Consider the following 72089-nt stretch of genomic DNA (forward strand, 5'->3'; position numbering starts at 1 on the left):
AGTCAAGTACATGCCCGGATTCTATAGTTCTTGCCTGGTGAATCATTACTGCAAATATTTCATTCACATATATCTAATATTTACCTCGGTGACGTGTGAATTGGTAGAGACATGAAGGTTAGAGCGATGCATGACCGGTCTGAGAAAAGCTTTAGCTGTGCTCCATCTCTCGCCGTTCCTGACCGTCTCTTGTCCGTAAAAGAAGCCTGGATAAAAGTTATACTTTAAAAATTAATAAAAATGCTAATTATACCTTAGAGAAGAGAATCGGGAATATTGAAACAATATGGAATTCTAATCATTCCACTAAAAGTACACACTATATTCACTGGAATAGTGTATTATCTTTACAAATTTCCTTTTTAATTTTCGGATACCCGTCTGTGATTTTCCATTGCAGTCTGTCACTGGATATCCCAGCTCTCTCATTGCCTTCTCGTACACAGCAATAAGGGGCGTGGCTGACCCGTCACTGACGGTAAGGTAACCTCCTTTGCCGTGGTATTCTGTTAAAAAATTTGCTTGTTTCAAGTGAAGTTTGTTATATTGGAACGGCTTTAATTTACTTATGATACATGTTACTTATTTAAAAAAAATAATCTTGTCAATGTCAGCCTAGGAAGTGATATAAAAGACAGTCAGTTTATGGGTTGTGAGATTTAGAGTAACACGGTATATTTAAATTAGAACATCCTACCCTATAACCCATCTACATTATGAAATGCGGTATGATCATGGAAGGAATACATAGTTATCCCATGCTCTAAATATTTTAGTAAAGGACAACATACTCTTAGATTCCTTTTTGGTCCCAGGTTTGGGGTATCTCTTAGGAGTTCATAATTTAAAACCTGTTGATACATGTATCACTGTTACAAAATGGGTATTAATCTAAGTGAAAAGATACACATAGGTCATAGGAAGGTCGCAAAATTTCCCAATTTCCAAATTTTCTCATTTTTCATTCAAATTTTCCTCAATTTTAAATCATATTTTGTTTCATAAAACAGAGCACAAACTTGCCTATCTACTAAATTTATATATTTCATGCACCAGTTCCAGATGCATCTTGTGTATAAAAATCTCACTCAGATAGGCAAGCTTGTACTATATGTTCTATGAGATATAAAAGTATCTTAAATTTCACGAAATGTTATCAGAATTGAGAAAGTTCAGTAAAACGTCCTATTTTATCACCCTTTTGTGGCTTCTGTGTACACTTTGAACAAAAACTCGATGTTGGTAACAAAACGAGCATTATTAAGGTATTAATTGCACACGTTCACAAATTTTACTATACTAAACGAGGGCCCAAATGCGGCAGTAACCATGCTTTGTGCTTTAGCGATGATTTAAAAATGCAGTTTTTATAAGGAGAATATAATTTACATACTAGCTAGAACTTTCACGGTACTAGATTAAATAATTATTAAATTTAATATTTGATTTCTACAGTAAACTATTAATATAAATTCGTTACATGTAGTAGTATTCAGACTAGTCTATAGTAAACTATAAAACATAGAACATGTTGATAAATTAATTGACTAAATAGTACATCTTACCAGAATCATTTAGAGAGAGAATTTGATTATCTTCAGATTTTATAAAATAAGGTAGGACGTTTTTATAGTCCCAACCCTTACACCCCTCCCTAGCCCAGCTGTCATAGTCGTGCCGACTTCCCCGGATGTAGTGCATTATGTTCAGGGAACTTGATCCCCCAAGAACTTTTCCTCTAGGCCAAGCACTTCTCTAAAATGAATAGAAATACAACTGCGTATTAAATATCTTTCTTTTTTCGATTTCATTGTATTCCTCACAAATGATAACAATAAAAAGCAGTAGATCGGATATAGCTTTATTAAATGAAATACAAAGATTACTTGGTCCTTCAGTCCTAAGCATGCCTGCTTCTGAGGAACGGTTCTGAAAGCCCAATCTTCTTTTGAATTTTGCAGGGCTAATGCTGCGATAGGAACCTGAATCATCGGGTTATCATCTTCAGATCCCCCAGCTTCTACGATGAGTACCGAGGATTCGGGATCTTCCGAAAGTCTGTTGGCAAGGACGCATCCTGCCGATCCAGCGCCGACTTTAATTTGGACAAAAAAAAAATCTGTAAATATCTTCATGATATATGGAAAGATATTTCTTATTTGGAAATAATTTGAGTTTTCTTTCTTCAATAATAATATAGACAAGAAATTATGATGAAAAATTACTCGATTCAAACGATTCGTATTAGTCTTTTAATGTATCATTTGAAAACTCATACATATATTTAACATATATAGGATTTTTATAACTCTCAGAATTCTTTGATATAATAAAGTTTTCATGCCATGAAAACCATCCGTTTAAATTTCTTTGCTAGAAAATTAATATTTTTGATATTTCAACAATTTAAAATCCGAGTTTCTCAATAGGCATATTTTAAATGCCAATTGTACGCACCACTGCTCTGACGTCATAGGTTTAAATTGAAGGAATAACTACTAGAATTATTCTTACCTATAATGTAGTCGTATGTTTTGTTAAAAGATACCGGAGGAGCTCCATTCTCGTTGTATTTTGAAATAAAAGACACAACCACCGCAATTAAAATGACACCAAAAGCAAAAATCTTCCCCATTCTTTTTCGAGCTGAGGGAAGTATCACAAAAAAATTTAACAATATATGACTAAATCAAAAGTATTCGTGACTTTGAACAGTTCCTCTGTTTATTACTGTAATTCAATTCTATTTGTGTGCTACGGTACCAGACCGGAACAAATATTTGCGTAAATACGTTCGTTGCATATTGTACGGTGCAATATTTTTCGGATATTAGTGACAACTTCCTTCAGTTGTGTAAGTATCCGTTTACAAGTCATTTATAAATCATACAGGAGGATCTATCTGTTTACAGGTATTTCAGCCGAATCATAGGTTTAATAAATATATTTGTAGGAAATTTACGAGAGAAGGTCTTTAAATCAAATTTAATTCTATAAATCGCAATTGATGGCAGGGGTTTTTTTTTTGCCTTCTTTCTTTCTTATTTTCTTTCTTTTTCTTCTTTTTTTTTTTTTTTTGGTTACAAAGAAGTTGAGATTCTTACAATTCAATCTTATGTGTAGCGATCTAGTTAGAGCGAAACTAAGATCTAATTTTAATTGGATTACTTACAATTTTACTTTTAATATGTAGACCTAAATGTCTATATATAGTTCGGGTCTGTAATCTGGAGACAAACGCGTAAATAAAAAAAAAAAAAAAAAAAACAAAAAAAACAAGATGTGTTTGTGAAACACTGATGCCCCCGTACGGCAGCTTATGGTGAAGGTTAAAGTTTCTAAAATGCAAGTCAAAATCCAGGCCAAAAGATAAAAAAATGTTGGTACCCAAAGAAAGGTCATGTCTCAAGGAATATACCTGTGAAATTTGAAAGCCCTAGATGCAACAGTTCAAATGTTATGGCAAAGTTTAAAGTTTTTTAAAAGTAAGTAAAACATCAAGGTCAAGGTCAAAGTTGTTGGTATCCAAAGGAAGGTCTTGTCACAAGAATTACATATGTGAAGTATGAAAGCCCTAGCACAAACCATCCAAAAGTTATGGCCAAGGTTAAAGTTTTTCAAAAATAGGTCAAACTCATTTGTTAAGGTCAAAGGGTCAAAGTGGTTGGTATCCAAAGGAAGGTGATGTCACAAGGATTACATATGTGAAGTATGAAAGCCCTAGCATTAACCATTCAAATGTTATGGCCAAGGTTAAAGTTTTTCAAAAGTTGGTCAAACTCCTATTTCAAGGTCAAAGGGTCAAAGTAGTTGGTATCCAAAGGAAGGTGATGTCACAAGGATTACATATGTGAAGTATGAAAGCCCTAGCATTAACCATTCAAAAGTTATGGCCAAGGTTAAAGTTTTTCAAAAGTAGGTCAAGGTCAAAAGGTCGAAGTTGTTGGTATCCAAAGGAAGGTGATGTCACAAGGATTACATATGTGAAGTATGAAAGCCCTAGCTCCAACCGTTCAAAAGTTATGGCCAAGGTTAAAGTTTTTCAAAAGTAGATCAAACTCCTAGGTCAAGGTCAAAGGGTCAAAGAGGTTGATATCCAGAGAAAGGTCTTGTAACAAGGAATACACATGTGAAGTTTGAAACCCCAAGCACCAACTGTTCAAAAGTTATGGCCAAGGTTAAAGTTTTTCAAAAGTAGGTCAAACTCCTATGTGAAGGTCAAAAGGTCAAAGTTGTTGGTATCCAAAGGAAGGCCTTGTCACAAAGAATACACATGTGAAGTTTGAAACCCCAAGCATCAACTGTTCAGAAGTTATCGCCAAGGTTAAAGTCTCATAAAATTTTGCAAAAGTGGGTCAAACTCCAAGGTCAAGGTCAAAAGGTCAAATATGATGGTACCCAAAGAAAGGTCTTGTCACAAGGAATACACATGTGAAATATGAAAGTCATAGCTCCAACCAATCAAAAGTTATGGGCAAGGTTAAAGTTGACAACAGACAGACAGACAAACAGACAGACAGGACAAAAACAATATACCCCCGGGATCTTTCGATCTAGGGGCATAAAAAAAACAACGGGAAATTCAAAAATTGATTTTTCTGTCAGTCATTCTAAATAATAACCAGTATATGCTTGGTTAAATGCACAGGTATTTTTTTGGTATTATTCAATTTTAGATTTCAGGTAATCTAAGAAATCAAAGTAAACAAATTAGAGTTATTCCTCTTGTCTGATCGTAGCTTACATGTATTTGCACTATTCAGCAATATTGTTTGTTTGTTTAACATCGAAAAAAAAAAATAAATAAATAAATAAAACCCCTCAGGTATTTTTTTATGTTCTGTTAACTTCTTGTCACATTAAATCAACAATAGATAAATAAATAGAAATAAATAAATACATAAATATTTCATATTCTAAAAAATTCCGTGATATTAATATTAAATTAACTTTTAACTTTTAATTATAAAAACTTTCACTTCAATACCATCTTAATTTTGAATAATATTTTGATGTTTGATTTTAAAAGTTTAATATTTTTTATGGCATATACATGTAAGTTGGAAGTTATTTTCTTCTAGCAAAAGTGCATTATTAATCTTATTGATCACATGTTGTTGTTTGTTCGTTTTGTTTTTTAAATTTTCATAGGGTTCCTACATACTTAAAAAAGTTCTTTTGCCGCTTGATATTCTGTTAGTCGACATCGGCGCACCTTTAGATACGAGGGACATTTGAATAGTTCTGAGAACTGTTTGATAAAATATTAACCGTTTAATGAAAATTACTGAATTTGACATCATTAGACAGATCACAAAAATATACATATATTGTGACGTCACTTTGTCATTTTTATTACGTAATAACTCCGAAAATGACGTCAGAATATCGAATGTCTAGCATACTGACCATAAAAATGACATAACAAGAGACACAATTTCATTGAAGTAAAATTTTAATGTCAACTTTTGTTTATTACTCGGAGGTTTTACGGCTGATATTGACACCATTTACAGTATAACATTTACAGTATTACTTTTCCTGAGTCTGTTACTGGCCATCCACTGGTGGTTGGATATTCATGACAGCACTTTGGAATTGACAGGTTCTCTGACCAACTGATACCACCTCTTTAGCTTCAATGGGTGCTTTATACCCAGCGTTATCGTTGCTGGTAGAGAAAGAAGACAAACAGTTATTTTCTTGTTACATCGGACGAAGTATATTTAGAGAAGAAGAAGAAAGCAGGCTCCTAACAACAGTTTCAGAAGTGGGTGGCCAACTTCCCAAAAACATCTGACAAGCACAAAAAATATAAATATATAAATAAATAGATAAGAAGAAAGAAAGAAAGAAAAAGAAAGAAAAAACTTAACTGACCAAAAGTGGGGGGGGGGGGGGCAAAACTATATGACCAAAAAAAAGAAGATAAATTTACTGTCCAAATCCTAGAAATTGCCAGTGCTTGACCTTACAAGATGAAAAAGTGGGGGGGGGGGGGACTAGCATCTAAAGTAAATTTGCTATTTAAAGAAAAGTACTATACGCAGAAAAAAATGGGGTGGAGTGGGGGTTCTACGGGCTTGAAAAGAAGATGAGAAAAGAAGTGTTTGTATTTTAAAAAATCAGGAAATTCGAAAGGGAGACACGACAAATAAAAGAAACACTTAAGAAAAATGTCAGAAAAAATTTTAAGGTAAATTATATATCAAATATAATTTTTAAAATAATTTAATTTTGTGCGTAAATATTTTCATCGATTTATATTTTGTTTTGCCTAATATTGCGATAATGCTTGTCTATTGACTGGAATATTGAGTCTGCAGTTTAGACCAGTTTACTGCAACTGTTTTTTTTTTTTCGTTCGTGTGGATCCATACTGTAATCCACTTAACCCTCTCACTGCCAGAGGGGTCATATATGGGCTCTACCCACTGGCTGCCACAGGGGTCATATATGTCCCATCAAAAGTATTTTATATAAAAAAAAAAGTATTGATCTATTCAGTGTTTAAGTTTATAAATCATGTATTTGTTTAAGCATTCATTTGCTCTAAGTAATAAAATTGTAACGTTACACTGTATCTTGGCAAATATTGAAAGACAACCGTGATACAATGACGACGTCAAACTCACAGTGATGACGTCAAAAACGTCACAATACGTACAGGGCATATTCAAAACACTTTGCAATGATAAGTATACTTGTATTGTCTTAATTTTTATTCATAGAAACATGCATAGAATTTAAGATGTATCTGTTCCTTTCGTGTTATTAAGAGGACGTCCAGTGAAAATGGGGGGGGGGGGGGTCAGATTTTGGAATGAAACACTCTGCCCTTGAAAATTTTGTTAATAAATCATCTCTTCTACCTTAGGAAGAAACTTTTTTTCTGGTAAAGAAAGTAAATAAAAATAAAATTTTAAAATTGTATATCTTGGAAATAAATACTGTAAATCATTTTTTATTCGCGAGAACTTTATTTTCGCGTAATTACGCGAGACATTGTGCTCGCGAAAATTTCATTCTCGCATATAGAAGTATTCCTAAAAATTATATAGAGCAATTACCACAATTCGTAAAAAAAATTGTCTCGCTTATTAGAGAAATATACCGACATCTTAAGAACGAACGTAACCAAAAGAGGGGATCGTTCATTGTATTCACAGTTGCATAATTGAATTCTTCAATGTTATTGAGATTTCAAAAGATAAAATCCCCGCAAGATACCTCAAAACTACTTGTCGTGGTCGCTACTGTGACGCTACAATACATTTCAGTGGAAATTTAAACGAGCAAAGGGGTTCCGAAAAGGGAAATGAAGGGAAAAAGAAAAATATCTTATTGTGAAGCATGATCGAAGATTCTCTCTTACGGAAAAAGGGAGAGGTAAAAAATAAACATAAAACAATGACCTTTCTGTTCATGCTACTGGCTAAACTTTGAACATGTAATTATAAGATTTACAGTAAAGTTGGGTTTTTTTTTTGTCTGACTTTTTAAACTGATAGGGAAGAGTGATGTAACTTCAACCAACTGGGCAATTTCGATCTATCGCGAGTACCAGATAAAGTTGTGTTTAATAACTTTTATTGTGTATATGCGTACATCTATTTTCTGCAGAAAAAAAAATCAGTTTATAGTAAATTGTGCTTTTGACAATAATTTTAGTTCTAGGAGCGTAAGTTGCTCATTGGCATATGAAGATATCTGAGAAGAAGCTCTATCAACCTAAAAATTACGAACGGGCACCCCCCCTGCCCCCCCCCCTCCCCCCGGATTCATGATATGGCTATAATACATGTATATTGAAGCTAAACTAAAACTCATGCACATTTAATTCAAAATATTTATTTTTTACAAATTAAAATGCAATGCAAGTCAGCTGAATAGAAATTGACCTAAGTTACCCCTGTGCACATGAATGCTTCGTCGGTGAGTAAATTTCAGACACGTAGTATCAGCCAAATTTTGTTACATGTAATATGATAATGTATGAAGAAAATGTTGTTCTGAAAAAATGTTGAAACCCTCCTCCCCCCCCCCCCACATAAACATACACATGAAATAGGATTTTAGAGTTTAAACAATTCCTCCCCCGTTTTTTTTCCTTGTCAGATTTTTCTGGTAAGTTGAATTTTTCTTTACTGCCCCCCCCCCCCCCCGTCCTACTTTAAACGAAAATAATGTATGTTTCTGGTTCGACTAAAGAAAAATGACGCAATAAATCTGCAGCATTTACGATTTTTACCAGAAAGAATTTATGACTGTATTAAAAAAATGAAAAAAAGTATCAGTAGAAACTAACATACATGTATCAATAAAAACTGTTCGGTTCATATGCCTGTGTGTGCAGGCACATTTGAAGCAGGCCTTGACAACTCAGTGAATCAGCGTAGTAGTCGTGCACTCGATGTCTTCAAAGTACATGTATTCACATTTTGTAAACTGTCGTACTCGTACCTTTTTGTCAGTATACTTGAATCACTCTTTTCTTGTTTTACAACAGGATAATATGATTTTTTTTTTCCTTACAGATGACGCAAAATATAATTTCGATTATTGTTTTCTTGTGGGTGTGTGTGTGTTTTTTTTTTTTTTTTTTTTTTTTTTTTTTTTTTTTTTGATATTGGAGCTTCGGTCGAAATTACTCTGTGTGCGGTCAAGGCTACCCTTCACGTATACAGTGTATCTTGTAATTTTATATGCTGCATGACCAGACGAATAATGCATGCTTAACAAACAATGACATAATGGAACATAACTTGAGTAAAAAGAGAATTAATTAAAAAAAACCTACCCTAACTAAATGCATAAATTGCAGCTTTTTTATAATCCACATATTATCCATGCAGATATTACTTATACAATAAAAAGCAGCCGCAAGATAAATTGAGTGAAGACCGCCATTTAATACATCATCCAAAAAGATGCTGTCTACCATATGAATGCTCGAGCTCGTTTATTTCTTTGTAGTGATATTTTATATATAATTATATAAAAGTACCTACCCTTCCTACTTTATGAATTAGTTACTTTTTCTTTCACTAGATACAATATGTGGGGGGGGGGGGGGGTTCCCGCCCTATTGCACATGCAAGTATTGCCCCATTTCACTTTTTTAAGGATTGTAGTATATGGAAATTTGTATTTCATGTATTTAGTTAAATGAAATGAAAACGGACATTTTATTCGATGAATTGAGCTAAGACCCCTAGCCTCTCCCTCTCCACCACAAACATCTACTTTCAAAATAATACACTTTCCGAAGTAGTGCCACTGATTTTTAATAGTTGATTTCTGTAACGTTGGAAAACAATGCTTATTTATTGTCAATTGCTCTCTCTCTCTCTCTCTCTCTCTCTCTCTGTCTCTCTCTCACAAACACATAAATGTACACTTTTATACAAGGCACTATATATATGCGCATCACCTATAGTCTGTCCCACCAAGCTATTGTCACCACTTTTTGCAACATATCTCAAAATATATAAATACCTTGGCCTTCAACTTAGGTTCGATAGATAGATCATTTTTTTTCCAATTTCCCTGCATTGATCCGAACCCTCGAGTTCAACCGGTGTATTGACACGGCGGCAAATTCAAAGTCTACGGGGATTTAACATTGCCAAAATGGCCGTCACTTCGGAAGGGGGTCCATCATTATTCGTGAATTTCCGTTCTTTACCGTCATTGACGTAATACACTTTCGGAAATGCTCTGTACTTACGGACGTCCGGAAAAGCATACCGCCCGAGACTTACCAAGCACCTAATACACAATGGCATGTGTACTTTAAAATTAGTGATAAAATACGGAGTTTTCAGCATACATTGCATATCAATTGACAGTTCTCAGAGCTAAACACTGCGACCTATTTGAATTCATATATATTCAAGGATTCGTAAGTTTGAATGATAAAAACATTGGAGGCCAGGAGGCTGCAAAATATCAACCAAGCAAGAGTGCCATGACTGCTTTGCCAAAACATGCAAGCGAATACGTTCTAGAGTGTAAATGTTAACAAAATCTACAATTTTACCTTGCAATGAGTAAATCCCAAACACAATATATATATATAGTTCAATGTAAACACGATTAAACATCTTGTCACTTCTATACATGTCCCGTGAATGCACTTCCTGGATTCGTTTTACTTATAACACTTATCACACATATATCCACCATTGTTAATACTTTTTGAATCTTTGTGCAAAACAAGACTTGTAGTCTGCATCAAACTACGTCACCAGTGGATTTTGACCATGCCCTTCGAAAACTTCCTGTATCGGCATTAGGTAAATTTGGGCCCTGAGATTTTAAACATTTTATATCAAGTCTTTCCATTAATAAATGCCAGAATACCAAATATCAAGGACACAGTCAAACATGTACTCATGGAATACACTTTATATATTTTTTTTATTATGTCTGTAGATTTTGTATGAATATGAACTTTTAAAATATAACCAGGGACCTATATACTAACTATTAAAGTATATAGGTCCCTGATATAACAAACACTTTAAAAAAAATGTATATTTGCAGGAAATATAACTTCTTGTCAAATCCCTCTCATAGTAAAAAAAAAAATTAAAAACTATAGACAAAATTAAATAAGCATAAATAATACAAAGCATTATACAGCTGTTTTATTTGGAAACAAGAATTTAATTGTAGGATACAGAATAGCTAGCTGATGAAGACATCAGACAGACCAGCACAAGCAAAGATGATTAAACCACCCAAAGTACCTGCAGATACATGTACATGTATATGGCCTTTTATACTTTTTTGAAAATTGAAAAAAACTGTGGAATCATTTTATTGGGGGGGGGGGGGGGGGGCATTAATCAGCTGTTAGTGGACAGGCATTTAATTCAACTGGTTTGTGGAGACATAATTCATAAGGTTAAATTTAAAATACATTAAGTTAAAGATTCAATGAATTGACAAGCTGAAAAAATTATTATTTGTGGGAATATAAATTAGTGGATATGTTTGACCCACCTATCCTCCCCCAAGAACAATGATGATTCCACAGTAAATGCTGCCAATTACTTTTTTTTAAATACCAAATAATTGAGTTATGTGTCTGAAACCGACAAAGTAAATACTTGTTGAAGTTATGATAATTTACATCTTCTTCTGTGCAAAGTAAATTCACACTGTAATAATTAAGGATATAACATACAAATTCAGTAGAAGAAATGAAAGTCAACTGCTCTGTGGTGCTGTTGTTTATGGTTTGATTTGAAAGTCCCTTCAGCCTTGGTACAATAGAAAAGTCTTGATTCATATTCGACACAATGAAGCCAAGAATGAAGCTATGAATGAGTTGGAGAGTGGGTATATATCACTATCTTGTTTTTTTTTATTTACACTCTTAACAGTTCTGTTGAAAATGGTTTCTGGCTTATCCAGTGTCCAGATCACTAAGTAGAGTACCAGTTAATATTTGTTTGAGCCATCACTTTTGGTCTGAAATAGATGGTAATACACTTGAATGTTAAATGTTATTAAAATTCTTGAGAATGAAAATTTATGGTTTTAAAAGTAATTGGAGTGAAATTAAGGAATGAATTTCAATTCTACATGTACCAAGATAGTATGAATTATATACATATGGAAAATACAATTTTTATTTTCAGATTCCAGCCTGAAGTATGCAATTTAGACAGAGTAAAGACATTTTAATATTTTATATATACATGTATAACTTACATGTACTAGTCCAGAAGATTCCTGAAACTCTGTGATTCACCCAATTACATGAATGCCTTCGAGTCTGGTCATCATAACAATGTACTCTAATTTTTTTAACCTTCAAAAAAAAAATTATGTAAATAAATAAAGGCATATTAATCAAGTATACTTTACTTCTTTATTACAATGTGTTCATACACTGTATACAATATGCATGATCTCAGTTTTCTGGCCTTTTATTAGCTCACCTGAGCCGAAGGCTCAAGTGAGCTTTTCTGATCACATTTTGTCTGTAGTCCGTCTGTCCGTCTGTCTGTCCGTCTGTCCGTCTGTAAACTTTTCACATTTTCGACTTCTTCTCAAGAACCACTGGGCCAATTTCAACCAAACTTGCCACAAAGTATCCTTGGGTGAAGGGGATTCAAATTTGTTCAAATGAAGGGCCACGCCTTCTTCCAAGGGGAGATAATTATGAATTCGTGAAAAATTAATGGCATCATTAAAAAATATTCTTCTCAAGAATCACTCTGCTTGAAAATATGAAACTTATGTGGAAGCATCCTCAGGTAGTGTAGATTCAAGTTTGTTCAAATCATGACCCCTGGGGGTCGGGTGGGGCCACAATGGGCGATCAAAGTTTTACATAGGAATATATAGGAAAAATCTTTAAAAATCTTCTTTTCAAGAACAACAAAGCCATGATTGGTCATATTTACATGAAAGCATCCTTAGTTAGTGTAGATTAAAGTTTGTTCAAATCATGATCCCCGGGGGTCAGGTGGGGCCACAATGGGCGATCAAAGTTTTACATAGGAACATATAGGAAAAAATCTTTAAAAATCTTCTTCTCAAGAACAGCAAAGCCATGATTGGTCATATTTACATGGTAGTATCCTCAAGTAGTGTAGATTCAAATTTGTTCAAATCATGACCCCCAGGGGTAGGTAGGGTGGGGCCACAATGGGCGATCAAAGTTTTACATAGGAATATATAGGAAAAATCTTTAAAAATCTTCTTCTCAAGAACAGCAAAGTCATGATTGGTCATATTTATATGGTAGCATCCTCAGGTAGTGTATATTCAAATTTGTTCAAATCATAACCCCCGGGGATAGGGTGGGGCCACAATGGGCGATCAAAGTTTTACATAGGACATATATGGGGGGGGGGGGGGGGCTTTTAAAATCTTCTTCTGCTGATCAGTAGTATTATTATGAGTATTACTTATGTGGAACCATCCTCAGCCAGCGTAGATTTGTTCAATTTATGGCCCCAGGGTTAGGGTTTGGCCACAATAATGATTTATAATTAAATGAGTCAAAGTTTTACATCATGAATATTTTTTAACTTTAGGCCACAAAACAGCTTTAAAAATATATAAATATGACATTGATTTATGTTTTCTAAATTAATGTATTTGAAAAAAAAGAACGACAAGTTAATCTGTACTTCACAAATAAACATATTGCAATATGAAGATTATATTTGGATCGGGTTCGATATTTCGAATATCAAAACGAGGTTCTTTGTTCCTTGACGCCATATTGAAGAAAAACAAAGGAGCTATTTGCCATTATTGTCTACTTAGTTAGGTTTAATAGATTTGATTTCCCAAGGTAATGTTATCCAATTATTGATGAAAAATGCACTGTCTGTTAATTCTTGTATTTATTCTTTTACGAGATAATCATGACGAGGAAGTAGATATTACCGAGCTCCGATTTTTTATGGATCCAGCAAGAAACGAAATACTATAATCTGGGACAGAAAGAAAATCTGATGGGATTAAAATATTGCAGTTGATAAAAATATAGATATTTTTCTTTTTATTTCATAAATTTTCCGATGTAGGTTTCAGCCAATCGAAATCCAGACAATAATGTGCTGTCGGAGACTGGGACAGCTACACAGCGTGTAAAACGTGTTTTCAGAAATTAAAAAAGAAGTGTTTACAGAGATTAAAAAAAATATAAAGTAAATAAAGACAGACAAACATGCTAAATATTTTCATATAAGAGAATGTGTTGATTACTGCATTTTCTTCGAAAGCATCTGGAAGAGGTGGTATTGTATTTAATTTGGAGTTAGGCTATACTTTTATTGTATACTATGGGGTAAAAAACATAATAGTTCTCAGTTGTTGTGAATTAAGTTTATTTTTCAAAGTTTATCTGTGGAGATATAGCTAAGTAATTTACAAATTCTGCCCTGGAATGCACTGAATGGCATGGCCTGTCTTAAGTAAAAGTGGAGTCGGGGAGTTTCAGATAGGATGTTCTATTGTTAAAATGATAAATGTCCTACAGATGATAGAATGCGTTCCATGTATTGTCAGTGTAGCAAAAAGAATATGGGAGATAACTCTGAGTGCATTTACTATGAAAAATCCTGAGAGTTCCGAATGTCAACATGGTGTGTAAATTTGAAACAAGTAAAAAAAACGGTGGTGAAAAAGTGTATGGATTAAATTTTTATATGAAAGGTATTTACAGTCTCAAAAAGGTTTGTTATGATTAATTTAACTGTTATTTTCAATGCAACTTCATTAATTTTCTCCAAAATTGTTTCGGAGCGATTCTGCAATTTTCTGCTACATTACAGGTATATGGGAGGCATTCTATCTGTGGTGAGGGCCTGTCCCTAGATACAGTTAGATTATTCTAAGTAAGGGAAATTAAGATTTTTTTCAGATTTGCAATGCAGCAGTCATAACTTTGTGTTGTAGTAGCATATCAGAGAAGGAGAGGTTTAGTTGCTTTTGCAAAACAGTGGTTTCAGAATATGATGTTTGCGAAACTTTCAAAGTAATAAAGAAGATGAGTAAACTTAAAAGTGTTGTGTGATTTGTTTAAAGTTGCATTTTAGATAATGTTTAAATAAAATTACATGCATGTTTAAAGAAAGTTTAAGCTTGCTGAAATGCATCTAGTGTCCTTAACACACAGGCGTTTTACCAGTATGGAGTACTGTGTGCACCAAAAGCACTAGCTCGATGCCCCAAAACTAGTAATAATTTAATGGGGCTAGTAGAATGCAGGTCAGCAATAGCCTAATTGGACTAGTAGAATTTTCAGTTGTATTTATCTATTACCTGCTCAGTATTTTAAATGATTGTCAAAAAAAGATTTCTTTTCTTACGCCATCTTTAAAGTAATGTTTGCCTGCCATCTCCCGACTCAAAATAAAATTATTGGGTCGGTAGGTAGGTGGGAAAATTTTTTTCCCCAGAAAATTTCAACATAATTGTTGACGGAATTAGAGGGAAAAAAAGAAATATCCTGTAAGGAATGTAAAAAAAAAAGTATAGAGTCGGACCGTTTTTAGTCAGGAGAGGGCAACCAAACAATTTTTCAAAGATGGCCTTATTGAAATTTTGACTTATCTTTATCAGGTCTGGACGATTTCCAAATATGGAAGTCAAGAACGATAACTGAAAGTTGCTATAAATATATATCATATACACGTAAATATTTTACTGTCCAATCAGACAAAAGCATTTTTACACACCCAAAACATATTTCAAAGGAACAAAAAGAGAACATATGTTTTTTTTTGTTTTTGTTTTTTTTTTTTGTTTTTTTTTTGTTTTTTTTTTTTTTTTGATCGAAAAGATTTTTTTGACAAAAAATATTTAGAAGTAAGATGAAAAGTTTCGAAGAATAAGGTATTCCCCACATATTTACCGTGAACAAACCTGGCATTTTCATTTTGGAAAAGAAAAAAAATAATGCATGTAACTATGCAATGTTTTACGGAGGATTACCGGTATATCACACTGACAAGTTATTATCAAGTACAATTATAACGTTTAGCAGAACATACTCTTATGTTGAAAAATATAATTTTGCTTAGCTGTCCAATTTTCATCGATAACGCGTAGTTTCCAATGTGTATAGCTTTACTGCACACAAGTATTGATCGTATAGACTATATAGCTACATGTAGTTTTAAAATAATACGGGTTTCATGAGCACCAAATACACTTTAAATGGACAAAAGGAAAGATAAAAAACATGGAGAAAAGGAAATGTTCATGAATGCTTTTTATCACCATATCTTACATGTACCTCGCATATCAGAAACTACATGGACGATTTTGTAATAAACACTCGGGAAGTAATTAAGACTGATACATTCCCATATGAAAACTTTTTCATGTCAGGTCTAAAAACTGAAATCTGCTGTATTTATATAAAATTTCTCAACACAAGTTAAACTTTTAGGATTGCTTCCTCATAGTGAGAGATTTTTAACCCCACTTAGAATTTATATTAAACCTTCAAGTCGTGTTTATTCACGGTAGAATTGTCAAATATACTATATCATTCCTAAATGTGCTTAAAGTTTACAAAAAGTTTGTTCTAAAAAAATCTTTTGAGCAAAAAAAACTTTAAAACCACATGTTTCATTTTCTCATGGGTTTGTCTAAAGGACGTTATCTGATTGGTCAGAAGGATTGACACCTTGTTTACTCACTGTATTTATAGCAATTCACAGTTATTGTTCTTGACTTCCATATTTGGAAATCGTCCAGACCTGTTTATGTCCATGGTTTTAGCTCTTTTGAGCCAAAGGCTCAGAGAGCTAATGCTATGGCCATTTGTGAGGTGTGCGTAAACTTTTTACAATATGGGCAATAGCTCAAGAACCCCCTTGGCCAATTATTGTCAAATTTGTCACAGAGTATCCTTGGCCCAAGGGCTCCCGTTTATACTAAAAATAGGGTTATGACCCTTAAACAAGGGGAGATAATTAGGAAAATAGAAACAAAAGTACTGGTTGCTAAAAAATCTTCATCTCAAGAACCACTGGGCAGATTATCACCAAACTTATACAAAAGGATGAGGATATGTTGTAGATTAAAATTTGCATGAGGATTTACCCTGGGGCAAAGGGTGTGGTCTCAAGGTCACTTCAAAGTTGACCAAAAATTACATTTTATTCAAATGTTGATATTTTGCTCACTACAAGGACTAGGATCATCAAATCTTGTCAGTTGATGCATCTAAGGACTTCATATCATGTTGACTCAAAAGTAGGTCATGGTGACCAACTTTTTAAATTTTGTGGCCATTCTTTTTCAAAATGATTTAGAGGCATATTTTGAACAATTTAAGGCCTATGATCATCAAAGTTTGTCAGATGATGTATCTTGGATCCTCAGAGTAACTAAAAAATAGGTCACCTTGACCTACTTTCTGAATTTTATGGCTAATCTTTTTCAAAACAATTAAGGTCATTAATTAGGATACTGAGAGGTTTAGAATCATGAAATCTTGTAACATGATGCATCTTGGGGCCATAAAACATATTTATTAAATAGTAGGTCACAGTGACCTACTTTTTGAACTTTGCAGGCATTCAATTTCAAAGCGTTTTTGGAGGCATAACTTGGACATTTTAGGGTCTATGATCATAAAACTTTGTAAGTTGATGCATCTTGGGTCCTCAAAAAACGTCAATTGAAAAGTAGGTCACCGTGACCTACTTTTCAATTTATATGACTATAATTAAATATTTCAGATACTAATTGACTTTGTCAGTTGATGCATCTTCGGAGAAGGTCGACTGAAAAGTAAGTCACCCTGACCTACTTTTGAAAATATATGGCTTTGATTAAATATTTTTGGTACTAATTGGCTTACAATCATCAAACTTTGTCAGTTGATGCATCTTGTGTCCTCAGAGTACAATAACTGAAAAGTAGGTCAGTGTGACCTACTTCTGAAAATTTATGGCTTTTTAATTAAATATTTCATGTACTAATTTTCTTAGAATCATCAAACTTAGTCAGTTAATGCATCTTGGGTCCTTGGAGTACGACAACTGAAAAGTAGGTCACCCTGACCTACTTTAAAAAATTTTATGGCTGTATTTAATATTTTTTATGGTACTATTTGGCTTAGAATTATCAAAATATGTCAGTTGATAGATCTTCTGTCCTAGCAGCAGGTCAGCTGAAAAGTAGGTCACCGTGACCTACTTTTCAATTTATATGACTATAATTAAATATTTCAGGAATTGGCTTAGAATCATCAAACTTTATCAGTTCATGAATCTTGGGTCTTTGGAGAAGGTCGACTGAAAAGTAGGTCACCATGACCTACTTTTGAGATTTTATGGCTGTATTTAATATTTTCTTCTGGTACTGTTTGGCTTGGAATCATCAAAATTTGTCAGTTGATATATCTTGGGTCCTTGCAGTAGGTCGACTGAAAAGTAGGTCACCATGACCTACTTTCAATTTATATGACTATAATTAAATATTTCAGGTACTTATTGGCTAGGAATCATCAAACTGTGTCAGTTGATACATTTTGGGTCTTTGGAGTAGGTCAACTGAAAGGTAGGTCACCATGACCTCTTTTGAAAATTTATGGCTTTAATTAAATATATCAGGTATAAATTGGCTTAGAATCATCAAACTTTGTCAGTTGATGCATCTTGGGTCTGCAGAGTTAATCGACTGAAAAGTAGGTCACTGCGACCTACTTCTGAAAATTTATGGCTTTTTTAAAATATATCAGGCACTGATTGGCTTAGAATTATCAAACTTTGTCAGTTGATGCATCTTGGGTCCTCAAAGTATTTGAAGTCCAAAGGTCAAGGTCACAAATTCATACATTCTGTTCGTGAGTAAAAACTTCATTTCCAAGCAATGTTTCTAGAAGCTTTTGAGCTTTTGCAATGAAATTTTATACCGTAACTCCCTATGGCCCTCCCAACCCCTTTAAAGTGTCCCCCTTTTAGATCCTTGCATGGATTTTTTTCCTTAAGTGGGGGACACATTTTCTCTGAATTAGCTTCAACTATATTTGAATTGTGTTTTATATAAAAAAAAATGTTAAAGAGATGGTATCTATCTGAACTTTATTAGAGATTTGATTAAGCATGGAATTAAGGTGGGTGACCCCTATTAAAGGGGCCTGGACATACAGTTGCATTGTGTACAATTTCAAACTTGGTACACTGCTTTCCTCTATGAAGTAGATGACCCCTGTTAATTTGATGGTCAAAAGTTAAATGATATAGGAAGAATGGTCAACTTAGTCTTTGAGAACCATTTGTTTTACAGACTTCAGATTGAGTTCACTGGTAACCCTAAGAAGTAAATTATCTTTAATGATATTGAAGTCTGTTGGAGATCAATCTTAGTATAATGTTTGTCCCTCGCTGGTCGATATTCAAATTTTCTCCATATTGGAAATTTTAAGTTGTTTTGATATATCTACATGGAGGTGGGGTGGAGATCTATGTTTCTCAAGCAATTTTTAGCTCACCTTGACAAAGTCAAAATGAGCTTATGCTATACCCCCGGCGTTGGCGTTGGCGTCACGGTTAAAGTTTTAGGAGCAAGTCCTTCCCAAGTAACTATAAGCCCTACCTGGACCAAACTTGCATGGATGATGCATCAAGGGATGGACACTACCACACTTGCTTCGAATGCTGGATCTGACCTAGATTTTCCAGATGAGTGACCAGGTTAAAGTTTTTGGAACAGGTCCACTCCCAAGTAACTATAAGCCCTACCTGGACCAAACTGTTAAAGTTTTAGGAGCAAGTCTTTCCCAAGTAACTATAAGCCCTACCTGGACCAAACTTCCATGGATGATGCATCAAGGGATGGACACTACCACACTTGCTTCGGATGCTGGATCTGACCTAGATTTTCCAGATGAGTGACCAGGTTAAAGTTTTTGGAGCAGGTCCATTCCCAAGTAACTATAAGCCCTACCTTGACCAAACTTTCATGGATGATGCATCTAAGGATGGACACTACCACACTTGCTTTGGATGCTGATTCTGACCTTTATTTTTTTAGATGAGTGAATTTTAGCCTAGTTTAATCAAATTAGCATGGATGATGTATCTTGGGATGGACACTTTCAGACTTGTTTTGGATTCTGAATCTCACCTACATTTTCCAGACGAGTGACCAGGTTAATGTTTTTGGAGTAGCTATATAATATTATGGCATGTTATGATTAAACTTGCATGGATGGTGCATCTAAGGATGAAAACTTCAAGACTTGCTTTGGATGTTGGAACTGACCAAAATTTTCTTAGATTAGTAAACAGGTTTTTTGAGCAGGTCTATTTCCAAGTAGCTATAAGTCCTTCTGAAATCAAACTTGATCTTGGGATGAACACTAACTAGCAAAAATATGATGTGAGATTTGCATTACTTATAGATAACCTTCGTCGAGGTGAGCTTCATAATCTTTGATTACCTATGTTTTTAAATTGCTTTATCTTTCCAGAAATTTTCCTAGTGGATTTTTTTTTTTTTTGGAATTTTTTTTTAATTGTGAAGCCCCCCCTCTATTTATTTTATTTTTTATAAACAGTGTGGTTTCTTTATCTTAAATAAAGCATTATCAAATAATTAATTGTTGCCATTTAAAAGGAGAAATATAAAAAATAATTTTCTTCTTTAATCTCCAAAATGTTGTTTTGTAGATGCCTCGCAAGAAGTACTGGAGGAAAAGCACTGCCATGAAAGAGTTACAGACTGACAGGACTGAGGAGACTGGCCTCATGAAAAACAGTAAAACAATGTCTGACCTGGACTTGACTGAGGAGACTGGCCTCATGAAAAACAGTAAAACAATGTATGACATTAGAATGACTGAGGAGACTGGCCTCGTGAAAAACAGTAAAACCAATGTAGACCCTGAGGAGCCTGCCCTCAGGTTACAAAAAAACAGGAAAACCAAAGAAAGTTGTGAAACAAATTTGTGCGATGAACTTTGTGAAAAAGATTTGCTCAATGAACTCTGGAAAAAAGATCTGCTCAATGAATCTGCTGAAATGATTTTGCAAAATAGTTTTGTTGAAAAAAGTTTAGCCAAAAAAATTTCTACTACTGAATCTTCACAGTATATGAGTGGCAATGTTGGAGATAAAACCTTACAGAATTATTACAAAGGTAATAAGGTTTGTACCAGAAAAATAGTATTTGGGTCATTCCATCAAGGGGACATTAGATTTTCAACATTCTCAAGAGGTAGTCAATGTACTTGCAATGCTCTTATCATGCTGATTAAATGTTATGAAGGATATTCATTTACTTCAGAATTGATAGACAGAATTTTGATATCAGGAGACCAAATTTATGGAAAGACTGTTAGAAGTTTGCAACAAAGTGGAAAGTTTCACAACAAACTTTTAAACTTTGATGAATTGCCAATGAATATATCACTGGGAGAGAATCATCATGTTATTCAAAAATTTGAAACTATTTGGGGATTGGTTGTCTCTGAGGTACAAAATAGGCAAGTTAAAACATTGCATTTGGCTTTAGAAGAGGCATTTCAAATTTCAAGATATTTATTGATAATGATAGGAGCCATTTGTTCTGCTGTATATAAAGTGTCAAACAGTGAGTATTACTTCTTTGACTCGCATTCACATGATAGTGATGGCATGTCTTCATGTGAAGGTAAATCTATAATAGTGCTCAACAGGAGTATTGATGACCTAGTGTCTTATATGTACAATATGTATAACAGCATGCATATTGATCTTGAAGTGCAGTTTGAAATTTTACCCATCTCAATCACTACGTTATATCATAGCTTTCCAGAAAATGATCCATTGCAGAGAAAGTTTTACAGAATGGATGAAAAGCTAACAGCAGAGATAAATTCAAAATCTAAAATCAAAACCAGGAAAACATATATGAGAGAATACATGAAGAAAAAGAGACAGAATGAAGAATTCAAATATGTTGAAAGAAACAAAGATGCCAAGGCCAAACAAATGAAAAGACAAGTTTGTGAAATAAAAAAAGAAAGAAAATGAAAGGGAAACAATTGCAAGAAAGTTGAAAAGGCGAAATGTAGAAGTGAGAGGAAAAGAAAAAGAACTGGATAAAGCTGCAAGGAAATTGAAAAGACAAGATAATGAAGTTAATGAGAAAGAAAATGAAAGGGAAACAACTGCTAGAAAGTTGAAAAGGCAAAATGTTGAAGTGAGAGGAAAAGAAAAAGAATTAGATAAAGCTGCGAGGAAGTTGAAAAGGCAAAATGTTGAAGTGAGAGGAAAAGAAAAAGAATTTGATAAAGCTGCAAGGAAGTTGAAAAGACAAAAGAATGAAGTTAAAGAGAAAGAAAATGAAAGGGAAACAACTGCAAGAAAGTTGAAAAGGCAAAGTGTTGAAGTGAGAGGAAAAGAAAAAGAATTAGATAAAGCTGCAAGGAAGTTGAAAAGACAGAATAAAGAAGTTAAAGAGAAAGAAAATGAAAGAGAAACAACTGCAAGAAAGTTGAAAAGGCAAAATGTTGAAGTGAGAGGAAAAGAAAAAGAATTCGATAGAGTTGCAAGGAAGTTGAAAAGAAAAAATAATGAAGTAAAAGAAAGAGAAAATGAAAGAGAAACAAGTGCACGAAAAATAAAACGACAAAATGTAGAAGTAAAAGTAAAAGAAAGAATAATGGATAAGTCTGCAAGGAAGTTGAAAAGATTAAATATTGAGGTAAAACAAAAAGAAAATAATATAAATAGAATTTCAAAACGAAAACATAGGGAAAACCCTTTCGTTCTTGAAAAACAACGATTAAAAATACAAGCTAGAAGAAATGACTTTTCTTATAGACAATATGAAAGATTGAATAATAGACAAAGGAAACAAGACAAAAGAATAAATGAAGAAAATTGTAATGAAGAAAATGAAAGAAATAGACAAAGGCAGTTTGGAAACTACTTACAGGATTGCATCCAAAAATTTCATGAAAAGATTAAACATGGTCCAGTTTTTGTATGCTCATGTTGTCATCAAACATGGTTCAAAGAAAGTGTTTTAAAGGTGGAAAACACACATATGGATGACACAACTAAAACTAGATATCTTACTGGTATTATTTCTGTTGGAAATGCAGAATGGATTTGCAATACTTGTTATTCAGCTGTAAGAGAAGGAAAAATCCCCAAATTGTCTGTTTTAAATGGAATGACATGGCCACCTAAGCCAAAAGAATTGGATTTGTTTCCATTGGAAGAAAGATTAATATCACTTAGGATACCCTTCATGCAAATTAGAGAGTTGCCAAGAGGTGGACAATATTCTGTGAAAGGAAATATTGTGAATGTTCCTGTGGATATTCAACCTACTGTAAATAGCTTGCCTAGAAAGATGGATGAAAATATCACAGTTCCTGTGAAGTTAAAGAAAAGGTTGTCTTACCAAAAGTGTGATTATCATGAAAATGTACGACCATCAAAAGTATTGATGGCATTACATTGGCTTTTGAACAACAGTGACTTTTATAAGAATGCCAACATCAATGTTGATGATAGATGGTTTCAAGAAATTACATCTTCAGCAAATGAAATCGTTGAAGAATTCGTGCAAACACAGACGAGAAAAGATCAAAATATTGATAATCTTGATACAGATGATGATGATGATGAATTCTGTGAAGTAGATGGAGTTGATAGGGATGGTAATTGTGATACTCTGTTAGATGATGCTTCTCGAGACATGAATCAGATATACACCTTTGCTCCAGGAGAAGGACAACGTCCGCTTAGTTTATATCAAGATCAGTCTGCAGAATATTTATCGTTTCCAACAATATTTTGTGGAAAGGGAAGATTACAAGATAATGAAAGACAAGTTCGTGTCTCATATGCAGATATAGCTAAATGGGAATTGAGAAGTGTTGATAGACGTGCTGCCCAATCTGTTCCAAATTTGTTTTTCAAGTTGAAAAAAATACAAATGAAGCAAGTTACAGACAAATGCAACCTTGCACTTAGGAAATGCAAAACCAAAGGAAAATCCATGACAGCAAATGAAATGAAAAATCCTGAAAATGTGAGTAATCTTGTTAGACACAATGAAGGTTTCTTTGTCTTCAGACAGTTACGAAATTCACCTGCATATCTTGAAACTAGAAAAAAAGATGTATTTGCTATGATCAGACAATTAGGTTTACCAACATGGTTTATGTCATTATCTGCAGCTGATACAAGATGGAATGATCTCATCAGAGCACTTGGAGTGTTAAATGATGGAAAGGAATACAGTGATGAACAAATTGACAGTATGTCATGGTTTGAAAAATCACAATTGGTACAAAAGGATCCTATTACATGCACTAGGTACTTTGATCACAGGTTCCGCATGTTTATGAATTCAGTGTTGAGAAGTGACCACCATCCAGTTGGCATTGTAAAAGACTTCTTTTATAGAATTGAATTTCAGCAGAGAGGGTCACCACATGTTCATATGATCGTTTGGATAGAAAATGCTCCAAAATATCATGAAAATAATGAAAATGAGATACTAAATTTTGTGGATAATTACCTTAAATGTGAAAAGAATGAAGAGGAGGATTTGACAGGCTTACAAGTACACAAACATTCACAAACATGTAAAAAGAGAAGTAAAGCTGTATGCAGATTTGGCTTTCCCCTTCCTCCTCTTAAAGAGACTTTGATTTTGGAGCCACTAGAGTCTGATGTTGACAAATTTAAGAAAATGTATGATGATATTCAAAAACAGCTAAATGATATGAAAAATGGATGTGATTTGTCCTATGAGGAGCTCCTGAACACAGTATTAAAAATATCCGAGGAAGATTACATGAAATGTATAAGAAGTTCACTGAGAGGTCCAAAGGTTTTTCTAAAGAGAAAGCCATGTGATATGAGGGTAAACTCATACAACAGTGTTGTTCTTGATGCTTGGAAAGCTAACATTGATATTCAGTATATTTTGGACCCATATGCATGTGCAATGTATATTGTTTCTTATATAAGTAAATCTCAAAGGGGGATGAGTGATTTACTTAACAGAGCTGCAAAGGAAGCTAGAGAAGGAAATCTTGACATTAAAAGACAGGTACGCCATATTGGAAACCATTTTCTCAACAGTGTAGAAGTTGGAGCACAGGAAGCAGCATATTTAGTATTACAAATGCCAATGACCAAGGCATCAAGAGATGTTGTTTTTATCAACACAAGTCCATCAGATAATCGAGTAATTCTCATCAAAACAGATGCTGAATTGGAAAAGTTAACTCCAAATTCTACAGATGTTGAATGTAGCAATGTAATTAAGCGATATGCAAAACGCCCAAAACAGCTTGAAAACTGGTGTTTAGCTGATTATGTCTCACAACTAGATGTTGTATTCCCTAAAGATAATGAAAAAGAGTTCACTGCAAATGAAGTGAATGATGATGATGATGATCAGGACAAAATGTCAGATGATGAAGATAATTCAAGTCTTGATTTTAGTGAAAGTGATACACTTGTTACTCTGAGAAATGGCATAAAGATCAGACGACGAAAAGTACCTAGGGTAATTAGATATGTGCGGTTTAATATCAAAACTGATCCAGAAAATTACTATAGGGAAAAACTAATGTTGTTTTTGCCTTGGAGAGATGAATCTGTTGATCTAATATCAGGAACTGACACATTTGAGAAGTCATTTCATCTGAAGAAGTCTTTTCTTACACATAAGGTCAAGGAATATGAATTTAATGCTGAACAGCTTGATGCAGCTTTGCAAATGGCAACTGATGATTTTTCAGAAGCTTTTGATGAATTGGCACCAAATGCTCAACAGAAAGAAGCAGAAGATGAAAGCGAGGGAATTATTGAATCTGAAAACTTTGTTCAGTTTAATCCTGAAAGACCTATTGAACAGAGACAGTATGATATAGGATCAGATATTGGCATTCCATCTACAAGACAAATAACTGAAGAAAGTTCTGTTAGATTACCAGACAGTGAATACTTGAAACTGCTAGGAAGTCTAAATGTAAAGCAGCGAGAATTTTTCAATCATGTCTTGCAATGGGTCAAAACAAAGTCGGAACCTATTTATTCATTTTTATCTGGGGGTGCTGGTGTTGGCAAATCTGTTTTGATTAGAGCACTTTATCAAACTCTGCACAGATATCTATGTTCTATAGAAGGTGAAAATCCAGATGATATAAGAATACTTCTTTGTGCTTATACTGGCAAGGCAGCATATAACATTGGAGGGGCAACTATAGCATCTGCTTTCCATCAAAAAATTAATCAAAGTCAACAAAGCTTGAACTGTGATGAATTGAATACTTTTCGTACAAAGTACCAAAACCTAAAATTGATCATAATTGATGAGATATCCATGGTTGGCAATAGGTCATTAGCACTCATTGATAGTCGTCTACAACTTCTTACAGGCATCAAAAAACCATTTGGTGGCATTAGCATCATAGCTGTTGGTGATTTCTTTCAACTTAAACCTGTGATGGACCGTTGGATCTTTCAGGATTTGAATCATGATGCTCAAGCTCTTGCAAACAACCTTTGGAAGGAACATTTTTGTATTTTTGAGTTGGATGAAATAATGCGCCAGAAAGATGATCTTGCATTTGCTCAACTTCTCAATCGTCTTCGCTACAATGCAATGACAGCGGAAGATATGAATGTAATACACAGATGCATGATAACGGAAACAAGTGACAATTATCCACACCATGCTCCTCATCTCTTTACACAGAATTCTAAAGTAGATGCATACAACAATCAGTTGATTGAAAAACTTGAAGGAGAAAAGGTGACAGTGAATTCAGTGGATACTGTCCTTAAGGATTATTCAAAGGAACTTAAGGAAAAGCTCCTCAGGTCACTATTGAAAGCAGATGATGTCAGCAAAACTGCCAATTTGATGCAAAATTTGATCCTTGCTGTTGGGATGATATATGATATCTCAGTCAATGTTGATGTATCTGATGGTTTAACAAATGGGTCATCATGTAAGATAGAATTAATTGAAAGGAGAATGGAAAGCATATCGAGACCAAGCATCGTTTGGGTAAATTTTTTTGACTCTGCTATTGGGAAAACAACTCGCAAGAAATACAAACATTTGTTTCATGATGGAATTACTGTGGACTGGACGCCAATTTTTGAAGTTCAGCGTTCTTTTGTATTGAATTACAATACTTTTCAGAGAATTCAATTTCCATTACGACCAGCTGCAGGGAAAACAGTTCATAAAGCCCAAGGCTGTACTGTTGATGAAATTGTTATTGATTTGTCTCAAACTAAAGTGAGGAAAACTCCCCATATTCACTATGTAGCACTAAGCCGGGTACGTTCAGTAGATCATCTTCATATCCTAAACTTCAATGAGCAGGCATTGGCTATGGATGAACAAGTGGTAGAGGAAATGGAAAGAATGAAAAGAGATGTACCACTACAACTTTGTTATGTTCCAGTATACCATGTTGATTTACACTCTTTCAAAATTGCTTTCAACAATTGTAGATCACTTCATAAACACTTCCCACAAATTCAAAATGAACCAAATATTGTTGCATCAGATGTAGTTGGATTCTCAGAAACAAGATTAACTAGTGCAGATATGGCAGAAAATTATCAACTACAGGGATACACTGCAGTATTTAACCATGAGGTCACAGATTGTCTGGATAGACGTCCACATCATGGGACAGCAGTATATGTGAAAAAAGATTACAAAACAACCTGCATCTCAAAGCTGAACAGTGGTTCTATGGAGTTCATCATGGTAAATGTACAATTAAACCAAAGCAGAGATATCCAATTTGTAGTTATTTACAAATATCCATCCTGCTCTTTTGGGGATTTTAAACGTCATGTGGAAATGCATATAAAGCCCTTGATTGATGACCAGAGAGACTTGGTATTCTTAGGAGATTTTAATTTTGATTTGTGTGCTGGGCATACAGACTTTCTAACATTTATGGAAAAAGGCTTTAACTGTAAACAAATTGTACGCAAGACTACTCATGACTCTGGTTCTAAACTTGACTTGATTTTTACAAACAAATCCCCATGTGGAACAGATGTGATTGAAGCATACTGGTCAGATCATAAAATGGTGTACTGTGCATTTGATAAGACTGAGCATTAAATAAAATGGGGCACCAAAGTAAAACATTTCAGAGGGAGATGCATAAGAATGCCCCCTCCCTCATCCCTTTGTCCCAGTCTTTTATTATACCTCTCAAAGTTTGAGGGGTATACTGGAATAAACATGTCCATCTGTCTGTGGCTTCTTCAATATTTGAAGTTTTTTTAATAAAGTTTTTTTTATGATAATGTCATGACAATCAAGAAAGGTAATTTAGACAAGATCAAGGTCACAGAGATCAAATGTGTACTGTAATTCTCACAGGTCATACTTTGGCAAAGGTTGTTCATGAAGAAGAGTAAATTCAGTCATCATATCTCATGCCATGATTGTTTGTATAAGGTCATTTGGTAATATGATGGTAGAGATTATTATGATTATTATGACCATCTAATTACAGTCATCACAACAAGATTCAGGCCATGGAAATGTGCAGTATAATTTTAGCAGAATTGCAGAGAAGTATATGTCTTTCCAAGTTGTCATGTTGGGGTATTAGTCCTATTCAGGCAGATTTAGTCGGAAGACATTGACCTGATAAAATATAAATTATTTTTTTATTATAATAACCTTTGAAAATATGAATTATGTACTTTATCATTGTTTTTAATGTAATAAACTTTTTTGAGATGAAGACATTTTAATTTTAAATCTGACTGTGTTTTGCATATTTAATTCTTATTGTATTGAATGTATATATGTTTACTTACTTAGGATTTTTTTTTTTAAATAAATAATTTATTTTTTTTGCTAGTACAAGTTGCACTGAATTTTTAATGCATATTTAAATCAAAATGATAAGGTCATATTGATTTCATACAATAATTATATTTACACCATATTACCAGTAGGTGTACTCTTGAAGTTTCAGCTTATTTATCAAGATTTGTGAAATTCTGAACTACTCTTTTCATTTACCATAATATATATTTTATATAATAAGGTATACTTTTCAATCTATTGTTTGTAAATTTGTTGACATTTTTTTTACTTCCATTATTGTTACATGTAATCCTGTTTATTCATTTTGTAGTTAATTTTATAGGATATATCTTTTCTTATTATGAATACATGTATTACCGTTTAGAGGGATAGTGTCTTACAAACAGTTTTGATGTTTCAGAAGTCATGCTCTATCTGCCCCTTTGTGACATTTGGATTATATTTTATACTGAAAACTAAATTTTTGTTGGAAGCTTCTCATTGTGATACCTTGTGATCTTTCTACAATACAAGGATATTCTTTCATAGACTACTGTAACAGTGATTGTGACTCTTAAAACCATGCCATAGCTGTGATTCGGACTCTTTTAAGCTCCTAGATGTGATTTTCAAAATCCCAGCAGTAATTGCCAGATATAATATATCACTGAAATGAATATGTGGCACCTTATAGAATATGGAAACCACCAAGTTGAATCTCTTCATTGACAGACTTGAAACTTTTGCTCAAATATTTTGAACATTTACTTCCATGGATATGTGCCAGTCAATTTTCTAATGTAACTTGCTAAAACTGAAAAAAGTATGATAAAACTGGTCATTCAAAATAGTAATTATACTTTATTTTCATCTTATTTGTATTGTAAACTTCTTTTTAAAACATGTTTCTTGAAAATAGCCTGTGTAAATAAGATATAATGCTTACAGTTAAATAATTACATTACACGGTAGATGCTTGATTGTGAAACCTGAGATCTGTTGATTTGAATGAATTCAACTACCATGGATCATGTAGATTTTTGTGATTATCAAGTGATTAATGATGTCTTCCATTAGGTCAACTTTATTATGTACAAAATGTATATTTTACAGGTAAGTATGGAAAGAGGGGGTCAATGGCCAGCCCATAAAGGGAGGTAAACCTACCTCTTTCAAAAAAATATTGGAAGAAATACTCTTAAATATAACTACATTTAGAATTTTAAAAAATTGTAGAAAAAAAGTTCCCATGATTTCTCAATATGATTCTTTGAGTCTGATCTTCTGGTATGGCAGTAATATAACCAAAATCATTGTTGTCATAATATTGAACAATTCAAAGGCAATTAAGATATGTATTTGGTAAAACCTTTAAAACTTTTTTTTCTCATTCACTTAAACATAATCTTTTCCTTTTTCGTTTTTCGTTGGGAAAGGTTATCAATATTGAGTGATTATATTTTTTTTAATAACCTTGAACACTATAAGACACACATGTATATTATGACTGGATTTTCATGTGAGCAGTACTTAACTTTTTCCACGCTCTTAATTTACTTTTCATTTATTATTTATTGTCATTTGCAATCTTTAACTTCAGATATAATTATACTGATTACTAAATACATGTTTTTGACTTATTACTTCACATGTAAATACATGAAAGTAGTTTAACAACAAATGAGTACTTAATATATTTCAATTTATATATATACTAGTCTCAAATGTGTCAACAAAATTTCATTTGTCCCAGCTTGTCTAACATTTTCTCTCAGTTTTTTTTTCTTTAAAATGTGACAAAGTGTTACCTGCAGATTGTTTCTTAAGAATTACATAAATTTCTTGTAAATGAATAAAGTATATTAACACAATCATAAACATGTGTTTTTCTTATTGACTGAAGGCAGCTAAATAACTGTTTGTACTTGTTAATAAAAAATACATAAATCTTCAAGAGTTGACAGGTCATTGAAAAAATCATTGTATGTTCATGTACCAAGCCTGCATACCTCTATATAAAGTTAATATTTGGTCAGTGAAATTCAAATTCAAGCATCCCCATATTGTGTGGATTTTATTCACTTATTACATAACACATGTGACATATGTGAAGCATGAAAGCCCTATAGTACCAACTGTTCAAAAGTTATGGCCAAAGTTAAAGGTTTTCAAAAATAGGTCAAACTCCTAGGACAAGGACAAAGGGTCAAAGTGGTTCATATCCAAAGGAAGGTCTTCTCACAAGGAATAGACCTATCAAATATTAAAGCCCTAGCACCAACCGTTCAAAAGTTATGACCAAGGTTACAGTTTTTCAAAAGTAGGTCAAACTCCAAGATCAAGGTCAAAAGGTCAAAGTTGTTGGTATCCAACATACGTCTTGTCACAAGGAATACACATGTGAAGTTTGAAACCCTAAGCACCAGTGTTCAAAAGTTATGGCCAAGGTTAAAGTCTCATTAAATTTTGCAAAACTGGGTAAACTCTAAGGTCAAATATGATGGTACTCAAAGAAATGTCTTGTCAGAAGGAATACACGTGAAACATGAAAGTCATAGCTCAAGCCAATCAAAAGTTATGGACAAGGTTCAAGATTTTGCAAACAGACAGAGGGATAGGGCAAAAACTATATACCCCCGAATCTTTGATACGGGGGCATAGAAATAACTCTCAAAGGAGGGGGTACTTGGTTATCTGTACTTATTTGTTTTTCTTACTCACATGCATAACACAAGCTTTTGGAGCATAAAAAAAACTAGAAACATTAATATTTTTACTTTGATTCGTCACCATTTTTTTTTTTCCTGTCTGATACTTGACTAGAGTTAGGCCATTCCAAGTTTTTTCTATGTTTAGCGTCCGCGTGCACTTTGGTTTTTGATACCCATATCAGAAAAAACAAACAAAATCAGGAGTCCTAAAATTGATTATTCTGGTCGAAATCTGAGAATTCTCTCAATTTCTCTAAATATTTGTCTACAATATGTTATATTAGGTATATTTTAAGAATTTAATGCTTTGATTTTGCTAAAGAATAGATCTTCCTACAAGAAAAATAGATAAATGAAATCAAATCCCTTGAATGACGTCATCTTTATGACTATGAAATATGTGTTTTATTTTTTTTTTTGCAAATAGGTAGGTAGGTTTTTGAATGATGGGTGGACGCTAAACAGAGGAAAAACTTGGAATGGCATTATGAACAGAAAAAACTTCAGTAGCTGCTTTACTTGCAGAAAATGGATCGGATTTTCATCAAATTCCTTTAATGCAATAATAAATAAATATTATAGAATTCCCTAACGTTATATGAGACAAAATGGCACTTGGTTGTGAAAAAACTTGATATTTTACTTAAATTGCATGCATTCTTCGTTACTTTTTATATGTAATAACAAGGAGTACAATATGTCACATGACTGACCGAGAAAAAACGCCAGGTTATTAAACTGGGTGAAATAAATCTCTCTCTCTTTCTGTCTCTCTCTCTCTCTCTCCATGTTTAAATATAGAATTCAAAATCATTCTTATTATTATCAAAGAAAAATCAAGGTCATGGCTGCAGGAACGGGGGGGGGGATTTTTGGTAGTTGATAGTTCCCCCAACTGAAAATATATGGGCTGTGCCCCCAAACTGAAATTGCTTCCTACAGCCCTGAAGATGGCTCTGTCGGAAATATTTCAAAATCCCTTTTCGTATTCTGAAGAGAAAAAAAATAAATAAATGGGGTTCTTTTAATTAATTTTGACAAAAATAATGTGGCGCTCTGCTAAATAAGTCGGGACGAATTCTTCACGACAAATTTATATAAAATTTTGTCATTGGGCACTTTGAAGTTTGTACATTTGGGCGCGTTCGTTGAAAATAGGGCTCTTTGACCGGGGCAGGTTCGTTGAGGGGCGATTTGGCTGGCTCTCCCACCAAATGACGTTTGTCTCCTTCCGCCACCACAAACAGAAGAAATAAATCCTAGGAAAATTAAAGAAAAATTCTAATTCAGGAATCTTTTTGTACTGAATTTTAAAAATATCCCATTTACCCTTTGAGTTGACTTTTTCCTTGTTCGATTACATACAGAATATTGGGGTTTTTTTTCTTCATACCTGTGGCTTATATTCTTCCGACATTTTTTCCCTCGCTAACGTCCCTAACCATCATGGCAAAACGACAAGCTGATCATGCTGAGGATTCAATTCAAGGCTACATCCATGAAGTCTCGCCAATTAAAATTAGTAGGGCCAACAATCCTTATTTCACAGGAAAAATTCAAGTTAATACAAACACATTCCAGAAAATCGTTTGTTTCGACCAAAGTAAGCATGCTGAATTGAAGAGCGCGAGTGCGGCCAGAACTCCTATAAAACTCTGCGATATAAGAAATGTGCCCAGCAGGGAGGACAGCAGTAAAATCGACATACTGGTCAACTCAAAGACAACAATAAACGCTGTCAGAACATTGGATTTTCGCTGCCACAACGATTCCAATTCTGAATGTTCCACTAAAACCATTGAAGAAATAGAATTAACTCCCGAGAAAAACCAAGTAAGTAAAGCATTTTTTAATGTGTGGAGGAAACTGCATTAAACTGATCATGGATAAATCATAATTCTTTAATGTTTTGTTTTCCGATATTTCGGTACTTTCTATTTTGCAGCGATCCATTTCTGTTTTTGTCCGGGTAAAAAATTCAAGTTGTTTAGTCCGTGCTTTGATCTAGTCTGCATCATCCAGACGTTTTCTTTTCTGTTGATCCTGGTAAGGTAAACACAAATGTGTGGATGATGCAGATTTCCTTACAGTGTCTAAAAGTTGTGGAAGAAACTGTCAAACTAAAATTTTTTCACTCATTTAAGCAGACTTTTGGCTTCCTGAAGTCCATATTTCGTCAGTCCCTAGACCTGCAACCAAGTTCAGATATTTTTGCCAATTCACAGAATCGTCACTGATTCCCATCGAAGTAACTACAAGCCCTATCCGATCAAAATTGCATGAATGTTCATTGTTGCAACTTGGGATTTACACTACTAGATTATTTAATAGTTTTAATGTGGAACTTTGCCTTAAGTACTTAAAACAACATTCGTTGAGATGAACTCTGTAATCTCTGATTTCTTATGGGTTTTTTTTTATTATTGTTCAATTTGTTACACCCTGGCATAACAGAATTGCCTCTTCGCAATGCAAGGGGTCCTGAGTCAACATGTTGCCATTGGACCCCTGGCATATTTCAGTAGATATTTTAGGGCTTGCTTCTCTCATTGAGAAGCACAAATCAGATTAAAGCTTTCATAAACAGATAATGTAAACAAACAGGACTCGGTTGACACCTCAAATGCATAGTTTCAAAAAGTTTATCATAGAATGACATAATGTGATTGATTGAGAGGTAAGAAAAACAATCAAGATTTGTAATTTTTCTGAAAGACGTAGCTTCAGTCAGCCCACAAATATTGAATGAAATATGCCGGGGATCCAACAGCAATGTGTTGATTCGGAACCCCTGGCATTGAGAAGATGACAGAATCGAAAAATAATTGGGACTGAGTTCTAGAGTTCTTTAAAAAAGAAAAAAAAGAAGAAGACTTGTGTAACGACACTTGCAATACATTTTGAAGATATTTAAAAAAAAACCTCTAACCTTTAAACCCTTTTCACTCATACACGCACTAATTCAAACAAAAAAATAAATTTAATTAATAAAATTATCAATAACTACTTAGCTACATGACAGTTTTGTTTAAAGTGTTCAATCCAATAAGTACATGTGTTAATTAGGTCTACTAATTTGATTATCAACTGAAAAAAGTTGTCACTTGATATGTAAACCAGTCTCAAGCCATCTCTATTCAATATCTTGACAGACATCCATCAATTGTACTAAGATCCACCCATTATTTTCATCTTTATTCATCAACAACAAATGGTCACAAACCAGGGTAATTTTCGCTCCTATAGAATTTAAAAAAAAAAAATAATGCAATAATCCTCAAAATTATAATATGTAACAACTATTAAAATTATTCAAAAGGTGTCATTTTTATACACTTATTGTGTGAAAACTATAAAAATTGTTTTAAAAAAAAAAGTAATTCATTGTAGAGAAAAGGGCCATAGATAACTTTTGGCACATCATCCTTTGACTTACGGATATGTCATATAAATACGCAGGTCATATTCAAATTTTATCATGGTTCGTTTATTTTGTCAGAGTTATGCCTCTTGAACTTGGAGAAAAAAAAAAGATTTTTTTTTAAATCTCTGCTTACATAAAACTTTTGCAGAAATATATGTACAATGTTCAAATTGCGTAGGCAGGTATTTTATCAGAAAATACAGGTCAAGTTTGAATTTGGTCCTTGTCCAATGATTTTGAACAGTTGCCAACCTCAAACTTGGAGAAGATTTAACAATTCGCAATTTCTAATCATTATCTCGCCTATAAATGTGCAATTTACAATTTGAAATAGTGCTGCCTCTGGGGAGTCATTCTTAATTTCTTAGCGATACGACACACAGTTTTACAATTTGAAATAGTGCTGCCTCTGGGGAGTCATTCATAATTTCTTAGCAATACGACACACAGTTTTACCTAAAATGTTGCAAACCAAAAGATTAAGTTGACTCCACAGCAACAGGTGTGGAAATAAGAGGCCAGCTCGTTAACAAACAAGATCTCATTGTTGGAGATGCAACAGGAACAATTAAAGTTACCCTATGGGATAATCTAGTAAACAAATTGAATAAAGATACCACATATCACTTTCAAAATTTGTCCACCAGAATCTTTAATGATTCCAAATTCCTAACAGCTACCAAAACATCACAAATGGTGGAAACAACCGCAATGGAATCTGTTGCTACCTTGCCTCCTATTGAAACATTATCTAAACTTAGTGGAAGAATAACGCAAGTAGCGATTACAAGAAACATTGCCTGTGGCAGCTGCAAAAAAAAGAATAAATATAAATTTATCGGATTCAGTTGTAAGATGTCCTTCTTGCAGCATGAAACAAAAGGTTACAGATACCATTTCTACACTTTTATGCAACCTTAATATTGACAACATCAAGCTCACAGTATTCAATCCTCAGATTGTCAACTTCCTCATCGTCAATAACCAAGAAGACTTGAAAGACGACCCGGATCGTATTGAAGATTTCCTACTAAACCAAGAAAAGATCTCTGTGGAATTCGGAAAGAATAATGTCATCGAAAACATACAAATCGAACATTAGGACTTGGTCATAGTCTGTATTTCTTAAGAAACTTATTGGATAATGGATGCCTGTTCTTCTGCCCACCATGGCAATCATTTATCACATGCTAAATTTGTACATTTGTTTATTACAGAAATTTTGGGAAAAACATTTGAATTATTTTTTTATTTTGCAATTGTGAATGGGATATAAACATTATTATTTCATGTTCTGCACACAGCAAAAAAAATTTCATTTTTTTTTATTCTGCACACAGCAGACAAAGATAGGATATGAAGCATTTTTATTCTGCATACAGCAGATGAATACGGGATCTGAAACATTTTTAATTTCTTTATTCTGCAAAAAGCAGATGATTTTGGAATATAAACATTTTAAGGTATTTCCATCCTCCTGTAATATGATATGTATTTGCAAAAAACTGTTATTAATCTGAATTCATAACCAATAGAAAAATATCTCTTGTAACAGTGTTTTTCAATAGATGTATGGCAAAAAATTGTCAAGTGAAATAATTGGAAAAATGTATGTTTTCCTTATTTAATCTATAATTCAAGTTTAAAAAAATTTCTTAAGGGCAGTAACTCTTCTCATATCTTCATTCAGACATTTTCTTTATTGTACTGTAAAATGATTTCCATGATGTGCACAATTCACACATATTTATAAACTAGCAATTACTTTTGAAATTTCAGCATCAGAATAATGTATTTGAACAAAATCTGCTCCCATTAGTTAATTTAAACAAATTCATTGAAAATAAATAGTTTATCTACTTTGAATCATTAAAATGGTGAGGATGGAAATACCTTAATTTCATTATTCTGCCAACAGCAGATTTTCTATGTTCCTTCCACTGCAGATGCTAGTCAATATTAAACAAAAATGTGTAAATCATTTTACTATTGTTGTTTTCTTCTTTAAGCACCTTAATATACCTCATTTTATATGTGTGAGGTTACTCAGATAAGGCCACTCCAAGTTCTCCCTATGTTTAGCATCAATGGATGCATTAGTTATCAGGTTATAAATTTAAAAACAAACACAAGTAATAATAATGAGAAAATGCAAACATTTGCAACTTGATTTACTCGAGAGATCAGTGTACCAAAAATATTTAATTTTAATAAACTTGTAGTTTACATTTGTTGCAATGCAAGGAAAATTTCAGATAACAATGAGAAATTCACAATTATTTTACCCCCACTCCAAAGGAGAGGCATATACTATTTTACCCTTGTGTGTCTGTCCATAACAAATTTTTGTCAAAGTTTTCTTAGCAACTACTCATCACAGATGCTTTAAATTTTAGTACACTCTTTGTCTAGTCATGCCATAAGGTGGAATTCATTATTAGCTCACCTGAGCAGAAGGCTCAAGTAAGCTTTTTAGCTCACCTGAGCTGAAAGCTCAAGTGAGCTTTTCTGATCACATTTTGTCCGGCGTCCGTCTGTCCGTCTGTCTGTCCGTCTGTCCGTCCGTCTGTCCGTCTGTCTGTCTGTAAACTTTTCACATTTTCAACTTCTTCTCAAGAACCACTGGGCCAAATTCAACCAAACTTACCACAAAGCATCCTTGGGTAAAGGGGATTCAAGTTTGTTCAAATGAAGGGCCACGCCCTCTTTCAAGGGGAGATAATTAGGAATTAGTGAAAAAATAATGGCATCATTTAAAAATCTTCTTCTCAAGAACCACTGGACCAGGAAAGATGAAACTTATGTGGAAACATCCTCAGGTAGTGTAGATTCAAGTTTGTTCAAATCATGACCCCCAGGGGTAGGGTGGGGCCACAATGGGGGATCCAAGTTTTACATAGAAATATATAGGAAAATATCTTTAAAAATCTTCTTCTTAAGAACAGTAAAGCCAAGATTGGTCATATTTATATGGAAGCATCCTCAGGTAGTGAAGATTCAAGTTTGTTCAAATCATGACCCCCGGGGGTAGGGTGGGGCCACAATGGGGGATCCAAGTTTTACATAGAAATATATAGGAAAATATCTTTAAAAATCTTCTTCTTAAGAACAGCAAAGCCATGATTGGTCATATTTATATGGAAGCATTCTCAGGTAGTGTAGATTCAAATTTGTTCAAATCATGTCCCCCGAGGATAGGGTGGGGCCACAATGGGGGATCCAAGTTTTACATAGAAATATGTAGGAAAATATCTTTAAAAATCTTCTTCTTAAGAACAGCAAAGGCATGATTGGTCATATTTATATGGAAGCATCCTCAGGTAGTGTAGATTCAAGTCTGTTCAAATCATGACCCCCGGGGGTAGGGTGGGGCCACAATGGGGGATCCAAGTTTTACATAGAAATATATAGGAAAATATCTCTAAAATTTTCTTCTTAAAAGCAGTAAAGCCATGATTGGTCATATTTATATGGAAGCATCCTCAGGTAGTGAAGATTCAAATTTGCTCAAATCATAACCCCCGGGGGTAGGGTGGGGCCACAATTGGGGATCAAAGTTTTACATAGAAATATATAGGAAAATATCTCTAAAATCTTCTTCTTAAAAGCAGTAAAGCCATGATTGGTCATATTTATATGGAAGCATCCTCAGGTAGTGAAGATTCAAATTTGTTCAAATAATAACCCCCGGGGGTAGGGTGGGGCCACAATTGGGGATCAAAGTTTTACATAGAAATATATAGGAAAATATCGTTAAAAATCTTCTTCTTAAGAACAGTAAAGCCATGATTGGTCATATTTATATGGAAGCATCCTCAGATAGTGAAGATTCAAGTTTGTTCAAATCATTACCCTGGGGATAGGTTGGGGCCACAATGGGTGATCAAAGTTTACAGAGGAATATATAGGAAAAAGTCTTTTTCTCAAGAACAGAAAAGCCGTGATTAGTCAAATTAATATGGAGGCATCTTTGGGTAGTGTAGAATGAAATTTGTTCAAATGAGGGCCCCCGGGGGTAGGGTGGGGCCACAATGGGGGATCAAATTTTTACAAATGAATATATGGGGAAAAAATCTGCTGCTCAAGAACAACAAAGCCATATGTTATATTGATATGAAAGCATCATCAGGTAGTTTAAAATTCAACACCCCCCTCCCTGTAAACTTTTCAATACTGTACTGATTTTTGCTTTTTTTCCTAGCCAATGTGCTCAGGTGAGCGATGTGGCCCATGGGCCTCTTGTTTAGTACATGTATGCTAGAATACTGTACATAACTTTAATTTTACAAATGAATGTTTTGCTAAATTTTTCTTTTGGACATAAAGAATGGAGGCGTACAAGACGAGGACAATCCCCCACTCTGAGAAAAGACATTTCTTAATTCTTAGGTTCATGATGTTACATGTATATTTCACAAAAATTGTATTGTCAATATCATCTTTTACACATTTGCTTCTTTTATTTAATTGAATAACTTATTGATATGTATTTTTTATTTTCAATTATGAAGGTATGTGGAAAGAAAAAAAAGAGCCAAAGGCTCAAGTGAGCTTTTCTGATCAAAGGGTGTCTGGCGTCTGCCATCTGTAAACTTTTTCGACTTCTTCTCAAGAACCGCTGGGCCAATTTAAAACAAACTTGCAAATGTGACAAAGCATCCTTGGGTGAAGGGGATTTTATTATAAGTTTGTTTACAGGAGTGCCATGCCTTCTTTCAAGGAGAGATAATTATAAGTGTTCATATGAAAATTTAGTGGCATCTTTAAAAATCTTCTTCTCAAGAACCACTAGCTGGGCAAGAAAAGATGAAAGTTATGTAAAAGCTTCATTACAAATTACATTACATACATGTACATTCAAGTTTATTCATATCATAACCCCCCGGGGGGGGGGGAGTGTTAGGGGGGCCACAAGAGGGGGGCAAAGTTTTATGTAGGAATATATGGGAACTGTCTTTAAAAATCTTCTTCTCAAGAACAGCTTTGCCACTACTAGTATTAGTCATATTAATTCAGAAGCAACCTTAGGTAATGTAGAATCAAGTTATCCTCAGGTAGTGTAGATTCAAGTTTGTTCAAATTATGGGGGTGGAGACACAACAGAGGGTCAAAGTTTCGCATAAGAATATATAGGAATCATCTTGAAAAAAATCTTTTCAAGAACAGCAAAGCCATGATTAATCATTTTATTATAGAAGCATCCTCAGGTAGTGTAGATTCAAATTTGTTCAATTTTAGGATGGGTAGGGTGGGGACACAATGAGCGACGAGCGTTTTACATAGGAATACATTGGGGGGGGATCTTTAAAATTCTTCTGTTAAAGAACAGCAAAGCCATGATTAGTAATATTGATATGGAAGCATCCTGAGGTGGTAAAAATTTAAGTTTGCCATTGACATTACTAACAACTTTTTTAAATGTAACTCTTCCTTGAACTTTGAAAATTGTAATATATCTCACAGCAGGGGATTGTCCTGTATGCTCTCTTTCTTTACTGTTTGAACAAAATGGGTTAACTATGGGGTAGATGTAAGTCAATGAATTTCAGATTATGAACTTTAAAGAAATATCACCCCCCTCCAAGAAAAAAAAAATAATAATAAAGATTTTTTTTTACAATACTGGTGAAAGAAAAAAGAAATATCAAGGGTTGTATATCAGGGAAACTTACAGCATCACCATATTATGAATTCCAACTTAACAAAAAAATTTTAGTGAAAAAGGGGGGGGGGTGCGGAACAACCCAAAAAAAATCACACTGTCTTTCACATGGAGGGATGAAATGTAACTGCAATGTTAGTACTGGAAGTGTGAATATTTCAAAATGGGAGTATTTGGGGCATGCCCCCTCCCCTGGAAATTTTAGGATTAATGTAATATTTTGCATTCTGAGAGCTAATCTAAGTACATTTATTTTATAATAAAATGCAGTATGCTTACTTTATCCTCAACTTAATGTATATTTAATCAGGAAATTTTCTGTAACTAAAAGGGGAAATTTGACATTTTATTCAGAAGGTGAAAGGATAATAAATTCTGTGGACCAGCTGTTGCGTTTTAGATATGTTCCCTGTGACTGAAAGAGAAAGTAGACCTATCTTATAAAATATTAAAAATCTTAAGCTTCTTACAAAAAAGTCATCACCATTATAGATCTACTGAAAGTTTTTGTTTTTAAAACTCTTTCGCTATATTATTTATGATTTGAAATTGGTTCATAATAATACACTTATCCGTTTCCCCCACTACTGTGCAGATATGCATTGGGCATTTTCGACGAATAATGCTTGATTTTGACAAATCATTAGCACTTGAAAACACTTCTTTTGTGGGTGTACTTTCAGAAGTAAAAGGAAAAAAAAAACCAAAATACCAACTTACGTTTTTATCGAAGGAAGCTGTAAATTACACATCATGTCAACATCCCGTTTCTAGAGCAGTGCGTTATCCACAACTTGTACTGCATTGAATTCGGATTATTTTCTCTCAGTTTATGAGAAAACTCGTCAAAATATATTTGAATGCAAAACATTACTTATATTTTTTACCAAAACACACTGAATTGCTTTCGTTGAATTTTTAGGATTTTTTTGCAATTTTAATTTGGAAAGAACTACTACTCCCTCAATAAACTGGTTTCCTGCCCCGTGATCTTGACGCTAATGGACGAGTTTACCATGTTAAATCCCCGTAGACTTTGAATTTGCCGCCGTGTCAATACACCGGTTGAACTCGAGGGTTCGGATAAATGCAGGGAAATTGGAAAAAAAATGATCTATCTATCGAACCTAAGTTGAAGGCCAAGGTATTTATATATTTTGAGATATGTTGCAAAAAGTGGTGACAATAGCTTGGTGGGACAGACTATAGTAACTTGTTGTCTTTGCACGGATTTATACAGGGTATGAGGTTAGATTTTTTCATGCTATAAAACGTGACTTTTCCCCCATATGAACACATCGCACACTAGTATATACGTATAATCACTGACGCATGACAAACGTGTTTCCTAATCCGTCTTACATATTATGGAGTATTTTCTTCTATTTGTCCGCTTTTAATTACATTGTAAGTGATTACAGAAAATAAGCCAGGAGAAATTATCATTTACAGAGCAGTTAAAACACTATCCGTTCTATTATACACATATACTTAATTGTTCCGATTTTTAACTATATATATAGGTGCAATAACTGGTTCCGAGAAAACTACCGAGATACGGGAAGTTAGGGCGAGTTACGTTCGTTCGTAAGATGTCGGTATTTCTCTATTAAGGGTGGATTATTTCGCGGAAACAATGTGTCGTTAAAATTTAGTGATCTACAGTACTCTGTCCTGCGAGGTGCGAGGGTATTAAAATATAAAATCTAAATCGAGAAAATCACCCCCTCCACCTAACTTTCCTCTCAGAATTTTAATTTTCAAAGGTCAGTTTGTAATAAATATCCGTTTTGTGAATTACTGAAATTTTGATTTCAAAAGTCTAGGATTGCTAAACGATCTTGGGGCCAGAGTATGTACAGAAAAATTAGATTATGAATTTTTAGCTGATCAGAAATAATTCAGATGTTTATGGCTATTTAGTAAACTTTACTCTAAAAACCTGATTTCGGGAATCAAAAGAAGAAAAAAATGGAATGGGAATTTCAGAAAATCAAACAGGAGTACATGTACTACATGTACAAGTGAGTTATGGGACGTTTAGACGCCATTTTTTTTTAAAGAAGAAAAATAGTTTAATTTATGTTTTGAAATAGTGCATCTTCAATAAATCATTGTTTCTTCGATTAATATATATTATATATCTAAAGATCTACAGATAGAATACTCGCTTGATTTGTTATACATTTGTAAATTCGGTGACTGCGGGATGTCACACGAAGAAAAAAACTTTTCCTCCCGCACCAACTATTGTTACATATTGAAAGATCCGTTCCTGAGAGACACTAACTTATTTTCTGAATTCCGATATGTTTCTGAGCAAATAAAATCGTTTGCACTTTGTGCATATATTTCTCTGACAATTTCTTTATATAGTAGTAACGAGACAGAATACTTGAAATACATTTTTAGCGGGATTAATATTTCCTGGTTTTTATAAATTACAGTGGCATAGCTTCTATGTATGCTTGCATGCCTTTGCATCCACATTATTATTATTTTTTAAAAAAAGAAAAATACAAAATTCTTTGAAAAGAGAACGTATTTTAATAAATTGGTATCAGTGTTAAAAGGTAAATTCTTTTTGCATTATCCAAACACTGCATACCCCTTAGCTTGATTCAGAAAAAGCATCCATATTATTTTTGCCTATAGCCACGCCACTGAAATAAACATCTATAACATTATTCCTGTTCTCATCCTTAAGCTGTTGTTTTGAAAATTTTCATTATTTGCCACCGACCTTGATATCAACATATCCATCAATGGTGGAGGACAAATTGCTAATAACGCACATGGATGCATATTACTGCTGTGTCATGTTGTAAATTTTGAATTTACCAGGTTGCAGTAAATACAAAATTTGTAAATTTTGTATTTACTGCCACCCGGTAAATTCAAAATTTACAACATGGCAGCTGGATGCTTGTTCAATATGAAGACATTTTTGAGGCGAAATCATCGCCTTTTTTAATATATTCGATCAGTGCATATTATCTATTCAAGATATATTACTAAAGTCAGGTACTCTTCACACAATTGCTCCGAAGGAAATAGTTCCATTCATGATCAGTAGATACAACATTACAACAAATGTTAAGAATAATGATGTATATTTAATACGTTAAAGAAAACAAAATTAACGTAAAAAGATTTTAAGAAAATCACTTTTCCCCAGAAAAGGAAATAAAAAGTTTTCATATTCCTACGATCGCTGCCTCCTCAGTCTTTTTGACGAAAATATATAGGTCATCCTTCGATTGATAGTGATAAATCTTTTCACCAATTATATAACTGTCATGATTATTGTTCGTTAATTGCCGTATATTTTCTTTTGAGTGATAATATTAATCATAAACTGTGTGTGTGTGTGTGTTTTTCTCTCTTTTTTAATATATTCGATCAGTGCATATTATCTATTCAAGATATATTACTAAAGTCAGGTACTCTTCACACAATTGCTCCGAAGAAAATAGTTCCATTCATGATCAGTAGATAAAACATTACAACAAATATTAAGAATAATCATGTATATTTAATACGTTAAAGAAAACAAAATTATCGTTAAAAGATTTTAAGAAAATCACTTTTTCCCCAGAAAAGCAAATAAAAAGTTTTCATATTCCTACGCTCGCTGCCTCCTCAGTCTTTTTCACGAAAATATATAGGTCACACTTCGATTGATAATGATAAATCTTTTCACCAGTTATATTACTGTCATGATTATTGTTCGTTAATTGCCGTATATTTTCTTTTGAGTTAGAATGTTAATCATTAACTGTGTGTGTGTTTTTTCTCTCTTTTTTTAAATAACGGAATGGTTATTATGGCTAAACACAACGTGATTTTCCGAGCTCGGAAAGATCTTCGCACGTGTGTAGACCTAGGCTATTTGGTCTTGCAAGAACAGGTGTGCGCACCGTTCCCTAGTGACGCTTAGATCAGTAGACTGGGTATCAGTACTTGCTACGGACATAAAGAAGTTTAGAACTTAATACACCAGTTTCATAACAAGTGCAGGTTTTTTACTCAAGTCAAGGTGAAGCCCTAGACTGGGCAAGAGGGGCTGAGTTACGGTCATCGATCTAACACGAAAATGTACTATTTTTGTAAATAAAAAACATTTCTAGAAACAAAAATGAAGTTTATCTTCAAAACGTCTGTATAATCAAAATCAGTATATGGTGGAGGAATATTCAGTGATGCTCCATAGCCGCAACCGATCTCGCGCTTTCCTTTGCGTTTAACAACGGCCGTCAATGCATCACTGGACGAGTTCATTGATTACTCTAAAAGGTGACAGGTTGGACCATCTTTAACATCTGCCTATACTTTGAGTGATAGTACTTTTTAATAATAGCACAAAATTAAAGAATAAATTAAAATCTATCCTTGATAGATCTAAAGTTTTGCTATTTGTGAAAATGGGCTATCTTTGATAATCCCTAACGGCTTGGACTTGTTTTGAATTTTTTTTACAGAAGATTCTATCATTGGAAAGTTAGATGGTACACATGTAGCACAGGCCCATAGTACGCGGGATTTTTTGGGAGTCCCCCCCCCCTTTCACTTTGAAAACGTTGCTATAGGCCTGTAACATGCTATTTGGATTAAATATTCCTGAAAATGAGTGAGGCGTTAAATACATTTTTAAAATTATACGATTAATTATATTTAGTTTATGTTCAATGTGAAATTAAAACTATTTTTATGCATGTGCAACTTTGTGATAAAGTCACTACATGCATGTAACGTTATATATGTACATGCAGTTTGTTTCCTACTATATGCATATTTTATTCAACAAAAGATGTTGAAACTTAGTAGCCTAAATATTATGTCATTTTAGAATATTTATGTATATGGCACTTTTATAGTTGACTTTCTACAGCTTGAGTATCTCTGACGTTTTGTCAGTAAATACTTGTTTTTTTATTAGAAATCATCTGAACACAATGAAAATTCGAATAAATTAAAAGTCGAATATCTTGGATATGGGGTAACCCATATCTATTCTTGTTTAAATAACGGAATGGTTATTATGTGGTTAAACACCTGCAATCGTAACTTCTCGGCAAAGCAACGTGATTTGCCGTGATTTGCCGAGCTCGTCTGAAAGGATCTTCGCACGTGTGTAAACCTAGTCTATTTGGTCTTGCAAGCACAGGTATGTGCACCGTTCGTTAGTGACGCTTAGATCATGTAGACTGGGTATCAGTATTTGCTACGGACATGAAGAAGAACTATACACCAGTTTCATAACAATTGCAGGTTTTTTACTCAAGCCCTAGACTGGGCTAGAGGGGCTGAGTTACCTAAAACGATGCTAGGTCATTGATCTACTCAGTTTAAAAACACGAAAATATACTATTTTTGTAAATAAAAACATTTCTAGAAACAAAAATGAAGTTTATCTTCAAAATGTCTCTATATTCAAAATCTATATAAAGTGTTAAATGTCGGATTTTATTCTATGACGAAGGAGTGATGCTCCACAGCCGCAACCGATCTCGCGCTTTCCTTTGCGTTTAACAACGGCCGTCAATGCATCTCTAGACAAGTTCATTGATTACTCTTGTTGACCCATCTTTTACATCTGCCTATACTTTGAGTGATAGTACTTTAATAGCACAAAATTAAAAAATAAATTAAAATCTATTCTTGATAGATCTATAGTTTTGCTATTTAAAAAATTGGGCTATCTTTGATCTTTGCTTGGACTTGTTTCGAATTTTTACAGAAGATTCTATCATTGGAAAGTTAGATGGTACACATGTAGCACAGGCCCATAGTACGCGGGATTTTTTCGGAGCCCCCCCCCCTTCACTTTGAAAACGTTGCTACAGTCCTGTAACATGCTATTTGGATTAAATATTCCTGAAAATGAGTGAGCTGTTAAATACATCTTCAAAATTATACGGTTAATTATATTTAGTCTATGTTCTATGTGAAATTAAAACTATTTCTATAGGCATCTGCAACGTTGTGATAATAAAAGTCACTAATCGCAAGTAACGTTATATACATGTATGTACATGCAGTTTCCTTAGTACATGCATATTTTATTCAACAAAAGATGTTGAAACTTAGTAGCCTAAATATTATGTCATTTTAGGTTATTTATGGCCATTGTTTAGTTGACTTTCTACAGCTTGAGTATCTCTGACGTTTTATCAGTAAATAGTTTTTTTTTTTAAATTAGAAATCATCTGAGCACAATGAAAATTCCAGGCGCGTAGCCAGAATTGAAGTGAAGTGTACGCAGAGAATAGCAAGTGGGGGGGGGGGGGGGGCTGGGTCAAAGTCGCCAGAAGCTCCTGAGTTTTTCCAAATATTTCATTCATTTTCTTGCAAAAAAAAAATCATGCCATTTCGCTTTTGTATAGAAAGAAAAAGACATAGTATTATTGTTTTTAACGCAATGTTAATTGTTCCATGGAAGGTAGTTATTGTATGAGTAACTGAGGCTAAACATTTTACCGATATATTGGTATCATATACTCTCTTTCAACGTCCAACAGTAAATATATCATAATAAATGTTGATTATTAACATAAATTAAATATTTGAATCTTTTTTATCATAAACTAGTACTAGTTAATCATAGAATTCAACGATGTTTTTGAAATCAAATTTCTCAAAGATCTTTAAATAAAATCATTAATGTATACACAATTACAGATTTATGAATGATTTATTTGGATTTGGCAATGATTACTTAATGAAAGATTTCAAATTTAATTATACAGACATCATAATATATTTGAATAGAAACAGTATAACAAAAAATAATCTGAAACACATATTTGTTGGAGATGGTACTGAGATTTCTTCCTCCGAATAATTTTCTCTCTCCCTTAGACTTATTTTTTTCTTTTGGAAAATGATGTGTACGCAGTTGCGTATTTGCGTATAGGCAGCTACGCGCCTGAATTCGAATAAATTAAATGTCGAATATCTTGGATATGGGGTAACCCATATCTATTCTTGTTACACTTGATAGTTAAATTATTACAGTACGTGTATTGATATGAATAAATTTAATAGCTACCCAAGTAATACTTGTATAACCTCGGTTGAATTAGTTAACATTTTTAAACGACTTTCATCGATTGGATATGATCTGCTACAGTTTCTGAATTCTGTCAGAAACAGGCCGTTTATCCGTAAAAAAAATTCTTGAGGAGATTGGTGATTTTCACGTTTGTTAAATGCAAAATCGTGCGAGAGTTGAACATATTCTGCACCAAATGTAGGAAAGCCGATTGTTTCAATGTCAATGCTAAATTTACCGTCAAAGAAGTGGGTGGGTGGGTGGGGATGGGGGGGGGGGGTGGGGGCTTGGGATTTGAAATGATTTCTCCTTTTCTCGATCTTCTGCTTTGACTATTACTAGTATATTTGTTCTGCACAACAAACGTATATAAGAATACTTATACAACTGGTCTGTTTAACCAAATAACTAACGACTATCAGAAAAATGTATTTTATGATTACATGTAACTTAATTACTTTTCTTCTTTACATTAACTTTTTGAAAATAAGATTTATTTTTACAACAATTTTGAAATATCGAAATTTTTATGCAAGCAATACTATTTAACAATATAACTGTAATTAAAGAAATGTTGTATTCTGCAATTACACGTAAGCTGTGTGTTTCTTTTATATTCCATATGTTTCAGATAGTTCATACGTCATTCTTTAGATTTGCCTAAAGATTTCGATTAACCCTGCTTACAATCAGCTAAAAATTTTGAACAGATTAATGAATCAAATTTGTAAAATTAGGCCCATCAGATTTTCATATCATGGCATTAGACGGGACATGTATGAATTTTAAATTCTTAAAATGGGACATATATGAATTTTAAATTCTTAAAATTACTGGTTGGGTTTCATGACTTATATGTTGTCGAGTTTTTCAGTCCAATATCCATAGTAAGGAATTTCATTTGGGGGTGGTGGAGAGGGAAGGGGGGGGGCTATCAAACAGACATTCTTTGACAAGCTAAAAAAAAGTTTGCAGGCGCTATTTATGTTAATATTGATATGGGGGGGGGGGGGGGGCTAAAGTAACTATGTTTATATATTGTACTAGCTATGTTTCCAACATGCAGTCTACTATATATCGGTAAAGTTAGGGGTGCGTTACGGCCCCCAATCCCCCCCCCCCCCGGTTTCTATGGCCATGACGTAGACCAACTTCACATGCAAACCTTTACATCAAACAATTTTCTCAATGACTGAATGTTCCAAAAACAATTTATGTTTCATATGATTATATTTATTAATTTCACCAACCCCACCCCTCCAAATATTTGTAACACATGTGCGCATCGTTTGCTTAGCCCCTCTCCCCCTTCCCCCGCGATATTCGGCTAGATCTACTTCTGTAAGAAACATCTTATTTGAGATTATATGTCAAATTTATGAAAATTTCTCTTTTTTTCTGCACTTGAATTTCTCAGATAAAATATGCTTTGTTTGAATTCGTTTCTCGGCAAAAATGAGATTATACATTATACATCAGAGCAAGATTGACGTTACATTGTGTTTATGATTAAATATCAGAATAAAGCCTCGCTATATCATCACTTGTATATTACTGTTAAACACATGTTACTTATATAAATGTATGTATGAATTGTCTGGAATTATATAGTTTGTATTTAAAGATATTGACGAAAAATGAATGTTGTGCTCGGGGTGTATGCAACCTGTTGGACCCGGAGTGTACACCCCTCTTTTTCTTAATATCCTGGCGCGAAATATCATTAAAAATTTAATATATATACAAATGATTGTTGTAATACTTCTATTAAGGTATGTCACTCGTCAGCTTTTAAGAAAGATTCGGTCATACTCATAACCTCTTACTTCAAGACTATTCATTACAATTCAAATTTTATAATGTATTTGAATTTAACAATGCAAATTATACAATATTCAATTTAAAAACTGCTCACAAAGTCAAAGAAATATTATGGGGGACTATTTCTTGTGGTGGAAAGATATTTAGAAGAAAATTCTTCAAATCTACACATTTGTTACATTTAATATCTTGGAACTTTATACCCATTATACCATTATACCCACCTATTTTTAATCAGAGAATATTTTCCGTTATTATGTGCTAGGAATATTCAATATACTTTTCAATGTATATTTTTTAAACAATTTTACACATTCACTCAACAGACTTGGCCAAGAAATGGAAATATATTAAAGAAGTCTATATAAAATTTACACTAATTTTTGTCTGAAAATCGCATATTTTGACCAATATATCAAAATTTACATCACTGACCCCAACTTTTTCTTTCATTATTTTAAACTACACGGTACTTTCAACGAATCAGCACTAAATTCATTAAAAGTTTGATACAAGATAATATTTTATTGCCTATTTAGATTTTTAATACCCCAAATATGATATTTTTTAGTGTAAAAAGATCAAACAATAATTTATGCGTATTAATTTGTATGATTTATTCAATGATACGTATTATTCAGACTATTTTTACGTAAAATAAGATTATATTTATTGCCATCATTGCATCTGATAAACATATGATAAAGATTAAAGGGATTAACATGAGAGTTACAATTTAAATGCAAAAGGGTCAAATTAATCGTACCATTTCTCAGTAAGATTCATACTGACTCCCAATTTTCTCTCTGGTTTTGAATCATGCTATAGGAGTACTTATCTAGAATATACTTCTCAAAAAATCCTTGATATAACTAATTTCACGAGTTTTATACTTACATTATGATTTGTAATATAACTCAACGCAGCGTACATCTTTTTGCAGGACGAATTTGAAACATGTTTGTCCCATTATAAATCATTCTATTTTGCTTTGCAGATGGATGTAGAGGATGACAACACAGTGAAAGTTTATAATGACTTATATCAAATGTAAAAGATATAAAAGGACCTTAATTAACTCAAAATTAACAGTCAATATTCAAAAACATACTCAAATACAAAACAAACAAGCTTATAAAATTTCAACAGACCCAATATGATGACCAATAAATCACCCCCTTTTATTTCAATTAAAAGGCAACTCATCCAGATGTTTTCCTAATGAATGGTTAATATGCAACGTTTTATCAATTAAAATATATGTCTTTCATAATTTCTGCAAAAAAAAAAAAAAAAAATAAATAAATAAATAAATAAATAAAATAAATAAATAAATAAATAAATAAATAAAAAAAAACAATTGTTTATATTTCTAAATGACTCTGAATAAAAAGCTTTTTTTGGTCATTTTGTAATTTCATAAAAATCGCACAATTTAAATAGACCCTACTTCCGTTAACGGGATGAGTTACTTAATAATTTATTCACTTTTAGTTAAAACATGATATTTCAAATTATTATTAAAATACCATAGCATAATAAAACTGTGAGTTGTAGATTATTCGTGTTCAAAGCTGTATGAATTTAATGTATTATGATTAATTTAATAAATTAGACATGCGAAGATCATTTAAAAAAAAAGACTCAGAAATCTTTTGATAAGTAAGGTTAAAAAGTATAAATAATAATATTTAAAAAAAAAAGAGGGAACAACTTGTTTGAATCTCCGAAGCACCAAGTCTATTTTTTTTGGGGGGGGGGGGGGGTTAGGTCATATTGCTTTCCTTCGTATTCTTTATAAACTGTGTGTTGTGTCCCAAGGAGCCCATATTTTGGCAATAAATCATTTGTATGGTAGCATTGTATTGGACATTGGACTGTTTGCAAAAGTCCACCTTTTCTAAGGGGGGGGGGGGGAGATAGTCTAAGGTTATTTGTTTTGTCACAGTGTACTTAACTATATAGATTAATAACTCTGAGAAAACCAGGAGGGGCGAAACTTTACAATTGTATCCAAAAACAGCGAGAGTAGTGAGTCTTCTCTAAAACTACATTGTAATCACCCTCACAGCCGCAGAAAATCATTGTCCTTTAAAAAATGTTGGTTATCTTTACCCTTATTCAATTCTTGAAAATAAAATATTTTTTCATTATAAAAAAAAACATACAGTATTTGTAGTATGTTTACTAGATTTAAACAAGCTGAACTGAAGAAGGTCCAAAGTGTCCTCAATTCGGTGGAGGGGGGGGGGGATTCCATTATTACGTAGATTTAAACCAGTGCACCATCTAGCTTCAATTCAAATAACGTTAGTTCTTTGCAAACAATTTAGCGCCGATTCTGTTAATGACTGGCGGTGATCATTCCTTTTGCAATTTTTATTTGAGTCTTTTGTTACATTAGAAGTTTAAAATTTATCAATTAGATAAGTTTAAATTGATAAATTTTAAACTTTTAATGTAACATTTTGATTTTTTAAGCTTGTTTATTTTGTACGTCAGTATGTTTTCGGAAATTAATTCTTGGTTCGGTATTAGGGTATTTCTTTTTAACACTTTGAGTCGCTTATACACGTGTATGTATATAGTATTTTCAATGAAATTTTGCACTATCATTTATAAGAAAAAGAGGGGGTTTACATCCCGGGTCTACCAGGTTACATACACCCCAAGCACAACAATCATTTTTCGTCAATATCTTTAAATACGAACTTTTTCTATTTCCAGACTATTTATAATAATAATTATATAGAATTAATATGTATAACATGTGTTTAACAGTAATATAAAAGTGATGATATAGCGAAGCTTTGTTCTGATATTTAATCATAAACACAATGTAACGTCAATCTTGCTCTGATCTTCGGAATTGTGTTGAGGTGTTTGATGAAACAAGAAAGTGTAAAATGGATTCATAGGTATCCATATACTCACGAAATAATACTTTCTTCCGTAAGCATATGCTTTCCGGTAAAATATATCCGTAAATTGAGAAACAGGACAAAAAACGTACATTAACCAAATTTATATTCCTTCGAAAGCATACCGGTACACCCCGTGCACACCCGCATCTTGGGATATACACGGTGTGTTTTTATATAATCAATATACTGAAAGTACTGAAAAGCTTTAAGCATGATTTCATCTATAATTCTAAGATTTATCAAAAAAAAAAACAAAAAAAAAAAAAAAAAAAACAACAACAACAAAAAAAAAAAAAAAAAAAAAAAAACAAACAAACAAACAAACAAACAAAACAAATGAAAAAAGAAACCCTTGAATGAAATGATATTAAAGTACGTATAGCTGTTGTTCAATGTGATCAGAGAAGAAGCAGACATTCCGAACTTTGGAAAATTTTACTAAATGACAAAAGCAGTAACATCCCATTGGTACACCAACACATCATTTTTCATCAATTGATGTCACATGCTTAAAAATATCAAAGCGTGATTTCTTGAGTTTGAAAGACAGAAAGCGCAATTTTTAAAATTCATTTTCGGTGGCGACCGGAAGTGCTCAGGACAAAAAAAAAGTAAATTGAAAAAGATTTATCTGTCATGCTCCATGGTTTCTGAAATCAGTTGATTGTTAGGTTGCTAGCACACAATTAAAAAAAGGAAGAACTTCAATAATTTAAAATTTTTAGATTTATGAATTTGGAGCAGCTGCAGATCTTTAGCTCGCTGGTCTGAAAAAATTGGGGTAGACGAAGAGATTTTTTCAGTATATTTTTGGAGAGCTTCAGTTCTGCAGCTTTAATTTGAAGAAAAAGGTAAATTAGTCAGATCAAACAACTGAACTATAGATTTAAACTTTACACAGGGCTCACGGCGGGCAACCGAGGATTCTTACTTTTCATGGGCACCTAATCCCACCTCTGAAATTTTCAGGGGTCCGTGTTTTTTGCCATCTTAACATATTTGTATTGTTTATATTGTTGATAATATTTTGAGATCGATCACTGTTCGTTATTTTAACCTTTTACATCTAAATGTTGAAATTCATTATAGGGATTCTGTATGTTTGAGGTACTGATTACTTCCTTTTAATATTATGTGCTATTACGGTACTACTATCACTGGAAGACGGACAAGTAAACCAGATAATCAGGAAATGTACATTATTGACCATGCACACAATCGAAATGTTCAAATGAGTAAGTCGTATATCTGACAATCATTTAGAATAATACAAGGGTCTATATATATATATATAGAGAGAGAGAGAGAGAGAGATATTAGGGATGTCAAATCGGTCAATTTTTGATAATCGGTTACTCGGACGTTTTTCCGATCGAGTACCCGGGTACACGGTACATGTAAAAATATAAATACAAGTGTGTTAATTTTTTTGAGCCATGTTAAGCTCTGTTAAACCCCATAGCTGTTTTTATCACGTATATAAATGTATACATATAAACATCGAGTCCAATGGGATTGATTTTTTGGTACTAAATTATTTATCAATCAAACACAAAAGACACAATTAATACATCAAAAATTACAAATGGTTTACAGTTCTTGTTTAGGAGCAAAAGAAGAACAATCTTTTACGCAGGATTATGATGATTAGACTAGCCAAAGGGAAGGAACGGACGTTGTTGGGATCGCTAGTCTAAGTTGGTTGTTTCCCCCGTATAAACTTACTACACAAACTGTCTTTCAACATTTTTTGAATTTTTAATTATTTCTAAACATTTCTTCGCTTTTGAAGTGAGTAGTGGCATTTCTTTGCATGTCCGATTTCGCTGCCAAATACATGTATTAACTAAATAATTTAAAAATGATTTGAAGATAATATACCATACTTAATCGATTCTCACTGAGAGCAATCCAAAAATTAAAGACCACAATAGAGGATAACGATGCCGATTAAAGTTTTTATGTGTTGTCTAATTTATTTTTGTTCAAATTATTGTTTTCAGTTTCCGATAAAATATTTTTTTTTTGAAAAATAAAAGTATGTGATCGTTTATGATTGTTTGTAATAAAAAGGAATGCAGAACGTATCCCGGTGAGTTTGACTTTTATAATCTTTTAAGTAGAGAAGAAATAACTTTTCCTTATGAAAGTAGATCAATTGTTTCTATTAAAACAGTTGTTCAATTTACAGAAACTTAAAATGTATTTAATGCTTTTAATAAAAAAAAACTTTTTTTCATATATTACTTCACTTAATAAAAGGTGTGTCTAAATACTTTGGGGGTAAACTCATAAGAGCAAATCAAACTCGAGAGTTTCGACGATGTTTTGTAGTCGGTAATAACTATCAACCCCTTTAATTTAAAAATTAAACGATACTTACCAAGTAGAAGTTTGATTGTAATTCTCCGAAGTATACGTCAGTATTAGAGATCAGGTGAGATTGCAAAGCAATTCCCAGAATTCAATCTTTCAAGGTGTTGTGGCCACAAAACAAAACTCTCAATACTGGGTGGGTGCGGTGTGGCACCTGATCTCTATCCCATTTAAAGTTTTAAAAAAATGGATTTGGAGAGGTATCTATCTTTTGTCTGTTTTTTTTTTTTTTTTACCTATCTCAGAGGAAAACTTGCATTTTCGACTGTTTTTACTAAATACCGTATCTAAAATATTTGTTTTTAAATAGTGTATGTATTTTTCTAGCAAATTTAAGTCTTTTTGTTTGATAAACCCACTATATTTTAGGAATAGGGCCTAGCTAGGCCCTTGGAATTGGGAATTTAATGACATTTTATCACTGATACTGTATCTGAAGTATTAGTTTTTAAATAGTGTATGTATTTTTCTAGCAAATTTAAGTCTTTCTGTTTGATAAATCCAGGGATTTTCACTTTATTTTGGAATGGGGCCTAGCTAGGCCCTTGGAATTGGGAATTAAATGACATTTTATCACTGATTGGGAGGTTTTTGCAATTGAGAATGGGGCTTAAATTCCGCCCTACACAGGACAGTGGAAAATCCCTGAAAACTGAGTAAAACTTTTGTTTAGGGATGGGAAAATATACTGCCTAAGTAACATAATTTATTGTATCCTTCCCGTTACACTGAATTAAATATGTATCAGTATATTTATTAAATCATATTAAACTGATATTAAAAAGGTGAAAAATGATTTATAAAAAGAAACTGTTTTTTCTTCAAAGATTATTTAAACGATATATATGTGCTATAAAGAAAAAAAATCTATTACACTGTACTTGACTTGAATACTGAAATCACTTCTTTATGTACACATTGTATTGTTTACATGTGGAGCCGCTCCATGATTTCATAAGTACTGAAATTGATCTTTCTTATAAATCGAGTTTCTGGAAATTTTCCCTGAAACATGGCACACCATCAGATGAAATTTTCTGGCAAGAGGGTGCACTTGTGCAGGATTGCTTTTTTTAGCTGCAGCATTGTTTTGAATGGCTTCAGAACAAGTGGTGGATTCACACACATTCTCAAGATGATACCAATACCAATTCTGTGTGTCCCATAGAGGTGTAACTAGCAGGCCTTCGGCTTTGTCCATCAGGATTTTTTGGCATACTCGGTCGATAATGCTAAATTGAGGAAAAACATACAAAGACAAATTAGTCCAAGGAATTGTAAAGGCATCAACAAACGATGCACCAGGTTCATTTCGCCAACTTACAAAATATTCTAACTGTTTGTTAAGTCGAGATGCAAATAAATCAATATGTGGTTTGAAATATACATTAGTTACAGTCTTAAAAAGTTTCTCGTTTAACATCCACTCTGTTTCATCTCGAATCATTCTACTCTCCCTATCTGCCACTACATTTCCAACACTTGGTAAATAAACAGCTGTTAGCCACATATTATATCTTAGCACAAAAGTCCATATTTCTCGAGCTTTATCGTTACATGCAGTTAATTTTGTACCACCCATATTGTTAATATATGCCGCTGTGGTGGAATTATCACAATAAATCTTTACATGTTTATTACACAAATCAGCATGAAAACTTTGTAGGCCTAACAAAACTGCATGTAATTCCAAATAGTTAATGTTAGGCAAGTACTTTTTTTATTTCATGGACCAATGTCCTCCTGTAGAAATACCGTTGTATTCTGCCCCTAACCTATTCCTGATGCATCAGTAGTAAGCGTTGCATTAATATTTGTTTGTTGAATGGGTGCTTTGACGCCACTATTTATTTGATTTGATCACCATTTTAAATCTTGAAGTGCCTCTGCTGATAATGTCATATCTAAGGCTACAGCTTTTTCTCTTTCAAGTATTTTAGTGTGTAATAATCCTAGAGGAATTGCTACTGAAGAAGAAATAAGGACTCCCACTAGTTCTGCAACTTGTCTGATTGAATGTGATTTGTTTGAGCAAAAAGTTCCATAAGATTATTAAACTTCTCTATCTTCTCTGGAGTGAGGCTGATTGTTATTGATTTAGAATTCAGAACAAATCATAAAAACACAGTTTCATGTGTAGGTACAATCACTGATTTTTCCCTATTGATCTCAAACCCCAATTGTTCAAATAGTTCTATTGTATCTTGTATATTTTTTAAACACTGTTCATATGTTTCTCCTTGTAAATAGGAATCATCAATGTATGCAATAGACACGTGTCCTTTAGATCTAAGTGAAGCATATACAGGCTTCAGGAGCTTAGTAAAAAGCCTGGGTGCACTTGAAAGCCCATTTGGTAAACAAGTGTACTGATAAAGGGTTCCTTTCCAGATAAATCTTAAATATTTTCGGTCAGAAAAAGCTACATTCACAGTATAATATGCATCACTTAAGTCCACAGAACCCATATAACATCCGGGTTGAATCAATCTTAAAGCTGTACATAATCTTTCCATTTTAAAATGAACATACTCAATGTTTCATTTAGTTGTTTTAAATTCAAAATAACTCGATAGTTACCATCCTTTTTTGGACGTAAAAACACAGTCGAGATATATTCACCAGCAGAGTGTGAAGCTTTCTCCACAACCCCTTTATCAATTACCTTTGATAACTCTTTGTCTAGAGCAACTGCCTCAGCAGCATTAAGTTTAGTTTCTCTCACTGAATATTAAACAGGTAATGATGTAAACTCTAATGAATATCCTTTTACAGCATTAAGAATGTATCTATCTTGAGTGATAGATTCCCACACAGATAGAAAATGGCTTATCCGCCCGGCATGTTGAATGTCACCTACCTTCTCTACTTCTGGTGGGATACAGATTTCTTTGTGTAGTTCTTCTTCGTCTCGTGATTGTAGTTCCGGTTGTAATGTCCCAGCTGGTAGTGCCGGGGTCCTCTCCCTAAAAAATTAGCTTTGCCCCGTTCCCTGAACTTTAGCCGAGGATTGAACTTCCATTTAGTTTTGGGATTTTTGTCTTCATAAGCTACCTTGTTCATGTTGTTAGCCATTTTGTTGTGTTCAGTAATGTTTTTTGTCAACCACATCATCACCCAACAAGTATGCAGTGATTTCAGTCTGGCTTGTGCACAGTTTCTTATATTCTTGTTTCATGTTATTTTTGATACATGCTTTTCTGTGCAAAGAAAGTTCAGTGTTAGCTGAGGCCAACATGGCCACGCCATCGAGTAGATCTTTGGCCGCTTTGTTTTTGTCAAAATCATTGTTAGGTTTAAGCAAACTATCCACCACTTATATCACCGGACCACGTCCTTTCAATAGGATTTTCTGAATTTTATGTACCTTAACGTCCGTCGATCTTGTAGTTTCGTTCATGCAGTAATTCCAAACGAAATCATTCACTCGAGGAAATTCCAACTTACAGTTCTCTGGCCGTAAATGCTTATCAAATAAGTAATTTTTCTTCGAATCCTCGAGTCTGTTGACTAACAACTTATTTATTAAGCCTGCCAATTATTTGTCACAACATCTGATGTTTTCTCCTCGACAAGGTAGTTTGAAACTGCGAAAAGATCTTCTTCATGTTTTTCCGAGCCGCCATTTTTGTTTACTTCGACGTCATGTCCGCGCAAGTCTGAAGGCCCCGCCTCCTTTTGACTGACAGCGGGTAATTTTCCATGCGCGGTCGACTCCGATTCGCAGCTTATCTCGGCCTTTTTTGCCACGTTTTCTGGTACGTTGTCGGACTTTCTTTTACTTTGTATTACAACCGATTCCGAATTGCTTTCTTCTGCCGATTCCGCTTCCACATAAATCATGTTATTTAATGCGTCCAAAGATTTTTTCATAGCCATCATCGCCGAATTTTGATCAACCATGAATTTTTTGAACATGGCTTCCATAACAAATTCAGTGTTGTGAACAGCTTGTTCCAAACTCTGATTGGCTTGTGTAGTTACGCAATCAATTGCTTTCTCACTTGAATTCAAAGAACCATCGTCTACCCACTTATGGGCATCTGACGACGAATGTTCAATAAGTGCATCTCGCTTACGAGATTTCATTGCACTTTTATGTACATCTTGATCATGATGCTTGTCTGACTGTTCTGAAGATATCACTTGTGCAATAAAATCCCCCAAAATGTCGTCGGAGCCTGAGGGACGCTCCTCGTGCATTGTGTAACATCGTCAATTATGTTACGGTACAGTTAAAATATCCTTTCAAATTTACCGCGAATGTTCCGCAGTAATTCACTGTCCAACAGAAATCGCTAAATGTACTATTAAGGTTACAAAACAAGGTTTAAATCCACATAAAATATAGAGCGTAAAATTCCGCGACCGATCGAATCTGAGTAAAACTTCGCATTGAATTCTGGGAATTGCTTTGCAATCTCACGTGATCTCGATACTGACGTATGCTGAGGGAGAATCAGCAATGAACTCGTCCATCCAGTGCCCATCGTGGCATAATTAGGTCAAATAATTATGACGGTCTACAAATTGCTCATGAGGGGTGCTATATAATTTATACAAAATCGCCCAACTCCCAAAAATAAACATTTACTATAAATAACGATTGCAGGATTTACCGACGCGATTATACTCTGCAGGTAAACCCTAAAATACATGCCGAGCGATTTTCCCGTGTATTAGCCTGTCAGATAGAGGTAGCAATCTGTAATCCTCAGCTGAAACCGCTTCGCTCTATGTGTGCGAGGTACGAGCCACCCGAGGAGCTCCGACTGTACAGGTAGCGAAGGTAAACAGATAAAGGTAGCGCTTTGACGAAGCTTCTGGAGTCGACAAAAATTGCGTAAGACCTTTGGTTACGTGGATTAAATTTACGCTAACCGCTTCAAAATGACTACGAATTCGATACTGAGGTCATGTGATGTCATTGTCTGGTCCAAGTAACTTTTCATACACCCTCTCCTCACTCCGATGGATAAATGTTAAATGTATGGTTTTCATGATCATATTTACTTATATAAAGAGTCCTTGCCGCGTTTGCTCGAATAGTTACTTATCTCCGAATATATTGTTGTCTACACAAAAGGTTATATAGTCTGAAAAAAACTTTTTTTTAAATTTAAGAGCCCATTATACACTGCACACTAAAGAGTTCTGAACTTGTTGTACTTTTATGTAAGTAAAATAATCTGCCCTTTCATCTAGAATAAAATAAATTGAAATGTACTGTCTATTACTTAATTTGTAACCAATTCAGGCATTCATAATATTTAAATAGGCCGAGATGAATAGATTGAATACTTCATTTGCAGGTATTTTGCCCGCTTAAGTAAAACAACGGTGATTTCTGTTCTTCAGTACTTCAAAGTCTGAGAATATTTTTCCAGGGGGTAAATGCAAGGTACCCTATGTTGAAAATGTAATAGATAAGATCAATATTTACACCTTTACCCATTTTAATTTTCTCAATGTCCAAAAAATCTCTTCCTGTAGTGTATAGAGGGTACTTAACTTAAAAGAAAATAAAAATATCTTATATAATTGTTGAAAGGTGACTAATAACTAAATGTTATAAATTTTAAATTTCGACGAATGAAAATACTTTACTTTGAAAAATTATTTGTTAATTGTCCGACTGCGACGTTATAATATACATGTAAAATAATTAGAATTAATTAAAGATATTTTTTTCCAAATTACCAAATAAGAAATATAATTTATATGGAATGAGCAGAAAAGGGGTATTATATTTTAGTAATAACATGAAATAACATATATCATGCATACATGTAAGTTGGGTCTTCTGCTATCGAATGTGAACATTTCCAAAAATTATAAATGATTTTCAATAAATGAATTTGCATGTGCATTATGTTTTCATAAAATTTGGCTATTTCTGTAACATCATAAAGAACGAAAACCTGTATATATTACAGAACATTGATTATTTTGTATTTGTTAATTAATTTGTTCATATTTGACAGAATAGATTTTTTAATGTCCTTTATCAAAGATAAAAAAAAACATTTGTTACATTGGGTGCAATATTTGTTTTTTAGAATTTATAGAAGGAAAATGACATAAACTTGTAAGTTTTATTTTTCAATTTACTAGTAATTATAGGTACGGCTACTCATACATTTATTATTCCAATATACATTGCAAAATAGCTATAAAGAGTAATCAACAAAGAAAGATAAACCCTTAAAAGCTCCAGCATATCTAATTATAGTTTAAAATATAAGTTAATGAGAATACCAAGCGAGCACTACTGGCAAACTGACATCCGCAGCTGTGACGGAGAGGATTTGCTTTCGCGTTGTAATTTCAAATCTTAAAAATATTCACAGAAGGACCAAAGACACGGGTGAAAATTACTATTTCCTTTCTACATGCTTCAGGAAAATCAAATTAACTAAAACGGAAGGGGAGGTTCGGGAGGATGAAAGACTAAATGTATTCGTATTGGTTGCTGAAATATTCTCCAGGAAGGCAGTGAAGACATATCTTCGATTAAAACCCTTGGACGTAAACAAGAACTGATTAAACCTGAAGTAATATAAGTTAAGATTTTATGTATTTTTCAGATATCATTTTGCAAGTATAACGCGTGTTAAACCCCATGAATATTTTAAATAAATGTATTCAAGGCAGCACATCTCAAGAATTTGATGATTGGTCTCATATAATTCAAACACCACCAACATGAGTTCACTGTAAGTAAACAGAGAATATAAAGAGGTTAGGGTACCTATCAATCAGATTTTTGTAATGTTAGACAAACAATGATAAGAATTTAAAAAAATCAACTGAGAAAATTCGAACGGGAATAATTTACTGTACAATCTTTAACCGTTTATTTAAATTTCAACAACGCTTTTTCAATTTCATTATATTGCATTCTTGAATTTTTATAATTGTTATATATTTTGATAAAGAAAATAGAAAGAAAATGGTCATTCTTGTAGTCTTGTAGTAACAAATTATTGTAATTTTTTTTTTCAAGAAAAAAATGTCAGGGGCACTAGCTTGAAAATTAGGTAACTGAAAGTGTAAAATGACTTGTATTTTAACTTCAAATAGAAATATTTAATATCCATTGATATTAAGATTGGTTTATTTAAAAAAATGTATTTCATCATCTTGACTAAAACACTTCCCACTTGTACAAAAATTGCTGAATATTTAGCTTTAACCAAAATAAAATCTATAATCACTTTAGTTTACCAAAATAAGCTATAGTTTGCTTTATTACATACTTTTCATACTTTGATACTTATTTTGATAGGAAATTTGAACTTCTATGATAATTTTAAAATTTTTATAATTGAACTTTGCTTTACTGTGAAACTTTTCTTTACAACTTTACAACATTTTTGAAGTTCAGAGCATTACTATATATCTACAATTCCAAAATAATGGTACTTTTTTTTTTAATAAAATTATAATTGAATATACAAACTACCTTTCTTCAAAAAATCAAAAATCATATTTGAGAATGAGATTAACGAAATACAACGGCTGGAATTTCATTGTAAAAATACCTCAATTTACTACAGAAAAAATTCATATTTTGATTTACTTTTACATGTATAATTTGTTTTTTTAAAACTCTGTTTCTATAGAGTTAACAATAGCAAAAATTAATTAACTAATAGAATTTATTGATATGAATCCTTATCATTCTAAGCATGTCATTTAGATCAATTTATTGTCATCTTAAAATGTACTCTATGATGTTAATGAATATAAGATAACTGGATATTTCAACTTTCAATCAGATTTATTTCCGTGCGTGATATGCAAACCATATATGTATGCATCTTTTGACATTTCTACGTTGATGACGGAACTCCCCATTAAACACCCACACTTTAATTATCGATCTTAACATAATACAATAATACTCATATTTATTGTCTTTATACATGAAATAATATCATTTATTGGATTTGTTTATTTCTTTTTCTATCTATATATGAAAAATATATGTGCGGGTAACTATAAAATTTCCTTCAGATAGCATAAAAGATTGAACAAACAATAATAAGAAAAAATGTAGACGTACTTAAATCTATCTAAATAACAGCACATTCCATTCTTTGAAATTTGAAGTTTTTTTCCACTATGACAGTTTGATTATTAATTTTCATAATTCAGACTATTTATCCCATACCCCACAGATTCTCTTAATTAAGCAGATTTGTACATGGTGTATTTCTCATTATAGATTGTATGAAATCTTAAAAAATAGGGAAAAACTTCGAAATCTAAAATATGTTTTCAGCGACACAACAATATAGCAATTTCTAACTGAAAATTCATCTGCAAAAATTTCTCAAGACAAAAAAAAAATGTATCCATGCATTTGAAAAGTATCATTTGGATTTAAATCAATATTGGCAATTTCAATTCACATGATTCAGTGAGTGCCAGTTAAAGAGAAAATAAAACCATTTCTATGTCCTTAATTCTAGCCCATCTGTGATGAATTTTTCTTTTCTCTTCCTTGATTACATTATTTTTCAAAAATCTCATTAAAATCCCTTTAAACCTTTTATCAAAGTGGTTTCTATGAAAACAAACAGTTGACTTAAGTTATTGCAGAACTGACCTTATGTTTGTATATCAGATAATGGCAGATGATTTTACATGCTTTTATTCTTTATCTGAAGAAATTCTCTTATCTTCTTTTGTTATCTTGCACAGTCTTTTAAATCAAGCAAGTCTTTATTGCTAAAATCAGTTTGTTTTCATATTTTTAATGTTATCTTTTAAATGAAATTTATGGAGATAACGAACAGTATTTAAGCTGAAAAGTCCATTAAACAATACAAATTTTGGAGCAGAGCAAACAGGGACCTCTAAAACATCAGAGGTGGGATCAGGTGCCTTGGAGGAGTGAGAATCCTCTGCCGACCGGTCGCACCCACCGTGTGCTTCTTGTCATAATCGGGAAATAACGGAAAAACCCGTCGATAATTCAGTGTGTAAATAATGGCCTGACAATAAGTATGGAAAACGTCAATCAGCATTTAACTTAATGATAAATTGTATTTGCTGACAAGGTCATTGTATCGACCATAGAACGTACGAAATGGCGACTTTAATTGAGACTGATGATATTCTTGTTTCATCAACTTGATTGTCAATAACTTACCTCGTTTTAGGAATTGTTCATACGCAGAGCATGCTTTTGCATATCGAATCAACTGAGAGATATAAACCCCAGATGCAGGTGATGAAGGCATATTGCTGCATAAGTAAGGGAAGTTGACGATTGAAAAGTTAAAGTCATCACGTATATCATAAAGTTTGGTTGTTAGATTACCATAAACGTCTTTTTCTAGTGAAATATCCAAATATGAAAGAGATTTGTCAGACTCTGTGGTATCTTTTATTTCAAACTTACCGAGATATATCGTATCGACATAAGAATGCAAATAATTGTAAATTGACAATACGTCGTCGATATACATGTATATAAATGTCGAGTTGAGGCCACAGCAAGTGTTTTCTTCTTTTCACGTACAAGACTTCGAACAAATTCTGCTTCGTATGAATACAAAAATACAAATGTAGGTCTGCTAATAACGGGGCGCAACTGCTACAAATTGGAATTCCAATAGATTGTTGGAAGACCTGGTCTCCAAAAACCACATAGATATTGTCAATCAGAAACTCAAACATCTTTTTAATATAACTTCAGAGTACGTGTGTGTATAATAAGAATGTTTTATAACAAAATAATTTTGCAAATGACCAATGAAAAGGTAAGTAAATTTACGAGTTCCATTTGTTTTAAAAAAGCAGCTGTCAATGATATCAAAAAACCTGGACTTCAACTTATCGTGGGGAATGGTTGTATGTAAAGTTGAAAAGTCGAAAGTTCTTATGATGTTGATTTTGGTCAGATTTTGTGAATTCAAATTTTCGAAAAGTTCCTTGGAATTTTTAAGTATTTATATCTGATTTACACCACTTCTCGAATATATTGTTGCACAGTACTCCTGAAGTTTCTCCTTCACTACTGTTAATATTTTAGTGAGGAGTAAAGATTGATTGATTGATTGTATGTTGTTTTACGTCCCATTCGAGAATTTTTCACTCATATAGAGACGTCACCAAATGCCGGTGAAGGGCTTCAAATTTTTACCTTTACTCGGCACTCGGGGCCATTGAGCAGTGAGGGATCTTTATCGTGCCAACGCCTACCGTGGCGCGGGGCTCGGTTTTTAAGATCTCATCCGAAGGACCCGCAACTTTCACTTCAAAGTGCCGAGCGCATGGCGAAGGAACAGTGGCTATACCCATTTTTATCGACTTAGGTCAGTCGCGGCTGAGATTCGAACTCACGACCTCCCGATCACGAAGCGAGCGCTCTACCGACTGAGCTACCGTGAACGGTAAGAGGAGTAAAGAAGAGGCTTGATATAACATTACTTTAATCCGCTATGTATCTTTGCTATGAAGCCTTGAAATATGAAATATGAAGCCTTTGTCACAAGAATCGTCGCTTTAAATGACGTAAAACAGCTTCCAGCATTTTTTTTTTTTTTTTGGCTTGGATTCCAGATATTGCTAAAAGCCTATGATATTAATGACTACATGCAACTGTTGCCTAAATCTAAAGTCTTAATTAGTTCTTATAGGGGCTTGAAAAGTCATTGAAATCGTTGAAACCAGGTCATGTATCTCAAACCATACTTTCCATCCTCGTTATTGGATATACATTTTTGGTATAGCTAATTGTTTTAAGAGATTAGCCAATTTTTGAAAAAATAGAAAATAAGAGTATGCACTTTTATGCGTGGCTATGAAAATGTTTCCATAGCCCAAAAATAGTTTACAGTAACTCACGATTAGTTACTTTAGTTTATTCTATAATTATTGTGATACTATGATTTACTATGATACTTTGTAAACTTTGCTATGGAACTTAAATTCACCAAGCAAAAAAAAATACTTTAGACCTTTTTGTAGATCAGACGTATTATAGCTGAGTAATATATATGTCTAAAATTTCACAGCAATCATGTTAATTTGGAAATAGCGGTTGAATATAAATATAAGTAGTCTTTTTTTAATATGATCACAAAATTCAATTTCTTTGAGAAGTGAGATTAATGAAATATAACAACTGGAATTTTATAATTAAAATGCTTTCATCTAATGCAGTAAAGATGTAAAAACTTGGATACTTTAATTACTTCACTACACAATTTGATATGTTGGCTCATTATTTATTTTGTGAGGTTATTCGTGCCCCTCTAAGCAATAAATTAGATTGAATATATTATTAGCTTTAAATGTGTTAGAATGTTAGTAAACAGAAGATTTCAAATTTCGAACGGATCCATTTTTTTGCATGTTATACAAACAGTATACAGATTGTTACGTCATTATTTTCACACTGATTTGTCTACAGATATTTTCCATTTCATCCGATTATGACAAGGAGCACACCAGGTTAATAGGTTGCTCACTCCTCCATGGCACCTGATCCAAACTTTGTTTTCAGAGGCCTGTTTTGGTTCTGTTCATAATCTGTATTGCTTACCGGTAACTGGACTTTTGAGTAATTGTTATCACATTAACATTTCAAAGATGACTTTTGGAATGCAGGTCTACCTGAATGAGTTACTGACTGGCTTTGCATTTTGTTCCACTTTGTTGATTTTTTTTTTGAAATATTTTTTTTAGTTTCTAAGGGGAACAAGATTTCACTTGCATGTGGAGGACTGGTATTACTGATGCAATGCTCTCAGAATGGTAGTTTCTTTTTTGTTTCAAAGTTGTAGATCTTGAGTGTACTATTTTTTCTTATTCTTTTTTGGTTGTTTTATTTTGTTTTTTTACGCAGGTGTGTTAAGGAAACACTCACATATTCTGACTTGACTAAAACATATGACGTCATAGTAGGTGAGATGACGTCAATTTTAGAACACAAGTTTTCTTAATATTGGAATTGAGAGATGTAATTTAACTCCTGAAAATGAATAGAAACATGCAAATATGAACAAACCTAAAATGTGTTTGTTTTGGTATGCTGTATCTGTCACTTGGATTAATAACTTCGACTGATGACGTCACAATTGTTCAACAAATTAGCCCCTTCACGATAACTGTGGTACTACGCTTTCGCAGAGCAAATTAATAATGTTTGGCGAAGTTTTTGTTGACAGATAATTAAATGACGTATATTAAATTATATCTTCTATTGAAGACAGCTATTTATGTATCCCGGTCGGCCCTTCCTCTGTCATTTGTGATAAAACAATGCAAAAGAACAACTAAACTGGATACCTCAAAACATAATATTTGTACAGATCGAAAGATTGCGTTCTATAATACTTGGAAAGTGCTGCTAGAATCGTGAGGTAGACATGGTTTGAAGAAATATCTTGGGGTATATGTATAAAATGCAAAACATCGCGTAAGATTTCGTGCGAATGTGTGGAATAATTATTTTCCCGACTGGATAGTTGGATTCTTGCAGCATTTTTTAGGCATAAAAGATGTTTTTCAGCTATTCAATTTTCTCAAAGAATTTATAAAACCCCGGGGTAGTGTTGTTCTGTACGTTTTTTTTAAATCAAGGAATATTTTTCTGTTTATTGCAGTCGCTTGATGACGTCGTGGTGTTGCACTTCTTGGAACCTCAGGCACTCTGTTGTCTTTATGCATAGTAAATAAAAGCTTACGTATTATCGACGGCTTTGATAATTTGTCAGGCTTAAATTTTTTTTTTAAAAGTCTAAATTTCCCAAGAAATGATTTGAATGCTTCTTTAACATACCCGCGTAGAAAAATGCAAAGTTTGTTTTAAATCTCATACAATAAAAAATATACATGTATATTTGATCATGCATGATCTTTAGCGCGTTTTTCTCCGTAAGATTTGCTATTTCATTTTCTACGTAGACCCATAAAAATAATAAAGAAAACAAATTTACTGTGTCTAGACATTAAAGTGACAGTACGGCGCATCTCATCTAAAAACTGACTTGATAAAATTTTCCGGTAAGATTTTGATTTTTTTTTTACTACTTATAAATGTATAAACTTTCAGAAAATTAAAACTTTACAAATTAGATAATTTAGATTATTTCATTAAAATTAATAGTTATTTATGGGACGTAAATATATACATCGCAACGTGTTCGGGGTTCCACATTCCATGCTATGCAAGCATGCGTAGTTTTCATAAACAAAACAGCATGGTTAGAGAGGGAATCCCGGTAGGCCTGCTACATTGACAAAGTCGACCAAAGATAAAAAGAAACTGAAAATAGGACTTAAAAAAAGCAACTTTTCTGACTAAAATTTAGTTTGGGGATTAATATAATCGCTGGATAAGGAAGAAACGGGAACTCGGCGACACTCACGCAGGGCTCTCGAAGGTTCTATTCGAAAGGTTTGTTGATACTTGTTATCATTTATCATTTTTCCGTTGCTTTCAAAGAAAAAAAGTAGTGTAAACTCAACATAAAAATACACCTTTGACTTATACATGTAAACATTGTTGCCATTTGAAATGCTAATTTTTTTTTAACTGTGCAGAAAAATATTTTGTTTGACGTTTGCCGCGATAACGTATGATTAGTTGGTTTTTCCTTTCTCGGACCCCAATACACAAAACGTCAACATTTGTACTTTTAGTTCTGTTAAATTCGCCTGAATGCAGACTAAAATCTTTACGATTATTATTTTAGTTATTTTTCTCATAAAGTTATGATAATTTGTATTTGAAAATTGCTTTCACCTAATATTCATTATAATTGTAAACTCTACAGTGTAGGCACGTGCCGTTTTAGAATTCAGTGGTACAAATAAACAGATCTAAAATTGCTCCAGTTCGTACGGCCCTTGATTTTCCGACAGATTCTAATTACGTTAATTTTGTTTGAGTAGAGAATATTTCTTTTTCTCAAACTGCTTACTTCAACTTTATACCTTATTTCTTAATGACATATTTGGTAAATTTGAATGAAAAAGCACACATTTTGCAGCCGTACTGTCGCTTTAAAGTTCAAGCACACCTCCTCTGTTAAATCTATTTGTACTTTTAGCCTAAATCCCTTTCATATATTAAATCTGAGAGACAGAGAGAAAGAGTATAATATAAGGATGGAATGAAGATTGTCCTTACATAAATTTGGGTTAATTTTCGGGTATATATGCCTGGATCAATTTGAATTTCTAAAAATTCAATATTTGTACCAGAACTATTATAAAAAGGTTTAAGAATGCAAACACAAGTTGTGCAGTGGTGTATTTACATAAAACACAAATAATCATGCATTCATGAAATTGTATCATGAAAAAAGTTAGCTACATGTATAGATTAGCCTGTATACATTATCATTAGCAAGGAAAAATACATATACATTCCCCACACTCATTTGTTTTAAAATCACTTATCTATACCTATCTAATTACTAATAATAATATTTTAGTTGTATGTTTTGGTTGGCACGATTCAAAGACTAATAAGAAAAGTAACGCAACTGAAATTTCAAGTACGTTGATATGATAATTAGTTTCCAGGATCACCTGCCGAAAGGAGCATATGCATTTGTCCGAGTAATGGTTTGATGTTCGTCAAAGCTGACTTTTTGTTCCATTCTCTCACCAAAATTATCGTAGCCTTAATCCTACCCATTTTGATATTTGTAAAAGGATAATCTGTTTTCATGAACTTTTATTGATTAACGAATACGTGCATATTTTTCACTGCGACTTTCAGCCAGGAAGTGAAGAAAACGTTTCAATGCACATAAAGTGAAATAAAGATAAATTCCGTGACTTTAGGAGTAGACACAAGTCATCTCAAGCAGAGAAAGGGAAGCAATGACTTATCAAACATTTATAGAATTATAAAAATGATTTTAAAAACGAGTCAAAGAATTATATCCCCCTCTCTCTGGCACATACGACCGAAATACAAGGTCTTTTCCTGCCTTTGTCTCTGGCTGTTGCACTTGATGATGCCCAGTCTAACGTCTACGTGAATAAAATTTGAGGATGCAAAGTTTGCTTACCTGAGGTCGATGATTCCTTACACGGAAGCCAATCCTGTCGACAAATGCTCACACCTTCATGGCACCTGATCTCACCTCTGATGTTTTAGAGGTCCGTGTTTGCTCTGCTCCAACATTTGTATTGTTGAATGGACCTATGAGCTTGAATACTCTTCGTTATCTCCATATATTTCATCTGGAGAATTCACATAATCATTTTTCATTTTTTCCCTAACCGTCCAATCACATCTATGAATGATATTTTCGAAGAAATTGAGTAGTTTTGATTTGTACTTAAATGCTTAATAAGCATGTTATCAAAAACAATTGAAAAAAAATTTTAAAGTTAATTTTGGACATTTAATTAATATTGAATTTATACTATGGTGCTTTTGTCTGCTTTCATTGAACTTTACCTAAAGTTCAAATCAAAATGAAATGATTACATATATATATATATATATATATATATATATATATATATATATATATATATATATATATATATATATATATATATATATATAGATAAGATATATATATATATATATATATATATATATATATATATATATATATATATATATATATATATATATATATATAAAATGAACAAATAGATTTATCAACTACATGTATATGGTTCTTGATAATAAACAATAGGTAGAAACATAGAATTTCGTAAATCCCTATAGCAAAAGACTGTTCTATTGATAAAAAAAATGTTTCTATTGTAAATCTTGTTAATAAGTTAATCTTTGAGGATACATGTATGCTATTTCTTGGTTCTTGGTTCTTCTTCAATCTGGAAAGAAATTAGTATATTCCTTTCTTTTGTCATCTTCATGCTTTTAGAACCCCAAAAAGCTTTCATTATTATTTTCAAAACTGAGCAAAACAATGTTACATTTCTTTTTTAATTCTTACTTGACGTCAAATATGAGATAATTGTATGCCAGTCTGACATATTCAGATTGATCATTTATGATCTTTCCTTTTTCATCTTTATTAGATATACAAAATACAATATGGCAATTAACAGTTTCCAACTTGAAAACATGCCTTCACTATCAATTGTAGGGAAAAAAAATATACTAATATTTTCATACAATATACTAGTAACTGAGTGTGATTAAAAATTGTTTTCACAACTTAAAATTCATATGTGAAAGTTTTTTATATTGCGCACACAACTAAAAGGAACTATTCTCCATTCTCACTTTTGGTATTGAATATATTTTCTCCAGGTTGTTACATAATTTTCCTTCATAAATAATCCTATAATATTATCATTTTCTTACTTAATGTATGTAGATTCATTGTGAATGGAATGAAACTTCGTCGTTTTTAGATTTTTTTTTTTTTTGGGGGGGGGGGGGAGGAGGAGGGGGGTTGTGATTGTTTTGTCCTCTTTCCAATGTAATTGAATACTGTAAACCAACTATTATTCGCGTCATCTTTTATTCACGGTTCGTTAGTTTGAAACTAATCCACGACGATTAATTTTCGCAACTGAAGAAACATTCTCTACAAAAACAAAGCAAAATGAATGGTTCGCGGCGATTAATATTCGCAATTTAAAGAAGGTCGCGAAACTCGCGGATATTTTTCGTACGAGAAGAAAAGTTGGTTTACAGGACTTTTTCAGCAGTAAATTTTTTTCTATCTCCATACTATTTTCATACATCAAGTACACATGCTTCTTGAGGATGAAATATCTTTTCTACATTGTAAATTACATTAAAGTTAAATTTTCTTTATGTGCGTCACCTTCAAAATATGATTATGATCCTTTTTGTTTGTTATAGTTTCAGAGCGATATCTCAACATGATATTATGTAATAAGGGTTCTAGTTGTCATGATGCACAGGAAAAATGTAATAGTCAAACGAAAAACTGATTACATTAAAATAAACAATAAGAGGTTGATACAAACATTTCCTTTAAATGAATTTCCATAAAAATCTGGGCCATTTTTTTTCATCTCATAAGAGAAAGAAGCACCTGGTTTAGATTCAGAAAAGAAACCAATTCTTCAACTTCCTGCTCTTTATATGGAAGACTTGTAACAACGAGTAATAATTTTTTGGGAAATCTTAGTTTCTGGAAAGAGCACAGGATGAAAAGCCAGGTTTCCCAAATTTGGAAACCCGATGGAAACATATGGGAATCGTGACATCAGTAGTTTCCATATAGTTTCCATTTTATGGAAACCACATAGTGGTTTCCACGTAATTTCCCGATATGGAAACAATCAACCTGTGGTTTCCCGTAAGTTTCCCAATATGGGAAACCGAGGAAACATGCAGTAGTGGTTTCCACGTAGATTCCCGATATGGAAGCAATCAACCTGTAGTTTTCCGTATGTTTCCCAGATATGGAAAACACGTATGCTGTGGTTTACACCTATTTTCCCGATAACAGACATTTTGGAAATGTGTATCAAAAGAATAATAAAAAAAAAACTGTTTGTGTAATTCTTTGTAATAAAATTGAACATTCTGTGACCACCGTAAACCCAAATTAAATAATTTTTTAACATTTTAGTCTCGGTAAAACTCATAAAGACACGTGAATTGGAATTAGTAGAGAAGATTTAATACAACTTTTAATTTTAGAAAAATCAGTGTAAACTGTTCAGATAAAATTCAATTATTGCGCTAACCCTTGTAATCGCGGGCACCTGTTCTCACGTGCCACAGGTGGAGACACGTGTCGCGAAGACACCTGCGACTGTGTATTTTTTGTATATTCTATGTGATTTGAGAGGGTTTTCTACCTAAGGG

The 72089-nt window shown here is 33.1% G+C and overlaps 3 protein-coding genes, 1 long non-coding RNA gene and 1 pseudogene across 4 annotated transcripts in view; 2 read left to right on the forward strand and 3 right to left on the reverse strand.

Annotated features, from left to right (window-relative positions):
* Nucleotides 1-2635, reverse strand: part of LOC133188178 (glucose dehydrogenase [FAD, quinone]-like) — a 19985-nt gene extending 17350 nt beyond the window's left edge. Inside the window, exons 1-5 of the mRNA XM_061323559.1 lie at nucleotides 2515-2635; nucleotides 1887-2095; nucleotides 1566-1755; nucleotides 378-506; nucleotides 85-206 (exon numbers count right to left, since the gene is read on the reverse strand). Coding sequence (XP_061179543.1) covers nucleotides 85-206; nucleotides 378-506; nucleotides 1566-1755; nucleotides 1887-2095; nucleotides 2515-2635 — 771 coding nt within the window. The remainder of the gene's footprint in view (nucleotides 1-84; nucleotides 207-377; nucleotides 507-1565; nucleotides 1756-1886; nucleotides 2096-2514) is intronic.
* An 8002-nt stretch (nucleotides 2636-10637) lies between these two features.
* Nucleotides 10638-11821, reverse strand: LOC133188958 (uncharacterized). Its single transcript, XR_009721353.1, has 2 exons — nucleotides 11725-11821; nucleotides 10638-11481 (listed from the first exon to the last, which is right to left on the reverse strand). It is a non-coding gene; the product is annotated as an uncharacterized LOC133188958 (long non-coding RNA).
* Nucleotides 11822-20165: 8344 nt separating this feature from the next.
* LOC133188180 (uncharacterized) lies at nucleotides 20166-27606 on the forward strand. The gene is made up of 4 exons (XM_061323560.1): nucleotides 20166-20634; nucleotides 20782-20969; nucleotides 21499-21980; nucleotides 22302-27606. The coding sequence occupies exons 1-4, from the start codon at nucleotides 20166-20168 to the stop codon at nucleotides 27604-27606; spliced, it is 6444 nt and encodes a 2147-aa protein (XP_061179544.1).
* Nucleotides 27607-32465: 4859 nt separating this feature from the next.
* LOC133188181 (uncharacterized) lies at nucleotides 32466-35545 on the forward strand. Its single transcript, XM_061323561.1, has 2 exons — nucleotides 32466-32852; nucleotides 35402-35545. Exons 1-2 carry the CDS (start codon nucleotides 32466-32468, stop codon nucleotides 35543-35545), a joined length of 531 nt encoding a protein of 176 aa, XP_061179545.1.
* A 21600-nt stretch (nucleotides 35546-57145) lies between these two features.
* On the reverse strand, nucleotides 57146-58483 carry LOC133188182 (uncharacterized; annotated as a pseudogene).
* Nucleotides 58484-72089: the final 13606 nt, after the last annotated feature.

Source organism: Saccostrea echinata, unplaced genomic scaffold (assembly GCF_033153115.1).
Source record: "Saccostrea echinata isolate AGI-Se365-2 ecotype Australia unplaced genomic scaffold, CSIRO_AGI_Sech_v1 ptg000016l, whole genome shotgun sequence".
Classification (NCBI taxonomy): Eukaryota; Metazoa; Mollusca; class Bivalvia; order Ostreida; family Ostreidae; genus Saccostrea; species Saccostrea echinata.

Coding starts and splice junctions, on each gene's coding strand:
- LOC133188180 (XM_061323560.1), top strand. CDS start 20,166: ATGCCTCGCAAGAAGTACTGGAGGAAAAGCACTGCCATGAAAGAGTTA. Junction 20,970..21,498: donor GGGGATTGGTTGTCTCTGAG/GTACAAAATAGG, acceptor AAATAAAAAAAG/AAAGAAAATGAAAGGGAAAC. Junction 21,981..22,301: donor ACTGCAAGAAAGTTGAAAAG/GCAAAATGTTGA, acceptor CTTTTCTTATAG/ACAATATGAAAGATTGAATA.
- LOC133188181 (XM_061323561.1), top strand. CDS start 32,466: ATGGCAAAACGACAAGCTGATCATGCTGAGGATTCAATTCAAGGCTAC. Junction 32,853..35,401: donor TAACTCCCGAGAAAAACCAA/GTAAGTAAAGCA, acceptor TTCAATCCTCAG/ATTGTCAACTTCCTCATCGT.